Source organism: Saccoglossus kowalevskii, chromosome 4 (genome assembly GCF_978046115.1).
Source record: "Saccoglossus kowalevskii chromosome 4, keSacKowa6.1, whole genome shotgun sequence".
Classification (NCBI taxonomy): domain Eukaryota; kingdom Metazoa; phylum Hemichordata; class Enteropneusta; family Harrimaniidae; genus Saccoglossus; species Saccoglossus kowalevskii.
Genome location: NC_140644.1, coordinates 3,722,345 through 3,781,821, shown reverse-complemented (window position 1 = coordinate 3,781,821; position 59,477 = coordinate 3,722,345). Strand labels below are relative to the sequence as shown.

The following is a 59,477-nucleotide window of genomic DNA, read 5'->3' as shown; positions in this document are numbered from 1 at the left end:
GCGGCGACCAGGATGATTCCCCTCCTCTGCTACAGGTGTTCAGTCGGGAATCAATACAGTTATTCGCCTGATTTAGTTGAATCTTCACTCCGCTCACTGTAACCAAGTTCAGATCTTCCGGCCATTTTTCTATCCTCCCCATTTAGCACGTTCCTTCAACCAATCCGACAACTCGCCACTCTAGGTCAAAGGTCGGTCACTCTCAATTAGCATAAAAAACTCCAAATTTAGGAAAGACATCCCCAACCCGTGTCTCGCTCCTGCACACGGTAAATTCTAACAGTCTAAAATAAGCCACATACCATGGCATCGGGCAAACACCATGGCAACCAGTTTCCACATAAATACTAACCCAAAAAGTGATCCACACTCGGTTAATAAACCGGTAATAAAACAGCACTTCGTAAATCACTTATATACTGCATAATAGTACACTCGGTTACCAAGTCAACGCTATACTACGTGTGACACACCCCGGCCCCAAACGCATTCACGTCCCCGGAATGCAAGACAACAGCCAAGACCACTGTCCTGCCTTCCAAGTGACCAGTAATCAATCAACTATCACATCTGCCAATAACCTTCCAATAAGTCTTCTCATATGATTGTTCATGCACTCCTGAGATTCAAGGACTGTGCTCAACTCCAGTTGCTCCTCTACAGACACTTCTTGCTAGTGTGGCACATGCTGATCAAACAAAGTCTTCCATCCCCGACTGCAGTTGTAGATTCCTAAAGCAGAGACAACAAAACATGCAATACAGAGGCAGGACCCAGGATAATTTACAAGGGTAAATAGACAAAAAAGCGCCCTCTCCCTATCATGTAGTAGAGAACTACGGAAGAAGAGGACACTACACAAATAAAAGTGTATACAGCACGCACACTCACACAAAGTCAGGCAAACAATACTCCATCCTACAGATATCTCACCTCTCAATGACAGTCCACCATCTCGACTCCTGGCACAACAGATGCTCATTGTCCACATGACACTAAACTCTAACAACCTACCTGTCAGTCAACCCCAACACCCCAAAAGTCTACAATACTCATGTTCTGTGCTACACCACAGGAAGGAACGGCTCAATCCTCTATGCACAGCCGACATAGAACAGAGTACAAGGAAAAGGGACCCTGGGTGGTAGCGACCCAACCAGGGCAGTGACGAAGCTCACTTTAAACAGTACGTTCGCAAAGGTGCTCAACTCCCACCCTCAAAAGAGGAGTACAATTCCTCACACCACAACACAGACTACAATGGGTGTGGAGGCAACCGACGAAGAAAGGTTACACAAACGTCTAATAGCAGGATTGTGAACAATCACCTCCTGCTCCAATGATCGCCTTGTTCCATCTAACAGGCACAAAAGCTGGCGCACCAGGATTGATGCCAGACCTAACAAGAGTGTGCGAACAGTCAAATCCATATCGCAAACAAGGCTTTCTGTCTCTCAAAGGGTAGCGGCGACCATCAGAGTCTGACCTGGTTGTTTTGACAACACAATCAGCCTCAGACGCGACAATCGCTCCTTCACCAGGCTCTGCTGCCATCTCTATGACAGCTTCTGTGTCATCTGGCACCACTTCTGCACTCACCTCCAACTCGTGATCCTTTTCCACCTCTGGGGATACAGTGACATCAGGGTCTATATGCAATAGCAGTTCTGGGCCCTCCTCACTGGTTCTTAACTCAGGACCATCACTCCCCACCGACATTGGTTCAGGGGTTGCATGAGCAGCAACATCACGAGGTAGACGCTTCTCAGCACATTGCTCATGCGGGTAAGTAACAATGTACCCACGGTCAGAGTCTGTATCTGTGCCTTCAGTGTCACAGTCAGCTTCCGATGATGCCTGTGTAGTTCGTTGCAACGCTCTGGTCCTTGGCTTCCTCACTCTTTTGACTGGTTTGACCAGTTCTCTTCTCATTGGGCGTGCTTCTCTGGGCCTTGGCAGTGCATGAAACGGTAACAACAAGTTACGATGCAGGTTTCGTACCTTACCACCCCTCTCAGGCTTAACTACATAAACTGGTATACCACGATCATCCTGCCTGACAATGACATATGGATCCTTCTCCCATTGGTCAGCGAGCTTGTGCTTGCCACGCACCTTGACATTGCGCACTAATACACGGTTTCCAGGTGAGAGTTCAGACTGCCTGGCCTTCCTATCATAGTACGACTTGCTGATGAGGCTCTTTTTGTCCATGCGAAGCGATACAATTTGGTAAGCCTCATCAAGACTGCGCTGCCAGTTTCTCACATACTCATCCATGTCTTCTGCCTGTTCATCCTCAGTGACCAAGCCCAAGTATATGTCCACAGGCAAACGAGGATGGTGCCCATGCATGAGGAAATACAGGGTGTAACCAGTCACATCATGCTTCGTGCAATTATACGCATGAGTCACTGCACTAACATGCTGTTTCCAGTTCTGCTTGTCAGAGTTGGACAGCGTTCCCAACATACCAAGTAACGTCTGATTAAATCGCTCCGTGATCCCACAGCCCTGGGCATGGTATGGGGTGCTCCGAGATTTCACAATTCCCATGGCATCACACAGGTGCCTGATCACAGCACTCTCGAAGTTTCGGCCCTGATCAGAATGTAGGCGTTCAGGGAAACCAACGTGCCGCACAAACTGCTCCATCAATGCATCCGCAGTTACCTTAGCAGTCTGGTTACGAGTAGGAACAGCCATGGCGTACTTTGTGAAATGGTCTGTTATCACAAGTACATCCCTACATCCTCCCTTTGATGGTTCAATAGACAAGTAGTCCATGCAGACCAATTCCAGAGGCCTTGTCGTCTTGATACTCACCAATGGAACTGGGGCTCTACCATCAGCTGTCATCTTTCTGCGTGTACAGCGTTCACATGATTTAATCCACTCAACCACCATCTCAGTCATGCCAGGCCAATAGAAGCGTGATCTCATCAAGTCCAAGCTTCTATCCTGTCCAAGATGGCCGACATCATCGTGCAAGGCCTCCATGGCTGTTACTCTGAATTTCTTGGGGAGGAACAGCTGCAACACTCTCTCAGCATTGTTATCCATGCGCTGACGGTACAGGACTTCACGGCATAACTGAAACTTTTTCCATTCCCTTAAGGCAACCTTCACCTCTGCTGGCAGTGTTTTACGTTCTGCCTTGTCAGGTAAACTGCCTCTCTCAAAGTAGTCCAACACTTTCCCAACAGTCGAATCCTCCTGTTGCAAGCGCCTCCAATCCTCTCGTGATACAGATGTCAATGACGTTGGTGCCACTGAACGCACATCAGGAATAAGGGCTGTGCTCGCCATCGCACCCACCATCTCCAGTCCAGGAACCAAAGGTGCCAAGTGGTACTGGCACAGTGCCTGCACCACTGGCTTGTCCATCTTGACTCGCACCTGTTCCTCCGGAGGCAACCATTTCAACCATTGAGGCGAACCAACACTATCTGTGCTATATCCCTGGACAGGCTTACGAGAAAGAGCATCTGCATCCCCGTTTTGCTTTCCTGGCCTATACTCTATACTGAAATCATAGTCAGCTAGCTTTGATAGCCATCTATGTCCCGTTGCGTCCAATTTCGGTGTGCTGATCACATACCGTAATGGGTTGCAGTCAGTAACCACCTTGAATTTTCTGCCCAGTAGCATATCTCCGAACTTGTCAACAATTGCCCACTTCAATGCGAGGAACTCAAGCTTGAAGGCAGGATAATTCCTCTCGCTCTTAGACAAGCCTCTACTTGCATATGCCACCACTCGGTTACCATTGCCTTGGTCTTGATAAAGGGCAGCCCCAAGTCCAATAAGGCTTGCATCAGTATGCAATTCAAACTCAAGGTCATAATCCGGGTAGGCCAACACTGGTCGAAAGCATGTTGGCACTTCTGTGTCCATGCAAACTCAGGAGGGTTCTGTCGGTTTCTCTTCCTGCCATGAGCATGTTGATACAATCCCATAGTAAGATCATTCAGCGGCTTCGCAATTTTCGAGAACCCTTCCACATAACGACGATAATAGCTTGCCATCCCCAGGAATGTCTTCACCTCCCTCCCATTGCGAGGTATGGGCCAGTTACGCAGCGCCTCGGTCTTCACTGGGTCTGTGCGAATTCCTTCCTTTGACACGATATGACCCAAAAAGTGAACTTTCTGGCAGAAAAATTCACATTTCTTGGCTTTAACCTTCAAGTCCGCACTCTTTAGGCGCCTCAACACCTCACCCAGGTGTCTGATATGGTCGCTGAATGTCTTGGAGTACACGATCACATCATCCTGGTAAACAATACACGACTGGTTGACAAATTCGCCCAGGCACTTCTCCATGGCTCTTTGAAATGAGCTTGCACTGTTGCAAAGCCCCATTGGGAGACGGAGACACTCAAAATGGCCGACAGGCGTCACAAATGCTGTCTTCGAAACATCCTGTTCACTCATGGCCACTTGCCAATAGCCACTCTTAAGGTCAATTGTGCTAAACCACTCTGCATCCTTCAAGGCCTCCAGACTCTCCTCGATGCGAGGAATGGCATCACAGACAGTCTTGGCATTCAGTCGTCTGTAATCAATACACAGCCTTGTGGTTCCATCGCGCTTTGTGACCATGACCACTGGTGCAGCCCATGGGCTGTCAGACTCACGTATAACACCACTATCCAACATGCCCTTGATGATCTCTCGCAACTCTGCATATTTGGCAGGAGGTACTCTGCGGTGACGCTCACGGCTTGGTGTTTCATCATTAAGTCTTATGCGATGCTGCACAAGGTCACAACGCCCAAGGTCATTATCATGCAAGGAGAAGGCATCAATGTTACGCTGAAAGAAACGATGCACCATTTTGATCTGTGATCCACCAATGGGAGATTCCAAAAGATTGAACTTCACACCCTTGATGACAACACTTGGATCTCTGTCATTGTGCTCACCTCTCTCAGTCTCTTCCCTGGCCATTGAAGCACTCTGAACACGGGTCACAGCCGTCACTTCTCCAACAGCGCTACCGGGTCTGATATACACATTCCTGTTGGTAGTGTTAAACACATGAACTGGCAGTCTTGAACTAGACGCATTGCACTCCAACACCGTGACTGATGGCACAGCAGTCACTTGCATTCTCATATTGATTATCGGCTCCACCATAACCACATACTTGTCACCATCAGGGCCCTTTGGCAAGTCACCCATAATGATGGCATCCTGCTCTGGTCGGATGGCAAGAGGTCTGTCAATTGCTGCCTTGACCATGCCCAAGTGACCAGTACTACCAATAAACTTATGGCGGTCACTCAAATGCTTAATCACACGTCTACCAGTTGCAGACATGCGGTTGCTCTGCACACATTTTCTGGTCAACAAGCTCTGCTTCACATTTGCAGACATGTCCAGTAGGTTTGTGCCAATTGTGACTGGCACCACAGAACTATAGCGTGTATCAGGGACAACCAATACATGCACATCATGCTCTTCCTTCTCACCAAATAGATCAGTAGGCAATGTGATGCTGACTACTATGTACCCCAAAAACGGAACAACTTGGCCACCCGCTCCATGAACTGAGAGGTACTCCTCAAGGGGTTCAATAGGAATCTCATTTAGGTGCTCTCTATAGTACCATTCACTGACTGTAGTTATCTGAGATCCTGTATCAAATAGACATCTTGCTTTAACTCCATTCACCATCACAGTAGCCTCGCATGCTGATCCCACCACTCTATCCAGCACAGGTGACTGCATCATGAGAACATGGTTACCGTCACCTTTTCTCATAGAGCACTGCTTCTTTCTCCCAGATTTACAAGTGTACCCAACATGTCGCTGCGACTGTGTATCCTGATTACTCTTTCCAGTCGTGTCTTGGCTGACCTTCTTTCTGTCTGGACACTCTCTGGCAGGGTGTCCTGGTTTGTCACACCGATAACAGATCATTCTACTAGTGTCTCGTTCACGACGCAGTGGACACCTACGAAACCTATGCCCTTCATCACCACAATTGAAACATCCACGAGGCTTACCAGTAGCCAAGGATGCTGGGGGCGCTGGTGTTGCACTCGGCTGCACGGGAGCCTTCTCAGACTTGTCCAGTCTAGACTCTAGTCTGTCCATGCGATCAGCAACAGAATCTAGCTGGAGCTTCATTGTCTGCGTTATTGCCTTCTGCAAGGTAGGCAAAAGATCTTCTGGTGTCCACTGCTTCTGCACATGTACCGGTGCAGCCAACACTTCATTACAATTACTCTCCTGATCAGACACTACAGTCACATGAGCACGTGCAGCTGGTGTCTTCTTTGTCTCTGAGTTAACCCTGAGTTTGTCCTTGCGGGCAGCCCGATCATGGACTTCCTGCTCCGCATTGCATACGACTGACAGCTGCTGATCAAACGGCATGCTATCCCAACGCTGGTGGCGCGCTATTTCACGTACTCTATCATCGTTCAATCCGTCCCAGAAACGATTGGCTAGAAGCTCGTCCATCTCCTCTGGGCGTATACCACCACGACGTCTTACAGCTTCTAACGCTAGCTCAATACGCGTGGCAAAATCGCCAACAGTCTCGTTTTCTCGCTGCCCACTGTCAGCGAAAAATCTGTTGAGCAAAACGCGACCAGATTCCACTTCTCCAAAGCGGATTCTTAACATCTCTAATATATCATCAACTGAAGCGTCCAGCCGCATTCTTATCACGAGTTTATTTGCAGTGCCCCTCAACATAGATCTAACAGTCTGGATAACGACCGACGGCGGTTTGATTCCAGAATCACTGTATGCAAGCACTTCCTGCGACCATGTTTCAAAGTCGGCATCCGATTTAGCCCGCGAACTGTCTCCCGAAAATGTGGACAGTTTCGGTCGCGCTGACAGATATGTAGGCACGCGCAGTGTGTGTAACATACCTGAGCGGGAACGTCCTTCAGGGGAACTAAATTCCAAATCAACGTTCTGTCCACACTCACCTTGATCACTTAATTCTACAGGTACACCACCTTGCTGTCGGTATATGCTTTCATTGTTTAGTCTCACAGTACGATTCTCCATAGGACCTCCAGCATGTCGGTGCTCACCACAGCCACTGGGAAGGGAGTCCCGACCAAAATCCAATGGCAAGACGCCACCACCCCTACCCAACATCTGGCGTCGCCCTACTGGCGCTGACACAGGAAAAATGCGACCCCTCACTGCTACTCCCCTACCTTGACTGAGATCCAGGGCACCATGGGTAGGTGTCCCAGTATTTGCCACACTGGGTGAATCACCAGTCTCACCGGTAACAGCAGCCCCTGCACGCATTTCCATATCTCACTGTGTATAAGAATGTACTTACCCTTAATTACGTTAATACTCCTGCACATGTACCACAGATACGTCTCGACAATGACTCAAATGCTGGCAAACTTCAATACTCTGACCACAATTGCCAAACAATAATACAAAATTCAACTCACACGCAAAGCATGCAACACTGGACAAATACAACATCAGACAACAAGAGAAAGAATCTCTAAGCGGGCAAAAAAAAGGCCAAAACGTCTGAAATGTCCAAAAAAGGGCAAAAAGTCACAAGGCCAATCTACTGGTCTCATCAAAGGGTACAGCTGGTACACCAAAAAGTGTTCTATAAACACAAAAGCCGCACGTTGTAGGGCGCCAATGTCCCGCCCTCATCCACTTGTCGCCAGGCAACCAAACACAAACAGGCTATCGGACCAATATTTCGGATCCGAAGTGGACGAAGGGGGAGCATAAATTTTTCCTCACAGTATAAAAGGGGGCCAGCACACACAGTCCCCAGAGAACGGTCCTCTCAATCCAAATCAAGGGCAATGGATAAGTATTGTGTCGAACCAGCTCTAACTGTACCCACAAACACGCTAGCACAAATAATGAGACCTTAATAATTCCAAACAACAAACGGTATATTTTCAAACAACTGGCAGTCATGCAATACAAGATCAGTAAACTGCAATACATCAGCAGTAACATTAATCACTAATCACAGCTACTACTACACAGTTGTGGCTGAAACAGCACTCAATGCACAAAAAGGTATCTCTACAGTTCAGTGAAGACAAGTAATCAAATGTCTCTTTACAAATGTCACTGCACAAACTACCAGCCAGCACTATACCACGCTCTGCACCAGTACAGACTCGATCAGCTACCAAGTGCGTGCAACTCCTTATATGGCAATAGTCTTAATGACGTCACAATATTCACAAATCGTAATAACGCATGCCACAAAACTCAGAAAACACAGAAAAATAACAAGTCACAAGTTTAACAAAAAGTCAATAAATGTGAAAGCTTATACACATCAAACTAAATCAGTGGAAACCAGCAACCATGTTGTTGACATATTTTCCGTTCAACTTGAGCAAGTGTCCAAAATTCGCGCGCTGGCGAACACAATTTTGGCGGCAAACAAACCACAAATCCAAAATGTAATGCTTGCACTCAAGATCCGACACGGACAATATCTCAGCACAACAACATTGAAACAATAAATGACCCAGGGAAACCGAAACAGGAGCGGTGGGGGAAATAACCCAGGGAGAGAGTGATTTCGAGCTCGCTAATAAACGGTCACTACATTACATCCAACTCGTCGTCGACCTGAGTATCACTACAGTTTATTATCGTGACAAATGTAATACTCGGCTATGGCGAAGTCGGCCTATCACACATGAACCAGACGGTTTACCTCAGAGTCTTCTCTCGACTTGCTCGCTTACCAGCAAATCCCACGCCGTCTTGATCACTCGTCGATGTCCCAAGTTCACCACACAACAGCAGGCAATCGGGGTTACAGCATCAGCCTCGTGGTTTCTGGAAGCGCAACGTCTTTCATTCATGGAAAGTTCGTTTCACAGGATCTAAGACTCCCTCAGTCTCACAGCTGACTCCAGCGGCGACCAGGATGATTCCCCTCCTCTGCTACAGGTGTTCAGTCGGGAATCAATACAGTTATTCGCCTGATTTAGTTGAATCTTCACTCCGCTCACTGTAACCAAGTTCAGATCTTCCGGCCATTTTTCTATCCTCCCCATTTAGCACGTTCCTTCAACCAATCCGACAACTCGCCACTCTAGGTCAAAGGTCGGTCACTCTCAATTAGCATAAAAAACTCCAAATTTAGGAAAGACATCCCCAACCCGTGTCTCGCTCCTGCACACGGTAAATTCTAACAGTCTAAAATAAGCCACATACCATGGCATCGGGCAAACACCATGGCAACCAGTTTCCACATAAATACTAACCCAAAAAGTGATCCACACTCGGTTAATAAACCGGTAATAAAACAGCACTTCGTAAATCACTTAAATACTGCATAATAGTACACTCGGTTACCAAGTCAACGCTAATACTACGTGTGACACTGTCATGTTGAGGAGACATGACTGTAATCTCGTGGCATATAATATGTCACTAAATATAATATGTTTTGTCCATAAAATGACATCCTATTGACGTGGGCTGGGTTTGTCAATTTTTTTGCGGACTGAAAGGGGCGGGGCTGGCGCGCCACCCCCCTTAATCCGCGCGTGGTAATTACTGCTTATATAGAAGTACAATACCCCTGGAAAGTACTAGGATGAGTGACATCAAAAGGTTATGAATAATGCCTAATAAATTAATTAATTTATTCTACAGCGGGAATCATGATTTCTTTGCGATGCCACAAAATGAGCAAGAAGCCATTATCTTCACTAATATGTATGCTCTGTGTCACTGTCTAATTGTTACATTAACGACATTCACTCCATGATTTACCTCTTTAAAGCGCGGTGGTCGTCGCGCAGCACGTGTTCGAATTTCATGTAAATAAACAATGTATTTTACACGCGTCGTATACGTAGCTATGAATCCCCTATCGAACAGGCCGTGGCACGACGACTGCCGCCCTTTAAATAATCTAATAATTGCTCGGTTCATTTGGCGACATACCGTTAACACCGTTGACTTATAGGGACAAATATAACTTGGATTTTGATTGAATCAACAATATTTATTTCAACATTCGTTTTGTGAAAATTGGAAATGTGTTTAATCAGACGTACACAACATAAATTTGGAATATTACGAGCGTATGTGAACAGTACTTGGAAACAAACAAGCCTTATCACAATATTTCCTTTCACTACACACGCCCGGGGACTGACGCAGATGGATATGCTTTTATACATAAAGACATTTCAACTGGGGGAAGGTTATGTTAAGTAGGTGTTATATTTCACAGCATTACAATATATTACAGTGTCATTATTTTGACATGCAAAACAAATAATTATTGCGAGGTCAATTTGTCGACATATTGTCACTAGCTTGAAGCTTCGAAGCGTATAGGCGATATAAATTGGACTCTGATCGTTTCGATGCTGCAATCAGTATACTAGTATAAGTTTGCCAATGCACCACCACCTGTGGGTAAGTGTTTATTGTTACCAGATGACACTGGTGCACGTACACACTCAACAATAGAGGTTTAATTTAACATTGACTGGATGAAATTTATCTTCTTGAAAACATCTTACACGAGAAGAATTTATGAGATACCTGAGATGTCCCATGAGATGATCAATGCCTTATAATACACAACGCTATTTAAATATGTCGTTCTGAAGACATAAGCATAGTGTCGAATGTTGCTGACATGAGGGCGGATATTGCTGGACAGTATAGGTGCACGACTTAGGGTGTTTTTTTTATCAATCTAGGGAGAGCTTTTGACACTATCATTCACTTTTTCTTGTTGCAAAAATGTAAACATTGATTTTCAAAGTGCTATTTTAAAATGGTTTCCATTTCATTTGAAATTACATAAACGGTATGATCGCCAACGTATTGCATACGCGGTTCTATTTGGCTCAATTTTTTCTAATTTTTTATTTGGCATTTCTTTCATTATTATTTCATCATTTGATATCTTTTGGGGTTTGTTTCAACATTTTTCGATCAATATTGGATCCTTATTGTGCTAAGTTTATCGATTGTTACGTCATTATGTGACTATTTCATCCTCATTTCATCATACGTGTATGTCATTATTTAGCAGTTATGTGATTAATATTTCATTATCTCCCACTTATTGTTGCGTCATTGTTTTTTAAGAGAACGTTTTATCTCGACATTCAAACAGACCACAACATACGACAAATCAAATGATCTCGGAAGGTTTTAATATGGTCCTATGTGGAGGTCCATTCATGGAGTGACTACTTAGATATATATAGCGAGTGCTACCAGCAGGACAGAATATGCTCACTCCTTTGCAAACACCTGGTATCACTTTTTGACCTTAATCTTGGTATCATTATATCATTCTTTTGACGACATCATGTACCACATTAATTTCCTACTACTGTACATAATGCCATATGTATGTATGTGTGTAAATGTTTTTTGTTTCAAGTATATATTGATAGTATTTTGTTGAAATCCCTATACGAATATTGGGTTTAGATTAATGGATGGGTAAGTCAGTGCTTGCTTTTTACACCAATAATATAAGCAATGCATCTAACAACAATCTCAGGTTTAGCCTTTTCGTCGATGACACGAATGTAATTTTTTATCTGATGGATAAGAAACTTGGTTAAGTCATTGGTGTAATGCAAATAAGCTCACTACTGGCACCCACAAAAACAAATTACACGATTTTTAAACAATATCCGTTAAAATTGCAACTCACAATTAACAATACTAGACATATTGAATGTGTGTCACATTTTATCTCCCTAACATGAAAGAAACATATTAGAAAAAAAATGCTGTGATCGGACAGCTAAGGTACTTACTTTCAAAACAAGATGCTTTATATTTACTTAATTCTGTCCCATCAGGCATCATGTTTAAAAATATGGGGCAGAATGTTTAAATCTCTCCTCGTCGTTCTGTTTAAATTACAAAACAAAAGTTAGTCCGTCTGATCACAGCTCCTCCCTTTTCAAGAAACTGTGCATTTTAGACTGTGCATTTTTCTGTTACTTTAAATTGCTAATTCCAAATATTTTATTCATCCATAATTTTTAATATTTTTTACATAATGTTCATATTTTACGTAATGTTTCCATGTAATGTTACATAATTGTATTTGGTTATTTTGCTCATCTAAATTGCTAATTATTCATACGGCTGAAGATATTTTTTCATCATTATTCGTATTTTTGTTGCTTCATAATATATTCGATTTGACGCAATGTTTCTATCTACACTGGGGACAGGGACTTAACTAGTTAAGTTCAACCACCTTTTTTGGTCGCCACCATTCTTATATCAAATTCGCTTCTTTTTCATGTCATAGTGAAATGAATAAATATATCAAATATTTACTAAAGTTTTATCGATTGTTGCAGCATATTGTTGGCTTTCATATGACACCATGGCTGCACAGTACTTGATAACAGTGTCATTACTAGTAATCATTCAGCTATTTACATGAAATCGCCTATACATAAATTTTGTGAAAATTTGATTTGGCTTTAATCACGAATGTACAAAAAATCAATTTCACATTATGCAAAATGCTTCCTTCTTTCATACGCTGCTCGGTAACAAACAAACACTCGCTGTTTAATTATAACTATAAATATTCCCTTTTACTCGTGCATTCTAGAAACTGACACTGATTGATATGCAATAGCACACAGTGACATTTCAACTGAAAAAAGAAACGCTCAACTCGCGCACAGATGTACATATAATGGTGAATGGTAATGTTAAGTAGCTTTTATATTTGACTACTATACAGACCTTGACAGATTGATTTAAAATCACCGAATGACAAGATTAGAAAGCAAAATCATTGCGATGTAGAACAACCAGCGCTGTCACATCGCTGATGCCCATGAGCTGGGACACCGAGGTACCGGTATACTACTGTTTCTGTGTCTAACCAGGGTCCGCAGTCGTGACAATGATGGATATACGGTAATGCATTTATACAGTTGATGGTTTTTATGTTGTTCAAATATTGGTGAGATATTTCAGAAAATTGAGGCGAGAGATTCATATATCCATTGGAATATTTCGTTTTATTCAAGCAAGTAATACATTTGGAAGTAGCAATACTGTGATGCTGAACAGTGCCTGATTATGTAAACCAAAAAAAGGGTTTTTATACATTTACAGCTACTCGTGATGTGTACAACGAAGTACGAATAACATCATGCGATTATGTGCAGTACAGTCAGTGTTCAACACAGCACGACACGACACGAACCCGAAACGGTGCTGATGCAGACAGACCAAATCTGGCTGGAAATCGAGGTACGGATACATTTGAATATGTAAAATATATCTAATTTTGCAATTTTGAAAATAACATGAGATGCATTTACAGACAATAAGTTAGCACAGAATAAGATATCAATTAGGAATACAAGTGAGAAATCTATTCAACACAGAACCATTTTGTATATCGTAAAGTCAAAAATTTCTATAGCGACAACATAAGGGACTATTTCACTAGTCTTTATAGGCAGGTGGTCATTAAGTGGAGGTTGGTTCCTCATACATTCGCCATAATAGTAGTTCATAAAATAATGGTACACGTTTATTTTATCAAAATCACATCAGTTGGCCATGAAGAAATATTTATTACATAGAGGTTGTCACTGACACATGTTTGACTAAAGAAATTAAAATCATTATTCTATAAATGGAATGTTAATTATTGTGTTTGGTCTCTAAACACATGCGAATCTGTAAACGTACTGCTGAAAGGGTGGTCACATGAGACAGTTGATTTTGCATGCACGTGGTACTGCCTAAAAGAGGTAACTATTCAAAGGCGGTCTTTATTTATTTATTTATCTTTTTATTTATTTATTTATTTATTTATTTATTTATTTATTTATTTATTTATTTATTTATTTATTTATTTATTTATTTATTTATTTATTTATTTATTTATTTATTTATTTATTTATTTATTTATTTATTTATTTATGTGTGTATGTATGTGTGTATGTGTGTATGTATGTATGTATGTATGTATGTATGTATGTATGTATGTATGTATGTATGTATGTATGTATGTATGTTTGACTGTATGGTATTTATTGTGAATCATTTGTTATTACAGAAACCGAGTACGTCTGGTTCCACCGTGACTACGTGAGATGTTTCTACCAAGCAGACTGACTTTGATCGCTGGAAATCAATATGCGGCTATTACAAGAATATATGAACGCGACATCTGAAAACATATCCAATAGTGACAGCACTGGCCTGGTGTACATTGCTTTTATTGTACCGTTCGTCACACTGTGTGTGATAATATTCCTGACAAATTTACTCGTTGTTCTCTCTTTTATTTTTAGCGCTGAATTGAGAGAAAGCAACTCAAACTATTTGATACTGAACCTAGCTATAGCCGGATGTCTGTTTGGCACAGTTTCAATCATGTTTAATTTCTTGGTAACGCTACCAGCGCTGTCTCGCGCATCGTTTTGTACTAGCATACAAGTCATCGTACATGCCAGCGCGTGGGGTTGCCTAACATCGATCGTCTTGGTCAGTATCGATAAATACATTTTTATAACTTTTCCGATGGTGTATTATTTAAAAGTCACTGGCCGACGCATCTGCCTTGCAATCTTCTTAGCATGGATAGTTCCAATTGGAGCATTGTCTATTTCATTTGTTGAAATACATACATCTCCAGCAAAATTATGGTGTGCGAAAAATATAATCGATAGTGTACGCGTTACTTCAACCACATTGTCACTAGTTGCAATCACGGTGCTGATATTCACAAATGTAAAGATTTTTTTGACCGTGCGCGACCAATTGAGAAAAATTCGTGTCCAAACCGACAATGTAATTCAATTAGACAATGCAAAGAAACTGAAGTCCCAGGAGTTCAAAGCTGTGATAAACACGGGAATCTTGGTATTTGTTTTCGTTGTTATGTGGTCACCCTTCCTTGTAATGAATATAGCAATGCCATACGTTGATATATCTCTTAATTATATGTATGTTGGTTCAGCGTTGGTTTATTTGAATTGTGCTGTCAATCCAGTATTGTACGCAATGAACAAGCAATTCCGTATTGCATATAAAAACATATTGTGGTGTAAATGCCACACGTTATATTGTTAATTCGACAGAAAAATATAAATAGACAAATATGTGGATACATTGACGTTTTATGGAGATGTCATAAACACTGGGGATATTAGCTAGTACCTTCAAATTTGGCACACATGTTTCCCATGTGACCGGCAGAAAATGGTTACTTTTTCTATGTTTACAATAGATCGCTTTTGCTTTCAAGCTTGGCACATATGGGCCTCATGTGACCTGCAACAAAGTTTCCAATTTTACGCACTTGTAATACACAATACCCAGTTAGGTTTACAGAACATTGGGTTGACAGGTCATGGGTCACAAAATGTGTTTGAAATTTTAAGTTTATCGAACGAAAATGGATGCCGGACTTTAGTTAAATGTATCCAAAACAGAAACAAACTATTGTTTCTTACTTTTGTCGATAAAACAAAATAGGTCTGAGGCACTAGAAAACTATAAAACAAAATGGCTGCTAAATTACCATTCTGAATCACATAGCGAACCATAATGGTGTACATCATGAATATTTATATTACTAACTTATTTAATGGCTTAATTTGTCTTATTGATATTTAACTATGAATAGAGAATTAATAAATGTTGTTAATCTTGTTGTTATGTTTGCACTAATAATTATTGAGAAAAAAAACCCTCAAATATATATAGAGGATATTTTACGCACGTCATAATATTATTACATTTCTTGATCACACACAACTTGTGCTTTGTAGTTCTCGCTTTTACATATGTAAAAGCATTTGTTTAATGTTCAAAATCAAGTTGACCAAAAATCGGTAATTTTAGTGGTAACAAATTATCAAAATCAAAGAACCGGATCTCAGCTGAGCATAGACATATTTCATTCAAACTTGGTATGTTCATTGAACATAATGAGCATGTTATTTATTGTTATTAGATTAAATTCAAAATGGCGGACTTGCGCCATTTTGTTTTAACGTATGCTGTTCCAGGGTCTTATCGCTGACGTGCCCTATCCAATAACATTTAAACTTGCGTTGTGCATCATAAATCATGTCACATATATGCAAATAAATTCATTTTATGATTAAATTCAAAATGGTCGAATGGCCATCAAAATCAAACATTTCTACAATTCCGGGACGAGATATTTTATTTACGTGTGGCAAATACATTGAACATAATTAGATGTTGAAGCGTATCATTTCCTCCCATATCAGATTTAAAATGGCTGAATGATGGCCATATGGCTCTTATGAATGTTGTTTATTTCCGTAACTCTCACATGCCATGACTGGTTTCATTCAATACAAAAACGCACAAATAAATTGGCTCCAGCTTGTATCATATCCGTCATATAAATTACAGTCATACTAAATAGTAACTACATAAGTGTTTTGTATTGGCCGCCAAACCTTCATCCAGAACTGTAACATCACTCTACTCATCTACCATCAAAACCGGCTTCGATTGAGACATTTAAATAGGTCATTGCTTTCGTTTGCAATTGTGTAAAATCATTTGTTTGCAATGTATGTCCGATTATTTTTATGGATTACCTTTGTTAGCGTGAGTTGATGACATTGTTTGACATACTAGTATGTGTCGTTAACAAATGTTATTTAAACGTTAATTTAAAGCAACTAACTGACCTTCCACGAATGCATTGTGGTATAACCATCTGAACAATTTTCCGCACGGAATTCGGAAAGTGACCTCCCTAGGTCGCCGTTGATATATACAAAACCGGAGGTGACATCATGTACTGTTAAGTAGAAATTTATGTCATTCGTGTGGTTGTCTAGTGCAACATTTGTGTGAGAATCTTTTAATATGTATAACTTTATATGCTCTGTTGTTACTGTATTAGTTGAATAAAAAAAAGAGTTTGCGACGGGCGTTTCTGTAACCTTCGGCTCCTAGCTCTGCTCGGGGATTATACTAAACTTAATCTATCGTGTTTTGGCAGTTAGCGGAGTTTACGAGTCGGTATCTCCGAGAATTAAACAGTGATGTAAAGACAGGTGGAGAACCACCGTTCCAATGTGACCTATTGGTTCACGACACAAGATAGCCTACGGTGTTCAACGTCACATTAATTTGATTAAGGATGATTGTCGGAAAGACAGTTTTCGTGAGAAGTGTATAGTGTTTTGAGGCTGACTATTTTTGTGGATTTTGTATTTGTACTTGGAGATGTGTTAAAAGAGATAGCGTACATTTTTATTTAGTAGACTGTGTATCTGTCACTGCACAGGTGAAAAGGATTATGTAATATATATCGATATCTGAAATAAATATGTCTGCTTCGAATCATACTATGAATCTTCTGAAACTGTTCGCAAACTACACAAATATAGACAGCATAAATTAGTGTGTCGCCTTGGTGCGACATTTGCAGTGACATTACGTCAATACACTTCCCATTATATCGCACATAGTAAAGTAAGGTAATACAAAGTAAACAATGTAACATGCTCTAGTAGACGAAATACTAACTGGATTACTATTTGCAGGAAATATATTTGAAAAGCATTTGTGACGATTGCGAAATCATACTAAAATAGAAATGACGTAACTGATTAACATTTTCAAGGCGTGAAACAGATTAAAGCGGGGGAGTCGTCACCTGCGCATGCGTCAGGTGACCATAGCGTGTTATTGTTTACAAACAAGCGTCTACTCTTGAGCCTTTGCGTTTTTAGCGTGTATTGTTATCGTCGCTTGGGACTCAATTCCCTCGCGTGCACTTGGCCTCGTATAACGATTGGGGGAGGGTAAAAGTTCAATTCATATCGCGTGCGTGAAATTCGCAATAAAAGTTATAGACACGAGACAAACACACTTTATTGTATTTGCACTAAATTATCTATGTTTCCCGTGCGTCAATTCCAATAATGCTCGCCGTCCTTTAATGACTATGATTTTTATTCACTTATTTAATCACTGTACAGCGCCCTCTGCCGAGAATTTGATGTTATCTGAAACAAATTTGCTTCGTTTTTAAAATAAAAAAACAACAACAAACAAAAATCAACATCACATTTTCGGAGATATAATTTTGTGAGGTTTTATAAACTTGAAACTTGAAAAAACTTGAATACATTGAGTAAGCAGTGTCCAGTTTCTGATTGTACATTGTGTTCCAGACACGTGTTAAATAGTGCAATGGTGCGGGCATCTCCAAGAAAGAAAGTATGGCCCTAACTAATGGGTCGTCCGAATACTTACTGGCCACAGAAAGTATCATAAAAGCTATTTTGTTTGTGTACAGTTATGATAAATCGTATCCAACACAATACCGAAAGCGAATTTTAAAACCCTCTCATAATAGAGTAAGTAGTCTTGAGTGATTACAACAATAACAATTGAGTTTAAATGAAGGATTATACACCACGACATTCAGTGCAGGCAAACGTCTGTGCTCTATTATTTTAGAATAAATTTACCAGTTTTCACGGCTATCACAGTGGGATGTAATCAGTGGGATGTGTTCTGCATATAATGTGAAGGGTAAATACAACTGTAACAGTTTGTTTCAACTCCAAAACGTAGAGAAACTGAACTATTGAACTCAGCTTAAGATAACAGCGAGATATTACTGAAGAAAACCATACCAACATGACCGACTAAACACCTTTCTGTCGCGCGACGTGATGCTAACTGCTAGCTACTGATAGAGGGCGCAATTTTACTTTTAGTATTAATAACCACCCTGTTCCAGTGGTTCGCCTATACTGTCGATAGTCGGTCGTACCTAACATTAATCTGTTATTATTAATAAATATTATCTATATACGTAATAGGCGTGAATAAATTGCGAACGCCGGGACAGGAAGTATGGAATGCAGTTAGGCACGACCGACTCTCGGGACTAAAATCCCTCGCGTGAAATGTTTAGCATTTCCCATCAAACGTCTACGGCGTTCGAATGTCTAGGAAACACAATTACATCAGGCCCGAGGACTGTCGACAGTCTATGGTCCGCCAAATTAGCTCATTAACCTTGCAAATGTATGCAAACCTCACGTTTTTCCAGAGCCAAGAAAGGTGAAACGCCTGCATGTGCAAACTACATCACTGACACTTCTTACGCTGTGGTCATTACAAATCGACCAACTACATGACCACTTTCATTAAGCAGCGAAGCTATGCCTTAATTGTAGACTGAATATAAAATGAAAGCGCCTTTCTATACTACACCAGTAGACGAAATCAACAATTAAACACACCTCTCTTCAAGCACTAAGCACGTGTCTTTAATATGGAAAATCAATATTTTCGCCGCACTGGGATACACAGGTAGTATGTAATTGTTTGGTCATTGATGGATATCTGCCAGTGTCATATCTCAAATTAACATCAAACGTCTCATTTGTCTTATGATTCATTTGACGGATGATCGTAATATATGAATGGAATGTTAATATATATTGTAATATGATGTGCAAGTTAATAGACCAGCGATACATCATACATTGTCAGTAGTATCCGATTGGTTGAAGTATTTACACAAGTATTTTCAGTATATTCAATTAGAAATTACACTATGATCCAAATATGAATATAGAATGCGAAAATACTGCGAATAACTGTAGAGATTAAAAGGCCGTAATCACCACACAACGTTTTGATATATGATGATGTCATACATGCTGCACGCCAAATAAGGAATTATTCTAATTAGTTGTCTTTGGGAAGCTTTTTAATGCTTACGCCATTTTTAAGTTGCACAATATACGAGTTTCGAGTTATAGGGGCCAACAGTCGGTTTCCGCGCGATTTGGTCGTACAGTTTTGATGAGATATTGAACGTACGAAATACTATTGACACAATTAACTACACAACAATCAAAACTACTAATGTAAACAAGACTAACAAGACATAATGTGAATAAAAATGCACATCATTTTATATTTCTCTATGTAATTATATACCCCATATATAAAATATGTTTTTGAAATGCAGTCCCTCACCCCCTTGGCTATTTTCGCAGATTTTTCGTCGCCGGAGCGATTCGCGTCCCAAATTTTGGTTCTCTGGGCGTCTCTAATAAATACTCTATCTAACCGCTGGACTGAATTAGCTGAATTATGAAAAATTCACAGAAGATTGGGCGAAAATCGGTCGTTTTTGGCCTCAACGTTTTTTTGCTCGGAAACGCAAGGGCGATAAGACTCGATTTTCAAGAACGCAGGTCGCCCGGATAGGACGGTTTCTATTGTTTCGAGTCTGTTGTGTGTCTAGAAACATAATAACTTTGTTTTTTTTTTGGTAAATATAGAACATGCTTTGTTCCAATAAAGGATTTTGATATGCAAATCAAACAATTTTATTAGTTCCTTATTGTAACGTCTCCCATATAAATAGTTCTGTACTCCCCAGAATTTGACAATGGTACTAGCCCAGAATTGACTTTATGTTCAGTGTGTCTTTGATTGTAGCGATGTTTACGCCAGCCACTGTACGAAAATACGCACACTCGCGAATTTGACAACATTCACTTGAGCGTTTTAGGATAGTGGGAATAGAAGCAAATAGATGGAAATGCCAGTTACGTCACTCATGAAGATTGATGATTCGATTGCTAGCCGGGATAGATGTATTTAGTGTTCATTTCTATGCATATTGTCTACACCTGCGATTCTCAATTTCGATGTGTAAAATCGTATCGCTGCTGTGGACGGCGATGGCTGACAGATTGTTTTGGTTCTGCGGCTCTCTTGGCATGGGCAACTGATTTTTAGGTTTCTGTTTTTTTGATATTCTGACGTTCACTTGGTCGTATTTTGTATATACCACTCAGACACTGACAACAAGTAAGTAAACGGGCCGGAACATAGTCAACATGCCAGTGGGACTCTGAAGGCCCCGGAGAAAGCGCCATCTTACAACATTAATGAACGAAATTCACATTACAATTTCATGCTTCCGAACAATCTGATATTTATGCTGGATAATAAAGTATACAAGTACTGTCTACAATATACTGCATAATGGAAATAACATACCTATCTAACCGCTGTTGATTTTTGTACAAAATTTCAAGAACACAAAACAAACAACTGACCGACAAAACAAAAACACTACACAGTCACTGTAGCCACACCAGTAAGAAAAAGATACTGTGGAACTCATTGCAAATGTATATATATATATAATATGTTTTTTAAATGCAGTCCCTCACCCCCTTGGCTATTTTCGCAGATTTTTCGTCGCCGGAGCGATTCACGTCCCAAATTTTGGTTCTCTGGGCGTCTCTAATAAATACTCTATCTAACCGCTGTACTGAATTATGAAAAATTCATAGAAGATTGGGCGAAAATCGGTCGTTTTTGGCCTCAACGTTTTTTTGCTCGGAAACGCAAGGGCGATAAGACTCGATTTTCAAGAACGCAGGTCGCTCGGATCGGACGGTTTCTATTGTTTCGAGTCTGTTGTGTGTCTAGAAACATAATATCTTTGTTTTTTGGTAAATATAGAACATGCTCTGTTCCAATAAAGGATTTTGATATGCAAATCAAACAATTTTATTAGTTCCTTATTGTAACGTCTCCCATATAAATCGTCCTGTACTCCCCAGAATTTGACAATGGTACTAGCCCAGAATTGACTTTCTGTTCAGTGTGTCTTTGATTGTAGCAATGTTTACGCCACTGTACGAAAATACGCACACTCGCGAATTTGACAACATTCACTTGAGCGTTTTAGGATAGTGGGAATAAAAGCAAATAGATGGAAATGCCAGTTACGTCATTCATGAAGATTGATGATTCGATTGCTGGTCGGGATAGATGCATTTAGTGTTCATTTCTATGCATATTGTCTACACCTGCGATTCTCAATTTCGATGTGTAAAATCATATCGCTGCTGTGGACCGTGACGGCAACTGATTTTTAGGTTTCTGTTTTTTTGATATTCTGACGTTCACTTGGTCGTATTTTGAATATGTACATGTATCCATAAAATTATCAAAACTTAAAATGTAATCATAGTACAAATGTAAAGTAAACAAAATTATCGAGTGATTTTGGATTTTTTGGAAAAGTACTTGAAATGCTGTGACATGGTCTACTATTGGTGGTGGGAATTACCAAGCCAGTTTATAAAACAAGCCGGTAGACTGGTTGGCATCTGCTCCGCTCAAAAACAAGTATCATGTTTTCGGCTGTTGCCATGGTAGGACATGAACGTGCAGCTAACATCGGTTTATAACTAAAACCGGGCCCCGTATACAAGGTTCGCAAAAAAACGTTCAGTCCTTAGAAGTCACTTTATTTTATTGCTAGGACGTATTCTGCTGTTAAATTTATTATTTCCAACCGTTTTGCGATATTATTTTCTAGATTGAAACATGGAGGCAAAAAGCTCCATGATTGAAGGCAGCATTTACAGTTCATTCATAGTTCAAAGTTGCGTTGGGATTACGTTGATAGAGTGTAACAATGTTGGCGCCGGTGATCTATTACCAGTGCGCAACGTAGCCAAAATAAAAAAACAAAAACATGATCATATAAACACTGCTATTTATTATAATATAAAGACTGGTAGGAGGTAATAAATTTGGGGCGAAAGTATTCAAAAATCAGTTTTTGGCTGTTGCTATGGCAGCGGTGAGCGTGAATTTGTTTTCAGATTTTACAACCTAACTAGAGTGAAGGTGTGACTTGCCCGCCAAGTTTGAACCAAACAGCCCAGCCAAAAAAAATCACAGAAGAGTCAAATTTGTCGGTAATGAAAACAGATATCAAAAATTCAAATAGTAACTTAGTGCCCACACTCAAGCTGAGTAGAATGAGCTATGTCTGAAGAGTTTTATCCTACATTTGTAGGAGGAGGTTCATTTAGCACGAAGCTATCGAGTTTTTTGGCTGTTACTATGGCAACGATAGGCCAATTTTTTTCTTCAGATTTTACCTAATAACTAGGATGATGGTGTGACCTGCCTGTCAAGTTTGAGGGAAATAGGCCAAGCCAAAACAATCACAGAAGAATTAATACTGAAAACACCGGAAACCACACACTCAAAAACACAACATTGATTTTAAGGGCAATCCTAGCAGAACGGATCGCCAATAGTGAACGAAAATGTTCGTAAATATTACTGACCGCAAAAGACGCTCATCGCGAAGTGTCTTGTTATGATATAAGATATAGTAAGGAAAAATGGTGATACTTTAGAGATATTGAAACGCACTAGTAAAGTCTATAATTTAAATCATTGAGGTGATAATAATTCATACTTCAAGAATTTAAGATATGGCAATAAATTTTCGGTACATATCTACATTCATTATTTAAAACACGACATATTTGCCATTTAAAAATAAATAAAATGAATTATACATATGTGCATGCAAAATTGATGACGTACACCACATTTGGGTAAATATCGTACTACAAGATGATATTTGAATGAATTCTTACAGTAAATCCAAATAAGTGTCAAACAACGCGAACGTTTATTTTTTATTTATGATGTTGAAAGTGCCTTTTATATGACCAGTACATTAAAAAACAGAATTTCTCCAGATTAAATATGAAAAATCGTCTAAGACATTTCGATGGATTTCAAACGCAGATGCTCCGCAACGAATAACCCGATATCTATTTTAAAAATGGTTTTTGAGTGAAGATTTTTAAACCATGTTTCATTACATCAATACGTCGTTACATTATTCGTGATATCGGCAGTACATTTACCAGACAGATATGTTGGCGTCGTCTTCTTACGGAAAATGAAATCACATCGCAAAATTGTTTTCATGTATTTGTCCACCTATTCAGCACAATAATTATTATTGAAAAGAGCGATCCTAAATATTTCCAAGTATGATTTTAAAAATACACATACACAATAAAATAGAACTATGACTTGTTTTCATGAAACATTTGCTGTCGCATTTTCACAGTGGTTAATGAAACCACTTTTACCAAACTTGGTATATAAGTGATAAATGAACATAATATGCACATGCTTTTGGTTTTCGATTAGATTCAATATATCTTACTGCCATATTTGACCCACGAGTGGTGATGAGTTGCACAGACCAATTCCGTTAAAACTTGGTAACACCTCTCAGTTTACTGAATCACATCCATTGTTTTGTTTATAATTGATAAACTAGCGGCCATTTAGTACGTCAAAATTACTTATTTTTGTAATTTTTGCCTATAACAAAAATGCAGTCACTAAGTATATTCAAAAAACGGTACAAAGGAAATGTATTGTTTTCAAAAGGATAATAGTTTGTGTTTTTTACGATCCGATAAATTTGAATTCAAGTGAATCGACTTGTGGGCCACTAGTAGCATATTCACGTAGTATTCTCCGCAGCTTGTCCAATTGTTCGTATTTCTGTAACGAATAAATGAATAAACAATGCTGTTTTATAAGGTAATGACTTCAATTACATGAGATTGTGAAACCCTTTTTTCTAGTAAACCGAGTTTAACTTTTCGAAAGTATAAATATAATTGATATATTGCGCATATTTCACATTTCACTAAATCGTACACCAATGTCACGATTATAGACACATTCAAATTAAATAATATCAATCTTGGAACTCACCTCATTATTTGGTATGAAATTTACCTCGTTATTACACCTGAAACTCACCTCGTTATTATGCCTGGAACTCACCTCATTATTATGCCCGGAACTCACCTCGTTATTATGCCTGGAACTGACCTCATTATTATGCATGTAATTCACCTCATTATTATTCATGGAACTCACCTCATTCAACTCTGATTTTAAATTCGCATTATCGTTGTCGTTTTGTCGAAATTGCTTAATCCTGGTGGATTCCCCAGACCTTACTGGCCGTTGTGATTTCGTGTTCTCGGTGAGGTACAATAATTTGAGCTATTCGAAAAATAAATTCGTATAACGTGTAAAGTAGTGAACACAGTGCATATTCTGACTTTGACATTTATTTGTCTAATGATTGACCATAATTATTTAGCAGTATTCTTCGTGATGTATTTCGATTTTTGATTTGTAAATTCCACAAGTGATTAAAATGCAATCAACATTTATTTATAGATGTGCCAATTTCTATATTTAAAAATGTGAAAATATGTTAGAGTGTTTACAATTTTAGTTTTCCACGCATCCTACGACAGTGACGAGGCAGAAACATGACATACTTTCCTTTGAAAGTTACAGTCGATTGCAGCTACGATTCAAGTAAACATTACAGGACCTTGAGCATTGTATGTTTGATTGCTCAATCGAATTAAACCCACTATTTCAATGTACGTACCTTTGGGACAAACATCAGACATAAGACGCCAGTGTTGGAGACTAAGATGGCGGAACCAAGAAAGGTGTACGTGAACACGACATTCTGTTTCATGAAGAAGAGTACAGCTGCACTCACAAGACACGTGATCGCCACAATGTAGATTGACAATGCGATGTATCTACCTACATAAAGTTAATATGTGTAGTCAATACTTTGTTAACGGTACACACGCTTTTCATACAGAAAGGTATAGCAATTAATGTACAGTGTACAAAGTCGACTTCTCTAATTTCTCACAAAAAACCTCAAAGGCATTCGCGCTAACGAACAGTGGCGGATCCTGAAAATGTATGGGGGGGGGGGGGGAGCTTCGCTTAACATTACCGAGCGAAAATCGCAGAGAAGCTATGCGTAATCCAGATGATATTAATCGTCATGCGTTTTTCTTTTTTTTTTGGGGGGGGGGTCCGCCACTGCTAACGAAGCGCCCATTATATCCTCATTTCGTCGAAATATCGTGATCAGCAAACAATCAAATATCTCTTCGATTTATCAAAGACACTGTATCCCTGGGTTTTATGTACAACAGACTAACGAAAGCTGATCTGAAGTTAACAATACTGAAAGACAATTCCACGGTGGCTGACGTTACATTCAGAAGGGTTGGAAATTAGTTTAGTTGCCATTATTACTAGAGTATTACCTTGTGGAATTTTATACTGTGTTATGGACTTGCTTATGTCACAGGAAATATTCTTAGCATGACATACAGTTTGAGGGTAATCAGAAATATGTGTGTTATTGGTGTAACTTTTTGAATACAATTTATACATTATGTACGTGGTGATTATCACATTTCATCGCGACATTTTGTGTTTGCATTGACAGTGTCTTGGAAATTACACTTACACTTACACAGTCACAATTATTTTCATATGCAGATTTTAATCGCCACAATTTTTCATTTGCTTATTAGTAACGATCACAGTTTTGGTCAGTGCTTATTTGTAATTCGCCCATTTTTAGTGCAGGCATTATTGAACTTGAAGCTTGGCTATTGTAAAGGCTTCCAAGAGTTTCATGGCTGAATGAGAGTTCTTTATCAACTATTGAAAAAGTTGGCCATATCGTATAGGGGATTTTGTGTAAGGAGTTTCGGTGTTCGGCCTCGGGACATGTGCAAGATGTGGCTAACAGTGAGATTAACTATACTTGCAGTGTATATTTTACAGTGACGATTGCTGTTGTAAATTGCTTTTCTTCTAGCTATGGCGCTTACACCAACTACTACCTGGTTTGGATTGATCGAACATTCCTTAAACCTTGACATTTTGTAATGTCAATGCCACTACTAGAATGAGATGTCGTATACCAATCAAAAGAGGTGACATGATTTACAGATACAATTCGTCATACTGGTAACAATACGTACATATTATCATAAACTCTTACTTTCGTTCATGCCAGGGACTTCCACTCGCCGTGTCTTCCACGCTAAGAATACTCCAAAAAGCAATAATACAACTTTAACTGTAACCAATACCACCGCGTAATACAGTTCATCTTCGGAGGAACATGTTTTCAGCACGGCGACGATGTAAATTTCTTTTTCAGGTTCTGTCATGTCTAACTGTAAATATAATTTGCATACAATTAGGCAAGCACATGTGAGGTATGTCGATAAAAACGAATATTTATCTAAATTACAATATTATTGTTATGAGTGTTTTTTTAAACTGATTATTTATGCTCCTGCATGAGTTATTGATACATTTTCCGACATTTAAAGGTTCTTCAGTATAAGGTAACATCTGACCGCACAGGTTCCTTTAAAATAACTCAAAACATTTTCCGAGCTTAAATTATTATTGTTATTGTATAACATTGTATTAATGTAATACACAGTAGGTACGAAGTGCATACAACAGTAAATGCAGAAGAATAGGTATAGGCTATATAAATTATGGTCTATACGTCAATTGATTCAGTAATACACTAACAAGTTAATATTTACCACAGGATCGAACTTTACAGTTATGATATAGGACGGGTCTAATGTCATCCACAGCGTTAACACAATAGCATCGAACAAAGCGAAGAGTATGGTAGCTGAAATGAGTTTAGTATCTTGCAAACCCTGGAAGAATTAACAATCGTGACTGCCAGATAATTGGGGTGAATTTACATTGGAATGATATAATGATGTTTATGATTTTCTGTTGTATTTCAATACAACAAGCTATAACAACTCATTCATTCATTCATTCATTCATCCATTCATTCATTCATTACCTTTTTTGTTCGGAATGATTTCATCGCAACGTTGAAGATGATATGAACTCTATAGGTTTTCATAAACAGAGCACCAAACGACAGTGATATACCGATAGCCAGGAGACCAATTTGGAGCTGTATAACAATAGGAGGGTCATAAATAAATGGACAAAAAAAACCCACATATGTGAATGTTGTAAGTATAACGTGGTACGTGTTAATCATTGTTCTTCATCAGATTTATTGCCGTACCAATGAAGGCCATCTGTCCAAAACATCCCATTACATTGAATAATTATCAAGAACTATTATATATTAACATTATATTTGTCGCCAAGCAGTATTTATCTAACGATATTTGTATACATACCTTACAGAGATAACCCATTAATTCTTCTGATATCAGTGTTGGGTCCAAATCAGCAACAAATATGGACGAATAGACCAGTATGCACCCAATAGGTATAAGTGACGTCAGAATAGGACTTGTCATTTTCAGTATTCTTCATAGAAATCAACACAAATATGTTTGATATGTAATAGCTTGTGTAGCTATTTATATAAAGACATCATGTCACTTCCATGCATGGTATGAGATCACGCGAGATGTGATGATCGTATTTTGTAACCAACAATAAACCATTTTAACTCAAATTATGTTGTTAAGGGCTCGTTTCTTGACACGAGACACTAGTTTTGGTCAATATATCGATCAGAAAGTGTGTAATCTAACAATGTATTGATATCCTTCGGGTATCTAAATATATCTAGGTACAGGTAGAATATGTCTTACTTGGTATGCCTGTACTTTAAGTTCACGAAGAGAAAGAATAAAGATAATAAGATTCCGAAAACAGTCAATCCATAAATTGAATATCGTATTTCAGGTGATACAGAAACAACACCGATGACTTCTGTTGCACCGTCTATTGGTGGACTACGACCTAAAATAAAAACACACATTCATTCATGTCATTGATAAAACAACTTTACTTAAGAATGATAATGCAATGTTGTAATTTGTTTGTTTGTTGTTCATTAACTCACCTTCTAAGTCCCATGTAAATGGTGCAAAACATTCTAAAGAACCCGGATTGGCATTATATCGACACGTTTCAATCTCTTTTCCGTCTAAAAAATAATATATATCTACTGTCAAAACGCGAGATATAATAAAATAAATTTCCTATATTCAACGAATAAATAAAATCCAACAATTTAAAAATCACGTAGTTACAGCATTTTAATTCACATTCAACAAAATAATCAATAATATCATTCAAATAATCAATCGTTTATATAAACTGCTTAGAATAACGCTTGTGGAACTATTTTGCATACCTTGTAATTGTTGAATGAGATGAGGCGTAGGTCTCCTCAATGCAACGTCATCGAACTCGACATTGAACTAGATTGATAACATGACACATACAAGTATGAATGAGCGAATCTTTGACTTTTAATACATTACTTAATACAAAGAACAGAAAATGAATGAATTACCATATATTATCCAAAACAACTAACATCATAGTACAATAAATAACATATAATACACATATGGTATACCTGAAATATACCTGAAAGACATATTCACCGATATATATATATATATATTTGTGTAGGAAAGGAAGATCAATCTTACCGTCATACCGTAGAAATTAACCTTCTTGATTTCTTCATATATTATATCTGCAATTTCTTTGTCATTGTATGTGAAATCTGTCAGTCGTTTTGTGGAACTACTAGCGGTCAGTCTATCTTCAGTTGCATGTAAAGCCAGGGCAATGATCCACACCATGTCGTAGGCGAAGGGATCCCAAGTGAAGTCAACCAAGACACGGTCTCGCATTTCTTCGTAGTATGCTCTATAGTCGTTTGCAAGTGACTGGATGAAATGAATTAAAAGACGTGGTACAGTGCCCGTACCTGTACTTGTACAGTGCAATGACCCCCCCCCCCATACACACTTGAGATATATTTCTGGAATGATGGAAATGCTTGATTTTGATAAAAACAATAGCCAAGGAATTCCGCCATTTTGATGTTTTATGTGGCAGTCTCCCATGCAAGTACTAAACACGCCCGATTGTGATTTACTTTAAACATGTGTCGGTCATATAACCACATAGCTGCATGGTAATTTAAAATTAAGCCGGATTGGCGGCTATTTCATGTTATTAGGATGTTTTAAAATCGATATCGCTGGCACAACTACCTTCTAGAATTGACCTATGACCTCTATATACTTGGAGTAACACTACGCTAATTTAACGGCAATTTACGAAATATTTATTCACATTGTCGAACTTTTATGTATTTGTGAACGTTACAGGTCGAGGCACGTCAACAATATGGCTCTAGTACTGACTGTCGGCCATCTTAAACTGAAAATATCATGTACCACGTTTGAAGAAAATCTACTCGCACTAGATCGAAATTAAGTTAGTGAATGGCAAAAACGCTCGTGTTGATGAATATTTTGCACTAAAGCAGCCGAAAAGATTACAAGTGCATACGCATAACGTATGTGTGAAGGCATATAAAACAAAATGACCGCCTTCGAATGTATTTATTTATTTAACCAGCATTTATCTCATTGAACATGTATATTACCCACTCTTCATTTCTAGTCAACAGGTCGGTTCCAATTACAGATTCGGAAATGAGGGACGGTCGAACTCAATCGCACACATGTATTTAGTGGAATACGTCAATTGCCCATCAGAAAAACTTTGGAGCTAGATCGTTTACGTTTACTGAGAATAGGAGCCGTACACAAGACCCATAGCTTTACGCCCCCGAAAGGACGCCATTCTCCCATATACGAATGTGAGTGGGCAGAATGTATTCTGTTCGGTACTGCAGGGTGTGCAGTCGACAATGGGAGTCAAACCAACGATCTCTTTTATGATGGGCGGACACGCAAAGCAAAACAACGTGCACTAAGGTCACATTCAATCATTGTATGTATAGAGTTTGAATTAAATTCGTTCACACACGAACGATTTCAGGTTTTGAATGGCAGAAATGGTTGATTTTAATAAATTTGTATCACTAAAATGGGCGCGAATCGGCCATCATGATTCGAAATGTGCCCATGTGTAACATAATGTATGTGTGGTTCGGTCAAGGTGTATCAGAGGACGGATGGATGGACGGATGGACGCACGCACACAGATGTGGGGCAAATATTTAGCATAAATCACAATTTGCCAATTGAACACATTTTTTGTTTTGACATGATACAGCTATGTGATCAGCTTTACATTGTGAAGGCATCATCGCAATTTGATGTGTTATCATGACGACAGTCATACAAATCAATTACAATCACCTGTGGGCATTAATCAAGGGTCTCTAAAATTTACTTAAGGCACTAATCTCAGTCTGTGTTTGTAGCTTTCTCGCGATGTCTGTGACTTATTCACCAAATAACGCGTTTCTCTGCATGTACTTCTGGCTTTCCCTATGACATAAGAGACACACACACCATCTGTATCTCTAGCTTTCCACGAATTCTGAGTCACATTTCATCTGGAGAACAAATCTAGGATTCTACCGTTCACGACACCAAACCAGCAACAACTATACTACTACTACTGCTAGTACTATTACTACTAGGTCTTTCTCTGGTCACTTTGTTTAGCTATTCCTGTTGTGCACACGGAGTAAAAGAACATATTCTTATTCACTGAGTGTGGGTGCAGAAGAATTATGAGTCGTACTAGCAAAAGTTTACAAATCCGAAATCCGTTATTCTACCTACCTATAGTATGCTGTCTGTACAAACAAATACAAAACGAGACAGACTATTTCACAAATGTTATTGAGATGATTTGGTTCCTGCTTTGCATCTCATTATAGTAACAATTAATTATACCTGGACAGTGAAATCCAGCTTTTCCAAATCAGTGGTGACAGGATACACTTCTATTCCTAAATGACCTTCCACTGCCAAGTCAAGCTGTTCAGGAGTGCAGTCGGTTAGACCCTGAACATCACTGCTTCTCCACCAATTGGGATAGTACCACCCCGGCATAATCCATTGGTATTTGTCACCAATTAGACCATACTTATACGCCTCACATGTGAATAGAAAACATATAGTCATGAAGTGTATAAAAGTTCAAAAGCGTTTCAATACCTTCTTTCATTTGTGCATGAAACTATCTCAACCGAAAGTCGTTTCCAAGATACAACAGTACATACAAAATAAAAAAAGGTTTATTTTTATTTCTTAACAAAGTTTATATACCCACCGAACATATAAATTTCACAGCTTGATCGTAGTAACCAAATAAGAAGAGAATATGAGCATCACGAGTCTGAAAACAGATAAAATGAGTATGGTATCAACTGATTAATAGTCGTATACTGTTCCGTTACGTTTGCATAACACTATTGTTTTAACCTACTTGCAAGTTGATCATGTTCACGTCCGCATTCTCACCAACTGTTTCAACCGAAATGACAGACACGCCCTCCCGCTCGAGCCCAGCAACAGTATCTCTGGCCAACTGTGGAACAAGAAAAATGCGTATGTGTTATAAAGATCTAGTTCATATGACAGAACTTTGTGTAGACTGGATGTAAATCTTTCTGCCTAATAACTGGTGCCATAAGAATTCTGATTTACTTCTTGCTCGAATTATACCTTCATTCCGTTTTATGTATTGCATGTTCAAATCGTACGATGGGGAGGAGACTACAGGAGAAAGGTATGCATCGCTCACTGTACTATCCTTCAGGCATAAAAACAAACAAACAAACAAACAAACAAGCATACATTATTTTCTGGATTATCAGGTTGCAGATTATGGAGTAAGTACTCACACCTTCCCAGAAATCATCATCAGCTCTGTAAAGCACGGATACTCTCTTCCAGTTGAAATGTTTGCTGAGAGCCACTCTGACCTCTGAATCAACTTCCGGGTACATCTGCACGGTGTAAGGATATTGGTGTTCGTCATTAAGGACTCGAGAAAGTCCCATATTGAGCTGATGAAAACATAAAAGCACAACGAGAACAAGATAATATTAAAAATAAAAGGAAGAGTGGTAATGTGATAATTCACAGTATTACGGTTTAATTGGAAAGATTCTCGACTATTGCTCTGTGAGCCTGAACACATGTCTGTGATTATAGAATCGTAATTATCAAAATATCGAACTGTCATGCTTCGTATCTGGGATTGAGATTTTGTCTTAGATATCATAAGTATATTTCTTTGATCTATTGCTTGGTTACTTGAGCGACAGCTCGCAATGCATACCTCATTTCACAGTTGTACATACATACACAGGTATATCCAAATCACAATGTACGTATCGAAAAAATCGTGTAATACCCATCAATACCATAAAAACAGTTCTGTTAAGAAGTGATCAATTTACGATGGGAAAGTTTAAATTTTTATCCATACATTCTGGTAGAAAGTCAGACAAATGCACATTAAATAAATAGGTACATAGGAGAAGAAGCAGATCATGTTGTTATCACCAGAAGATATTAGCTAATTTTAGGACTGTTCACAAGAAACATCAATATATCTGAATGGAAGTTAAAACATTCAGTGCACCCATTGTTTTAACGTAATTTGTAGTCCTGTACAAAAATAAGGAATGAATAGTTCACCATGAATAAACATTTAGGCGTGGTGCTATTTAAAAAGAATACTATATATGTATGCTATCATTTCCAGTCTTATTAAGTTGACTTCTATAAATAAAAAATATGTAATTACAGAAGATAAAAAAGTGTTTACTAGTTTGAAACAAAGTACGAACATATTTTTTAATCAAATTATGAGTGCTATTTTATGTACAGATAATTCATGCTTAATATTTTATGGAGAGCGGGGATAAATGAACTGAAGTCGATGAGTACAATTCTGATTACATTTGAAATATTCACGACTAATATAATGAGGTATATATTGTCTCCAGCTCAAATTGATCTTTGAAAATTACCACAAAAATATTCTTCAAGCGAAACACATCGCTCTTTCTCATTAGGTAAAATCAACAATTAGACTTAGGGAAGCTTACAAAAACAAATGACAAAAAAATCTTGTCCATAAAAAGGGTATTTTCGCAATATTTAATATATGCCAATGTTTTCGCAATATATCCATCGCGCAGTAAGGATCGCTGGGGAGTGTCATGCTTACAGATATATAAATATTTTATTTGAAACATTAATCAAGAAAGGCAAAGCACTTGGAGATGATTTATTTAAAGATCTTTAATGATTATTCAGGAGCCTGAAGGTGTTTTAAATAATTTTAATTGTCCACCTCTCTTTTATTTAAAAAGGACAAGCTTGAGACGAGCCAAATATATGCAAGTGTATACACGATTGTGAACAAATCGAGTAGTCCAGCAGTTACTGGCTTTCTTATCATATATTTACAAAATGCAATTGTAGTCAAAACAATTGTGATGTTTGTTTTGTAGTATACAGTCGTATACATATATAGTTGTCAGGGGGAAGAACAGAAAATAAAAGGAAAGGTATATAATGTATTGGTCCAAATGTATTGATAAATAAATGAATAATAATCATTATATTATGGCATTATCAATACCAGTAAAATTTATGTCGTCATTGCTGCAGAGTATTCGCGAAAATCTATCCCATTATTGACCATCAAGGCCCTGTATCATGAATACAAATACAATGTTGATCAATGTGAGGTAATAAGTAATTGATACTAAAATCGGCATAATTTAAAATGGCCCATTGGCAATCCTCGGGGGCGGAGCTACGTCACAGACGTTCCACGTTGCTAAGACGCGCACCACTGTACCATGCATTTCTATGGGCTCTTTGCGCACTGCTGTGGAACGCCAGTCGAGCCGGTGAAAATTCGAGAAAACAACACAAACTCAACTTTGAAGTAATCCATAACAATCAAATTTATATATGTTACACACGTAGGGCTAATCTTGTTACACTGTTCAGAGGAGTCTCAACAATCACCACCAAAGTACCGTTTTCTGCGAGTTTTGAGCCTTTGTTTTCACCGCCGCGGGTTGCCAGGCGGTGAAAATGCCCGGATGTCCGCCCCCAAGGATAACAACGGATTTCAAAATGGAAATCAGGCAATTTTGTGTAGAGTACGATAAACATGTACCCCGGGTACGCACCCCTGTGTACTGCACAGACAGTCGATTCACAGCGGCGACTCAGGTGTGTGTAGACAAACTAGCGTTGCCGCGGCGGGTACCGAGACGGCGTACCAGTATGCCATTCGCTTGGGCGACCACTACAATTTTATTTCACACCACACATCAGTCCAGTCGCAATTTAAATGATTTAAAGTACAATAACATTTAAAGGAGTACAACTAATTTCTTTCTTAGTTTGCCACATGAGATTGTAGAAACGAATTTCTAACATTAAGCAGATTCAGGGTCCGTGAAACTGTTCCATTGACTGTGGACTTTTTTCCATGTTTTTTGCTTTTTATTGACAGCAAATCCACTGGTATTACGCTACAAATAATAACATTTATGAACTCCCCATCAACCAATAATTAAATCAAGCACACCTTGTGCTCCATATATGTGCGAGGCGTGTTGGAAAATCCAATATAACAACTTAACAAGAGAGAATTATTCTGCAAATGCAATAACTATATTATTTTCATATCAGTTTAGTTTAATAATTCCATGATGATAATCTACACCAAGGCAGGTATAGCAGTAGTGTAGTGTAACGTCTTATTACATACCTGGACTATATGATAGTACCTAAGCACTAGATTTACCACTGCTGACTCGTACGAGCTAATGGGACCCAGCATTGCAATCATCTGTGGGCCGTGGTATATGTATTCGTAGGCATGGTACAGACCCAGTCCAATATCGACCTGTTGGTTTAATTCGAACATTAAAACCAGCGCAATTATTATACAAGTACAGCGTATGTAACTACTACACACGAGGAATTATTGATGTTCAAGAAGAGTCAAGTTATCAATTCAAGTAAGTTATAGCTGCATGAATATAAACAGTCTTTCAGGTTGGGAAAACTATATAGGTTTAATTAAAAACTATTTTCATATTTTATACATATATCTCGCAGTCGAATGTTTTTTGAATACATTTAAACGCGTTTTTTAAATGTCTTTTTATTTCGCTTACAGATGTGTTTAGAGTGTGTTTTATTGGTAAATGCATTTAAAATTATAAATGTTTTAGAAATATATATTTATTTGGTAAGGGATTATAAGGGCCTTATATAACGTTATCATCTTTCTTACCTCTGTGTTTCTCCAGGTCCATACCAATTCGTAATCTGGTAGTATTTCACTGCAATTGTTGATATGTTCAATGGCTTCGTACACTGTAGATATCAACCCCCGATATCGTCCCTGGTCATCAGAGGGAAACAGACCTCCAATATAAAGCGGTACTTTCTTCGCTTCATACAAGCGAACTACGCCGAGTAAATTGACGAATACAGATACTAATAACAGTCTACAAGTTAGATTCATTACGACAGAAAAAAATGGAAATTGCGATAACACTGAATGAATCTAGGTACTCGGTGACCAGTACTGAATTCGTAGTCTACATTATGTGTGCCAGCATACGGACTTTTCGTCGCTCTGGTATACACCGTCACGCACCTGTGTATGTTTTGCGCGCTTGTGCATGCGCAGTAACTAACTGCCAAGAACCTGTCGTTCGAACCAAACAAATAAAGCGGGAGGGTCGTCACCTGCGCACGCGCGGGAATTGAGTTCCAAGCGACGATAACAACACACACTAAAAGCGCGAAGGCTCATGGGTAGACGCTTGTTCGTATTCAGTCCCAATTATATTACAATGTAATTCTTGATGTAATTAGGGATATTGTATTGTGAAATAAAGTACGCTTTATTGCTAAATAGTATTTTTTAATAACTGTATACAACATGTTTTATGCATCACTGTAAACGTAATTATGGAATAATGATAATTTCCGCAAATGCTGCTATTTTGCAAATGTCATTATAACATAATTATTCACTTTATAAATACATCATTTAATAATGTAATAAAGCTTTGCATATTCACAACCACGAGTTGTGGTACAACTTAGTTGAATTATGGCTGCTCGATCGTTACGCACCAAATCGCTCCAGTGGTTTATATGCCGTGGACACCACGTGACCATGATTTAACTAAATACTGGTAGTACCTAACACATTATCATAGCATCAGTACGTTCGTGTAATGAGCAGCGTTCAGCTGTACTAAAGGCCGACATTGAAACATGTCCAGTCTTTTCGAAGACAGGATTTTGTGTATTTAAAAAGGTTTCATTATGTATGTTTTGCTGCCAATACTTACTGATTTTTTTTTCTTTGTAAAAAACCGGGTCAAACCTATAAAAACTGACCACAGTCAAACGATACACAACACGGTGATCATGTCACGAATGTGAACAAAGAACCATGCAATTAAATTAAATTTAAATTAAACTTAAAATAAAACAGTAAGCAATTAAATAGCTTAATTGATACTAATAAAAACGACAAAAATGACACACATCAAGCAAAATGCATATACAGAACACATAGAAACAGAGAACAGTAATACTTGGAATGGAAACTGAAACTGAAGTTGAAAATACAAAAAAAAAAAAAAAACATCGAGAGGGAAATGGTGAAAATTTGGAATGGAGGAAATAAGTGTAATGGAAATTTAAAATGTAAGAAATTCTCTTTCTTGCTTGTTCCAAATCGCCAGTGAATCGGCTTTCAGGTTTGTCTGTGTCTAGTTTTCTCGATTTGCAGGATCTTTTACCAGCCCAGGGGAACCACGGGATGACCGTGATGAAAGCGAAAATGATAACAGTGATGATGAAGGTTCTATAGTCTCGGACATTTTTATCTTCCCTTACACGTAGGTAAATTCTGGTTTCTACTTTACACTGATTTTTGCCCATACATGAAAGTTCCTCAGATATGCAGTATACCAAACCGCCACATTCATGATAACATCAACGCATTGCGTGACTCCATTGGTTATTGTAACAACACTAACCCTCCTTTAGGTATTGTATATCTTGATCAGGAAAAAACCTTTGACAGAATCAATCACTCTTACTTGTATATAATTGTATTCAATATATCAGTCTGTTTTACAAAAATGCCTAGTTTCTTATTAGAGTAAACAGCTCCCTCACATCACCACTCCTGTTATCTCGGGGTATTCGTCAGGGTTGCTCTCTATCAACACTGTTGTATGCAATTGGTGTTGAGCCTTTACTTCAGACGGGATCAAAACATCACAGTATAGAAATTCTTCAGAGTACACAAACTGGACTGAAATAAAGCAAAAAGTTTTAAACAAAATGGAATTTTGAACCGACATTGGGTGCAGGCGGAAACTTTGTATTTTCCCATAGAAAATGGTGAACAAAATGTCACACACCTAAAGTACACGCAACGGTATTTATATTCAGATTATGACCATCCTTGTTTTAAATTAGCTGATTATTTTATTTTCAATCTAGCTGGTCTTTTATCGTATGGCAAGCACTTGTTATGTACTACATTCAGACTGAATTTCTCCATCTTCCCGATATTACTCTGACTTGCTACGCTGTTGGAAGTCACTGGACAAAAAGAGTATTTATGACGACTCAAACAGACATTAGATACATTCTTGCTGTACCATTGTTTAACAACCTTTATCTAGTCACCCCAGTTTCCAGCTACATTTCCCAGATGAGCCGAATTTGCCATTATACAAACTCCCAGAGGGCGCTATTTGCAAATACCTCAATGCGGTTATGAACAAAACTCGTAATCCGGACAACTTGACACTGTGTGGCGTGATCTACTGGCCTTGCCTGTAAGTATTAAGCCCAACTTACGTGTGTTAACCCCCCTCCATCACATGCATGGAGCATGGACTACTCTGATGGTTTTCTTGTTGGATCAATTTTGCTGATTCTGAAAACTATCCGTTTTGTGGTGATCTGGATTCTTTCATTCACATTTTTATTGAATGTCCGGCGATTGCCGCCCTTTGTCCTTCATTCACCTGGTTTGACGTGTATTTTCTTAGTCGTTATTCATTCATGGGAGAAAAGTTCTTTTTCGTATCCGTTGGAAAATCTCAAACTTGTCTCACCAGCAAAATTAGTAGGAGTACGAGTACTTCACATTTCACGTTACGTCACGTTACGTGCATGTATCTTGTTTTTATTTTGCCTTAGAATTTAGCGGGGGGGGGGGGGGTCGTAACCTCTTGTAGTGAGAATCAGTGTGACTAGTCTGCCGACGGGGTTCTAACAGTCTGTAAGGATAGTTCCTATGTGTAATGTTATTTTAAATGTACAATAAACGTTAGGGTTTTTGTTTTATTTTATTTTACCCGTAAATAGTAATAGTTATAAATAATACACCACATGTCAAAGGCTTAAAACAAAAACACTTTTCCCCATGATGACTTGCGCGGTGATGACGTAATAATTCACACAATCCGTTATAGAATTTATAGAATTATTCTGAAACACAATTTCTTACTGTCAAGATGTAACACATCTTCGTCAGCAAAAGACAATTTATTCGGCCGTAGCCTCAACATTAACCCTTGGCAGATTTCACCACGATTTAATGTATGTCGCACGCTATCGAACGATTATAATATTCACTTCGGCTCATTTGCATCACTCAATCAGAACTCACGAAATAAACCACGTGGAAAGAAACTACACATTTCTTGGTAGAATTAAAATGGTAGAATCAAAAAACTTGTTGCTACCTTTTTCTCTGAACGAGCTTACTGATCATCAAAAGAAAGCGCTTATTAGAGCTGTATCTGAGGAATATGACGTGTTAGTTGCAAACACAGTCCCTCGACTGTGTTGCCGGGCTGTGTTGCGACGAAACCGAATTGGGCAAGTTGATATGTTATCAGTTCCGACAGTTTTGTCATTTTACTAAAACACAGTTTGCCCAAATATTTAGACATTCCATCGTCCTCCACAAACAGTTTTCAACGTTGAAATAAGAAATTTTGGAAACGCCATTGTTTTAATGTTTGATGAGCTCCCCGATCTCCGCATTTATGATACAGCATCTCTGATTGGTGGCGCCAGCTCCTTGGCGCGCCCAATCAAATGACTCACTTTAGCTGCGGTGAAATACAGCTTTTCCTAACACGGTCATGCACGGGTTCGTGGGTTGGTTATGACCGAGGGTTATGAATAGCCGGCTTTAGCGAAACTGTGCGATTCGGACGATGGATGTAACATTTCATAAAATTTCATATTTCGTATAGATAACCATTGTGCTGAGTGGGAATGAAAACTGATATCTTGATAACACTCGTATCGAAGTTGAATCGTATTATAAATATTTAGGCTTAGTTGTATTATGACGCAATATTTGGTCAAAAGCTGTTCAAACATGGCTGTTGCCAAACGATCTAACGGATATTTGCTTTCAAAGCCGGAATCAGTTAAATGCGACAGGAAGGGGTGTGGCTACCACTCGATTTGTTTTCAATTTTACTCAAAGTTGATTAAATGTTTTTTTTTAAATCCCATTTTCACAAATGTCTCAGAGTAACAGAAACCAAACGCACAAATGTGTAGATGGGTATTTCACAGGCACTTTAAACTGTTTTACTCTATCATATCAATTCTGAGATAGAGTCAGAGACATGGGGGTTCCGATATTACGATTAAATTAAAAATTAAAAATTAAATTAAAAATGTTCAATGTTCAACCTTAGCATCGATACGGCGAACGAGGCTGTGACAGGTAAATGTGGTCGACGTTTCAGTAGTATGCAAGCGTTGCTATCATTTTTAGATAATGCTGCTTGAGATGTCCCCGGGAAGTGTCCCAATAATAGAATATATTATGTTGCGTAATTTCACAATATATGGACACATATCAATAATAAAATATGACTTTTTCATTTCATTACATCGAGCAAAAACATCGAGAAATATTCTAACAATAGAGAAAATGTTTCGCTTCTCATCTAAATGTTGGAAGCGGTTAATAACCACATGTTAAATTGGTACAAGGAATGCATAACAAAAAAAAATGCGCCGATGATAGCGACGAATACATGACATGGTTTCCAATCAATCTTTTCAGATAATAACACGAATCAGTAAATCGCAAACCAGCATACAGAGTGCATCTAAAAGTCTCTATTAAATAGAGACTTTTAGATGCACTCTGTATGCTGGTTTGCGATTGCATTATCACACACATGGATTTCACTCAAAATGTTACCTAATGATATTTGGTGACCTAACGCATGGTCTCAGAAGTTGACCTCCAATAGGTTCAGCAGACTAACATCACCACATTGTATAAGGTGGTCGCTTTCACTCCCTCGTGTTGAACAAATTCAATGTGTGAACCACAGTACAGCCTCAAGACTAACGTGTATGTGTATTAACTAATAACGTTCTTGATTCAGCATTTGTCGATTTTAAAACAACAATCTGGAGATTTACAGAATGTAACTCTTGGGGGTATTACTGGGATTAATTAAATTACAAACGATACGTGATTCTTATCAAAGTAATTGAAATGTCCCTTCATCTTGCTTCATAAATGATTAGTAATATACATTGAAAGAATGCTGATGTATTCACATGATGTGTGACGTTAACTGGCGACAGTCTTAATTTCTCTGATATAAGAATGTTCATTCCAATATTTCATGAAAACGGGATCGAGAATTGTCACAAAATACGGTTCATGATTCGAATACTAGTATATGGTAATTTGTGTTCGAACCCCGCACAATCCTGTGCGTTTGATGATTTTCCAGTTTGCAATTGATGATTGAAAAAAATATATAGATATGGTTATTTGCCAGTATGGTATTGTTTAAAATGATTCTAAAACCTACAAATGATTTATCAATTATACTTGACATTCTTAGTATGGAAAACTAAATACGTAAGTGTTTATTATTTGAAAATATTCACTGCACCGTCATTTAAAAAAAGTGCTTTCACGAGAAACGCGTGAAAAGTGTTTGTTATCACAAAACAACACGCAGTCATTTTTGTAACATTAGTAAGCTAATCATGATGATTAGTAGGTTACGTACTCATGCATGTATCATCACAAGCATGATATTGTGAAATTCAAAATAGGCTATTTTTTATATTTGGGGTACGAGTGTTATCCTATCTTGTTTTTGTTGAAATCTATGATAAAGGTTCTATCGCGACGTCATATTTATTCGACGAGTAGCCGATTGTCGTCACGGTGACGTCATAATAATCTAATGGTAGAGTATATTACTGATACAACATATTCTATGTAAAATTCGGATTTAGGGAGCCTTCCATCAAAATTAATTTGTCGATTTCCTTGAGTTGTGGTCTGTCTGTCGTCACGGTTTCACAACTGTATCGAGCGATGCACAACATCGTGTTGCTGGGATTATTGAGCGGCGCTTATACCGACCAAGTAGAATGGGTGTAGTGGCAGCCTCATGGGGGGGGGGGGGGTAGAGAAGGCGATCGTGGGTATACTGAACAAATTTTAAGGGATCAGCGCTTATCCAATCTCCGATGCTTTATTTCTTGAGCCTGTGCCCGGCCGGTCAGTGCACCATGCTAAGTTCCATCCTAATTCCTGCCTGCCTTTATTAATGCATAGACCTTAAAAGTCTTTTAAAGTCTATTATTAATGTGACACGATTGAATCATATATAGGCTTTACATGAATATTCATTATGTATTAGCATGATGTGGATGATTATCGCGTAGTGATAAGATTAATTTACTGGTATTACACCAATAAACAAGTGTTGGTCTCTTCTGCAAGAGCGCCACCTACGTCCCATTTTATATTATTACTCCGTTCCTGTTCGGTCAGAACCATTGAGATAAAAAAACGATCCAGCTTCATAGACTGTGAACAGGCTTCGGATCACGCTTTCCAAAAGTTGAAATACTCAAACGCCGGAGACTTTAGTTCGCGATATATGCATTACGCGTACTTCTTCCGGTGAGTAACTTATTAACGAGAACGTGCAGCGCTACTTGTAGTTATTAAAGTGTAATGTATCGCGCATGTACGCATTGCTAGGGACACAACTATGCACGTTTTATATTTACAACTATTGTCCTTTGTCTACTGAGTGCCCACGTCAAAATAACCACCTGAATAGTATGACAGTCGTATTTGAATAACAATGCACCTACTAACTACGAGATGCATTGTGTGACGGCTAACACAACTATACAGTGCAGACAATAGTGTCACAAAATACAACGGAGTACCCCTAGTTGTCTACTAATCTGCGGACAGCGAGCATGACGACGAACATACTGTACTAAGGTGAGAGTCAATTAAGGCATTTTTAAAACTTTTTTTTTAAACAAACATAGCTTATAACGTAACCGAAATTACCTACGCGTAATGGCAACGTCATGACTGATATTTGTGATTTGTTTGTGTTTAACGTTTGTTCTTATGTTTAGCTCTGGTTTTACAGACAGGATCGTCTTATTCGTCGTTGACACCTCGTTGTTTGTCCCTGTTTATTGAATTGTGTCGTTCGTCGACTAGTACACTGAATAGTAAGGTGTCAATTAAATTATGATCATCATGTGGTGTCGAAACGCAAAATCTAAAATAAGGTATACTTCAAGTTGCCGTGATAACATACACCAACGCTTGGCATGTATCCAAACTGTCCGGGCTCACTATGAAGAGAAACAGCCTTGGTGCCTACGAAATGAATGATAAATCGCAATGGGTCGGATAACTGCACCCAGATACGGCGTATATCTGGTTGTTACCGACTGTATCCGTACGGGTTAAATGCAATTGATTTGTTTATTCGCAATGCATTCATGTTTGGCGTCTCATTCATTTTGTATTGTTATTTTATTACGGTTCTTCTATGGTAGATGCACCGTGATTTTATAATTACGGGATCGGCTCCGAGATTAACTACTCAGCAGCGAAAACATAAATTAATATAACATAACACGGGACGGGAAAAGGCATGGAAGTCAAGGAAAAAAACACGGGATAAACAAATGACGGTCCCAGTGACGCGGTAGAGCATCTCGCCGTTGAAGGCTGGGTACGAGTTCGAGACAGTGCCTTAAACGTGTGGCTGGCTTGGTCTACTGGCCTCGGAGTTACCAGGGAGCGTTCAAGCACAGAAAGTAATTTACGCATGCGCATTTCAGTTTTGGCGATTGAGTACAGTAAGGGTCAAATGAGGTCACTGTACTGTACGCTCTGACATGTTTACGGAACTTAACAATTACTTCATTAAGTGTGTCTGTTACAGGCAGTTCACGTACTTTACATAACGGTCACACAGTTTTAAAGTTTCCAATTAGTTGTGATTTAGAAATTTCCGATAATTATACATTTTGTTTCCAGAGTATGTGTTAGATATATAAAGTATAACCACGTATTACTGCCAGGCGTCTCACTGACTCGCCAAATAATCTACGAAAATGGCTACGGAAAAGAAGCGAATTCTCTCCGAGAACCTCGACTATTTGGCAAAGACAATAAACGTCGATCAAGTTGTCAAGAAAACGGAAGAAATGTACCCGTCGTTTCTAAACAACGGCGATGTGGTGGCCTTGAACGTAAGTAGAGCTTGGCAGAATTATGAGCAGGCCAATATTTATATTGAGGGCAAGCGTAAAGAAATACACACATACACATCACACCCCACAGAGGGGCTGGGGAAAAGACAATAGTAGTGTCATATATCTATATAAAGAGATACGCCGGCACCACCACAGGCATTTGTGCACTTGATGAAATGGCATACCTCCACTGAGCGGGAATAATGGTTCAATCTCAAATAAATCTCAGTTGCATTTGTGCTTCATTAATAGTTCAAAGTTTATAATTCAGTAGGATAGTTTTGGCACTGATTTTGATGTTTCAATACATAAGTATTTGAACTTGGTAAGTTTAGTAACTATAAACATAACTACAGTCAACAGGACGATATGCCACGCTTGTTTATAGTTGTGTAGCATTTTCCAGAGAACGCCGATGAAGTCGTTAGCTAAAAGCAAGATACCAGTACGTGACAACAAACTGCACCAAAGGTTCATGGCAAACATATATACATCCTTTTCTCCAGGAAAAATATAACAATTGCGATGTGACAGAAAGGGGATTTTAACTTTGTGCAGCTCCTAGCGGAAATTGTGAACACTTTACCGGCGATTGATACATTTTAAACACCATACATTTGTTCTCGCCATAAATTGTGGCAAAACATTATGCGAATGTACCTGTATTTTTCTATCATTTCCTTGTTTAATAATATAATAACAAAATTGACCCAATTGTTGAAAAATGTTAAAGCAGCTACAAAGGCCATAACACAATATTTACTCTGCATATTTACACAATTATACACAACAGATATATAGAAAAATACAGATGAACATAATGCCAAATATTTTGAAAAATGTTGATTGCAAACTGATCTTAATGATACATTGCGTGACGGGTACTGAGGTCAAAGTTCAAATCAGGTGCAGTCAGCCAAACAACCGATCTGCTTTCTGTTTACATTTATTGTTAGTTTTAAAATATAAAATAACCTAATTTTATTTTCAAGATTAATATGTACAACAATTTGTTTTATGAGTATGCCCATTTGATATACATGTAGTACTTACTTCGATGACAGTATGTTCTGAGACAAATCGCCTCCTGTTTTAGCAGGTACGAAAACGGGAAGCGAGGGCGCTGCATCTTTTAGATATATTTAAGGAAAAGAAAGATGGCTACGATAAGCTTTACAAAATATTAAAAGCGACTAACCATTCTACGACAGTGTTGAAAACGTTAGAGCCCGGTGTTGACTCAAAACAACCAGCAGCAAGTCCACGTAAGTGAATATACATATTCAATTATGTTTCACACGTTCAAAGTTCAAAGGATAATATGGTTGTAATATCATTCATAACGGAGGCTTTGATATCGCGTGACGAGTATTATTCCTGGCCGCATGAACTTATTCCTATTTTTGAACAATTATTTGACAGTGCCCAAAACACAAGAGAAGTCACTGGACAAAGACCAGGGTAAGGTTTGATGTTAGCAACATAGTCAGGCTCAGATTTTAGCATCAGATTTACATTTACATTCCAGAAATATACTGAGTATTCAGTTTCCATCAACAGATTCAGGTTCCAACAACATTGTATTGAGATCCCAGCAACAGATTCTGATTCAAATTTAGGCAAAAAAAAAAAAAAAAAAAAATAGTATCACCATACGTAAACAACACTTAACACTAGTCGTATTGTTACGTAAAAATCTCGTATAATAAACTAGAAAATACAAAAAATAAAGCATTCAGAGCTGTATAATAATAATTTTGGGGATAATATATTTCTTATAAACACTGGACCAGGTGTCATTGACAATTTACTTGCAATGTTAACGTCTCCATGTCTGTGATAATATTACTCACTGCGTTGTTTTGTTATAAAGCTTTAATACTAGCTATGAAAGAAATGATGGAGATGAGCAATCAGAGGATGGTTGCCGAAATGAAGGCGGGTCAGCGAGAGATGTCAGATCAGCTGGTTACATTTAAAGACAACATTATATGCGAAATAACCGGTTTACGAGAAGCCATGGATCGCATTGCAAACTTAGAGGACTGTGAGTCACCTGTCCGATTATTTAAATCCCACCCTCTAGCGACGACAGCTACTGTGACATCGAAATATGAAATCGTTGTCGCTCAACAAATCGGCAACTTTGTTTGGTTATGTAACCGTTTATACTATAGTAGTACTCGAAACAAATATTTGTTTGCGACGGGTGGCTACAGATCAGTAGTCCATAGAATAAATTCTAGCCATTCGCGTCATAAAAAACGCACCGCCGCTAGAGGGCATACTGACAGGAACAGTGCATTCGTTTTTATACACATGATTTTGACATGAAATGAATCCATTATAGTTAGGTCGATCATCACCAACCGACTGCTCCAGGCTAGAATTAGGTTTGCGGTTTATGCGACTGTTTTACATTATCAGAATATTAATTCGTTGTGTTATTTCGAAATACGTGAGTATAGTTATTATCATGGAGCTGATGTTATTTGACGGTTTCTGCCTTTCATATTTGTTGATAGCAATGAAGATAGAGACATCATCAAGGGAAGATCTTAGAAAAATAATACAAGCACTCGTACAGGAATTCACGACGTTCAAAGAGGAGTACCGCAAAACAGTTGATAAACTCAACAAACTAGAAAAACAAGGTGAACATTGCTACAACATATCTGTGACATTGATATTCATTGATATCGGACCTAGCACACTGGTACTTCACCTGATTTTCCACAAAAGTTACGAAATTCAAACAAATCTGCAAACCACATAAAAAACAGTTAAATACGTTAATTTCGAAGAATCAGCCTACTATTTGAAAAATTCTTCTCAGCAGCCTTCTCTGTTGTCATGTGCATACCGGAAGTATAATACCTCACACAACCACAGTGTATCATGGGAAATGCATATAAATATGGCGAACGTATACAATCATGATTTACCATACAATTATATTAATAGCATAAATGATCATAAATAGACGAAAAATAGAACATAGTTCTAATATATATTTATTTATTTTTTTATTTATGTTTAGGTTCGTACGATGAAGCTAAGTTAAACAATTTTATAGATAAACTGAATAATTTCGGAACACACGGGGAAGAAAAACTCTGGAAAGAGATTGAAAAACTACGAGAGGAGTTGGTGTCCCTGAGAAAATGGACCGAAGATAATTGTGGGAAAATGCAGAAAAGACTGGAGTGTATTGAAGAAGATCAAAAAGGTTAATTAATAAAGTGGTAATGTTAAGCAAAAATTAGTTGAAAGTACCTAAGCAACTTTGCAAAACAATAAAATCTGAATGTCATGGCGTTCTCGAGTTATACTGATATAACACTTGGCATTGTGCCAAATATCAAAGCTGATTTTTATGCAAAACAAATCCATGTGGCAAGATACTCCTGAAATCATAACTGTTGTATTTAGTATAGTACTGACACAGTTTACTTGACATTTCAAAGGTCTGAAACAAATTTTGCTGACAGTATAACCTTAACACCTTTAACCTTGTGCGATTACTCTGTTACCGTAATAGAAGTTATTGAATGCAATATATTATTAATATTATTTTGCCCATCTAGGTATGGAGAAAGTATATATGTATACTGTTTTGTGATATGATCCAATGTTGATGTCAAACGGCTGTTAAATCGTTAAATTTGAATATCTGAACTGATTTTGACAAGTTCATCAAACCTTGGTATGATGACTTGGTAGATATGCCTCGACTCGACAGGAGTTTTTGAATATGCTTTTCCCCTGAGCGCGTCATGTAATAACAATTGGTGTTTCTTTTAACAGGACGACCCAGAGGGCACCCGATAGTAAAATCAGACATCCAGTATATCGCGGTGAAAATAGGAACATACTGGGAGGTGGTTGCCAAGGAGGTTGGCATACAGAAGGACACTATTGCTAAAACTGGTGGCGAGTCTGCTATGTCGGCGTCCCTCATGATGTCGAGGTGGCTCGAGCTCAGCAACTCGGGAGGTGTAGCGCCACCAACGTGGGAATCGCTGCAAGAAATAATGAGACGTCACGATAGTCGGGTGGCGTCTGAGATTGATGAACTTAGAAAATTAACGGAAAAATAGAATTTGATTTGATCGACTCGGTTTGCCATGATGTTTTAAATTTGTAATTCAACTAATGCGGATGTCATTTGCCAATATATGTATCTCCTAATTTCACGTATCTCAAAATTTGATGATATGTGCTCAACCACCGTGACTGTGGCCTTTGAAGGTAATAACCGAACCCCACTATGTCGAACAAATATCTGCTAAATTAAATCAGTAATTAGGTTTGACCAAATGAAATAAGTAATGCATGTATATTTCATCAACTAATAACGTAGCTCCTCAATAATATGATATTAACAGTGCATGTAGCGTATGTAATAAATTAAACTTATGTTAATGTTGCTGACATCTTGGTATAATCGTAATAATCATAATAAGTCCTGCCTGTCCTTAATGGGGCTACACAAGATCAAACTCCTTTCGTGTTTTGTATTGACATACTATGTATTATACTAAAAAGAAGAGATTAAGTTAAAACAATCGATTACTATACTAAAATAAAGTTTTTGAGTTTGTATTTGTCCAGATATGGCTCATGTTTATTCACCTCGATAGACTTCAAATAATGTTTACAGTGCTGTTGTTGTTTGGTATATTTGGTGTCTAGATCTTCTTCTGTGTCTTCATGGATATGACTGGTTATTAGTAAATTGATTTTATTTATTTGTATATATATTTATTTAGTTTCAACGGGCGTGATACCTATTTATATGACCTATACGAAGTGAACAGACGAATAACTTGTATATACATACGTATAATATAAATGAATCAAAGATACGACGTTTTCCATCACACGTGGAAGAAAGACCTCGTCGCATGAGGGCGCTATTCAATTGTATTCTCGATAGAGGACTGACGTCACATTACTGCGCTTTGCCGTTCAAGTATACTTTCACTCGCCGTGGAAAGCGCCCTAAAACCCTTGGAGGGAAAACAAGAGTAACGAATTCATTTTACTATACGTTAACATTATGCATTCTAATTTTAGAATTAGGGCAATTGTGTACATTTTTTGAAATGTTGTGGTTTGAGAGTCACACCACTGACATTTTTGTGTCATTTTAACGACTCGAACAATGCAATATAAAGAAACTCACCAGAAGAACACTGGCGATGTTGAATTCACAATGTATCCTTAGCATTTCCAGCGCATTTTATTATTTCCCCCAATGTATCAATGTTTCAGTCGGGAAATATTTATGTATTATATATTATGTATGTATAAGGCTCATACCACTTATTGAATTTCCATAGACGACAGTGTTAACATATGACGAGATTGCTATATGAAAATGATGAACAAAGTTGAAAACATGGCTCAAAAGTGGGAAATCAACATGCCAGTAATCAACCACATGAAAAAACTAACATGTTGGCCAGCTCAAACTCTTACAAATCTTAGGTAAACAAGACACACCTACTGTATTTGGATTGCACCTAGAGCAATCACTGGAAAAACACCAAGATTAGAACATCCAAATACACACAGAATAAACCCACAGGTACACAGCCGCTAAGGAGTAAACAAAAGACCACATGTTGGTCTCACCTTTGACCCAGGTGATCACGCCCTCAAACAGGGAGCACCTGAGAAAAAAATATTGGTTGATTAGTGGCATGAGACCTATATGGACATATAACATCTGCTTTCCGGTGTCATCTGGAGTAAATCGTTCATATGATGGAAAGCGTAGTCTAAAGTCTGATTATAAATACTAGAATATAGATCTAGGACATTGTGGATTGGAGAAATGTTTGATAAACGATCGGTCACAATTAACAACCAAAAGCACTTGAATACAGTGCCCCGCCTCGATGCAGAGAAAGTTCAATATTAACTCGCTAATTACAAAATATATCCATATTTATATCATATTCAATTGATTAAACTCCTGAAGCGTAATATAAACTAAAAGAATGACACAATTACTCATGTACAGGATGTCGTACTTGTTGATGAATATGTATTTTATTAAGAAAGTGCGTCAAAATTATTATAAAAGTGGGTTAGTCACCTCTCGCCGCATTTACGACGCCATATGACAGCAATTGGAGTTTAGAAAACGGAAAAATGCAGCAGAGTGGACCGAATAAACGCGATGTTATATGGTGAGCGAAATGTTAGAAGATGAGAAATTTAGATGTATTTTGTCGTATCAGTGTGCGGAATAGAGTCGCGGAATCTCAGTCGTAATGACCGACCCTATCTAAATACAACTGAACGTCGACAAGGCAAGGTGCAGCGGGCTTAACGCGACCGAAAGTTTGCATAGTATACACAAAATAAGCATCGTGATAAATATTTTCTGAGCTAAACACTAAAAACTGTAGTGAAAACATATTGTCAATAATACTATACCCTATACGAAAGACTGCTTGGGTCTTAATAATAATATATGCAATTTTTACAGTCCCCTTTACTAGACGGTTCTATTTTAATGGAACATTTACTCACCGACGACAACGAAATACGACGATAATTAGAGACGTCGTTAATAATCTTATTTTTCAAAAAAAAAGAAGATATTTTGCCTCCAAAAGAATTAAATAGAAAAATGGCACATAGCATGATGCACGTTGTCAGCACTATCTCATTTACAATTCCATCTGGACCAGGTGCGTTCTTATTCTTTGTGTTTTTGATACAATTTGTGATCTTTTGTAACGTGACGTCACTGTTAAATGCTGCAGACACATTGCATTTATATAACCCGCAATATAGAATTTCATGTGCAAACAAGTTTTCGTTTAAATCCATCTATTTTCAGTCGAAAAATTATAAAAATAATCCACCATTCCTAAAGTTTAACCGAAATCTAGGACAAGGTGCGTGCAAAACAGTTTACATATGCACATACATTTTACATACACGATGAATGGACTTTTTGATTTTTTTATCGATTTCTGGTCAAAAATAATATGTCAGTAAATGTTATTTTTTTTACTAATCAATATCCTACATTGTGGGCAATCATAAATATATATATACATAAATAATGAATGTGATATTGGCGCAGTACAAAATGGGGACTACCAAAAATAATATCAAGCTTATGGAGACATTTTTAGTAGTATTAAAAGCCTAATCGCCCAAACACAGGAACTACACTATTTGTTTGCCCATTCTCGCTTGTACTATTTACATTAAAAATTGGTACATAGGCAACAAGATGAATGAAAAATTGGATTAAATGCATACTATACATCTTTAGCACATTTTATGGGCATTGTACGACTCTATTAATTTAGTAATTTAAAGTCAAAGTGTCCCGCTACGCATTAATTTAATCATGTAAAACTAAATTAATTAATTAATAATACAACTGATTGTTTGCACAGTAGAAGTATAGTGGCACGGCTTATGAAAATAACTGACTTGTGTTTATATTTAGTTTCAAAAATATAATCTAAATTATATTTTAACTCATTCTCAATATGCGCAAATCATGCAGCTGCTACAAATGTTACAAATATGCACAAATACCACAGAAAATTCTATAGATAAATTATATGTAGGATTTACCAACCAAGTGGTACCTAAGCACTACTTGCCCCATACACTCACGTCAATTCAGTACTGTTCATATCTCACAACATTCGGCAAAGTAAAATGCGTTGAATCATCTACTATAATCTCGACAGGGGTTTCAGAACACACAATTGTTAGTCTAATATATGTCTTTACACACTTTAACAAGCGCAGTATTCTCTGACATTATGTCGACCCTCGACATGTATTATGAATTGGATATTGTAAAATCTTTGTACGGTTTACGGCCTTTATTATCGACAACATTCCCATTCGTACACAAAACAAAGCTATCTTTGCACGAAGTACGGAGGGAATAAAATAAATGATTGTGATTTACGCCTTACGTACAGAAATTACAGAATCACTCAAATAAATGCTACTGATTACGGAGCGCACAAATACTATTTCCTCTCTTATAAATGAGTCCCATTGAGAATACTGCCTGTATTAATTTTGTCGCAGTCACGACAAGCACGAAGATAAGGCAAGGTGGTACACTTTTTCATTTGTTTTCCAGCTGTTTACAGATATGTCGCCTCATCATAACACCTCACATGATTTCCACGTTGTTTGCGACTGTGAGAAAAGGAAGGTATATAAAATTTAACAGTCGATGCTAATAAGCTTCCAAACAAAGGTCAAGTCAATTATTAAGGTGTTAATTTGTAATTTATTGCCATGGATGGAGCCATTTGAATCATTTATCTAAACGCACTTTGGCAACATTTTTCTTTACATGTTTTATTGATAAAGCTTGATTTAGTGATTTGTTTTGTTTTAGACCTTGGGGCTTACACTGCATTTACTTATTTATATTAATCAGATTGGATCGGTAGATCATATTAAGGCAGTGACTATAGGGTCATCCATATCGTCAAGTAGCTTTTTATTAAGAGTACTCCATGCCAGTAATATGTCCCTGTATATATCAATTATAGCTACTCTAGATCTGAAAGCTTTTATGTAGAATAACATATTGTGGAATTACATCTCATTTAAATTAGAATAAACTACTAATCCATTTACAGTGATAATCCTTCACCATCTTCGAAAAAAAATATGAACTGATAATAGAACCCAAGAACACATTTCATTAGCTAACCTCACGAAAACGACATGTCAGGGAAAGGCATGGGAATTCAAAGAAAAATACCCAGGGAATAGGCAGGGAATACACAGGAACTATGCAGGGAATGGACACGATGAGTGAACAAACACAAAACACTTAGTTTGTTTCACTAATGTTCAGAAGATTCTTCGTATCATAATTCGATAAGCAGGGAAATATATGCATATGTTTTCAACTACATCCACGTATTTGTAGATGTATTCATATCTGCATAAATGAAGGCATGCAGTCTAATTTAATTAAGTATCTATTTCCATGGTAACTACACTGAAACGTGACGTAAAAATAAATCATACTATAGTCATACAATACTTATGAGAATAAAAGTGTAAATTGTAAAATGTATTTAATAAAAAAAAACATATACGAGTAAATACATATGATATTTTTTAATTAAAATTTACGGCATTGTCAGATGCAATGATAACATCTTTGAATACCTTGGTAGGATAACCGCAAATTATTGAAAAAAAACAGCGTGTGATGATAATGTGGTACGGAGGCCAAAACCTTTAATCCAAACAAAATAAATAATCACTACATGACGGCGACAGTGTGATATGCAATACAAATTAATTACTAACACCGTAGTGAAAATTACGAAATGCAGATTGAAATAACGAGAGCTAATGTAAACACATCTGGAAAAATCATCTTCACACTTGTATATTATATTCTGAAAATATGAAGAAAAATATATCCATTATATCAAAAATCCTAATGCCAAAAACAAAGGAAATTAATTAAATTAAAAACAACGATGATGCAAAGCCATACTTCCTGTCGCCGAATTAGACAATGAAACATACTCGTGTTTTGTTACGCTCATTACACCGAACACTGGGTGGAATTTTGAGTAATCTGATGAAAGGATAAGTGGTGGATTTATGAGGGCGTCACTTTTGAACCCGTCGTTACTCATACATGTATATCCCACAATGCAATTTGCCATTAATGTCATTGAAACCCCGATATTCGCCCTGGCAAAGTACCAGTATGCGGCAGAGAAGAAGAATTTCCTCCAAAGAATTATCACGGATTCGTGAACAAATTGACACTCGATACTCCTGGAAAAATGTCGACAGAACACATATTGGTAAACAAAATTAGTAATTGTATGTGGGTATTTAGTGTAAATAACCAGGGTATGTTATAGAGTCATAGAGGTGTTTGGACACAACCTGTCTACCTCGCACTATAACAGACTACATCGCTGTAATAATCTCTTCTCCAATCTCAGACCATTAGTGGCCGAGCACTCTATGATCAGTGTCGACCTTTTATTCTGACTAACGCCGGAAGACCCGGAATATTAATAGTTTGCATAGTTAAGATCCATGGAAAGCGTTGATTTATAAATTTTTTAATAGTTTTTACTGCCAAACGTTGCAAATTATTGTATGAATGGGGTGTTATTATTCTATTGACATTTTTCTACTCAATCACGATTTCAATACTGTCGCATTACGGAACATCGCCAGCAAAAACAAACTGTCAAAATGGTAGATACTCATACGCGTATTATCAGTCCCTGGAGTGTCAACGCGACACCGTTTATCACGCTCAGTGATGGACTAGAAAAATCTAACGTCAACGATAAAAAGAATACTTAGATTTCATGGAAAATTGATATTTGCAGGCACTGTGCGTATTATTATCGACGATCTCATTTAAGCAATAGGAATATTTGATTAGCACTAGACGCACAATTCAATACATCACTTCAACAACGAAAATCACATGATTTAGATAAGATCCTACTCACGCACGCTTTATTAAAGATACTTAAACAAAGAATCGTATAACTAAAAAGTGAATGGACATGGCCAAATGGTTTGAAATAATATTTCCTATCTACCTCGGACTTTGCACCTTAGCTAAGTCGCAAAATATGTTCTCTTCACACTCTGTAAAGCACAATGTAGCTTTACAAGGTTTGTTCTGAGTACTATTTCAGTTATATGTAAGGTTTACAGGTTACAGAATATCCCCACGGTCTAAGCACATCGCCCGCAGAGATAACTTTTTCTCGTTCAATTTTTCTATTCGTATTCATTTGCATATGCACAAAAGGTTCATTAGAAAGATGTCCATACATGTTACGTGACTTTAAATATATTAAAATCATAGGGATTTTCTAACCATGCATTATTTAATATTTACGTAGTATTCAGAGAATTCTATTTTTGAATAATTAAGTAAGATTTCGCAATCCTCTCCAAAATTCAAAAGCTGACGCTAATTGTTAGAAAATAATGACACATGTCTACTAATGTTTGTGTCTCTGTGCATGATTTGATTTAATTATCCTGAATCCAAACAAAATCGTGATTACTATAAAATCAGTTTATCTACAACTTTTAGGAAAGATAAGAAGGCCACGGATCGTTAAGAACCAAGACTTTAATCAAGGCAAATATCGCCTCTAACGTCATGCAATCAGGTAATCAATGTTGACTAGTTGATTGACAAACATCGCACGCTTTTGCCGTGCTGTCACTTGCAGTCGTACGCTTGCTAGTGAAAGATAATGTACACACTCGACCATGAAGCGATTCAGATAGGTATACCGGGCAGTTTGCCACTTATATGCAACGTTTTTGAAATTCACACAATATAAATTGACAATGAAGACATTCTGACAGGTTAGTCAGGGCAGTGTGACACTTTTATATGACATAGATAATATTCATACGATGATTCGACAATGAAACCATTTAACGTTTTTCCATCATACATTCGATAATGAAGCCATTATAACAGGTATACCCGGGAAGTGTGCCACTTTTATTTTTTGACTTTTGAAATTCATACAATCGACAATGAATTAATTTTATAGATTCGATAACGAATTCATTCTAACAGTATACCCGGGAAGTGTGCCACTTTTATTTTTTGACTTTTGAAATTCATACAATCGACAATGAATTAATTTTATAGATTCGATAACGAATTCATTCTAACAGTATACCCGGGAAGTGTGCCACTTTTATTTTTTTCTTTAAAATTCATACATTCGACAATGAATTAATTTAACTCAAACAAGCCAGGAACTACTATTTGAGAACGATTGTTGAAGTATTAATTATTTTCAAACAAAACCAGAATCTGCTTTAAGATATTGGTTGAGAAACAAATAATGAATTACACAATCACCGTAAATTTAGAACAAACGTACAAACACGTACATTGGAGACTCTTTATTGTGAAGTATAGGTTTGAAAATAAATGGCTGGTGTACATGTGTCGAAAAATAAATGTGAATATCACTATATTGACCAGACAAAATCCCAATCTACGATGTTATTGTTCAAAAAGCCCGGATCAAAAGGGGACGTTCTATTGTTCGACATTTTTATGTTTTAGTAGTAATAAACTATTCAGTTTCTCTCACTAGTTCGTTTGCCAAGCATTGCCTGTTACTTATTATGGACGAATTTACGATCCATTACGTGACCATTTTGCTCATATCTAAAATCGTACTAATACATGCCGCCATTTTGAATTATTATTTCTCATAACCTAGTACGCAAATGATCACTATATACCGCTCATTTTATGCAAAATACAGAGAAATTAAATGGTAATATGATATGATATGGTAATACAAATAAAGCTAAAATTTAAATATGTAAATAAACAAATGCAACAAGGTCGGTTTATGACTATATGACATCCAATACATTCTTCTCAATAAACGCATTAAAAGTAGATTGAACATCTCCCGTACTGTTCCTTTATTCAGGGACTGTCGTGACAGCCGCGTCATTTGAATCAAAACATAAGGCAAGATTAGAGACATCGAATAAACCAGCCAATCAACAAGCTGTTCTCTAATTGGACTATTAAATGGTAGGTTTTGGTTGCCAATCAGGTAAAATATTGTATAGCTTGCGAAGCTACTTATTACAAGATTGTGAGGTTAACCATCGACGATATCTCGATGATTACTCGTTATGTTCTGGTCTGAAGTGCGAAACAGTCACGCACATTGCGTAGATCGACTCGATTACTAATTACACTGTCTTTGACTGGTTCAGTAAAAATAAGTGATTGCAGCTTCCCGAAAACACACACACACACACACGAAAAGCCTGACCTACAAGCGTCCGTCGTTATTATTGTTATTGTTGTTTCCTCCAGATACTTGATCCTCATTATCTACTACATAATTAGTCACGCAAATGCAATCGATAACCTATAAAAAAATTATTCAAAATATATTTTTTGTTTTAATGTATTATTGTTCAAGTTTTATTTGTTCTTATTTTATTACCCTATGTAGCAATTACCCAGATATCCAAGTATTGAACCATGAATACATTTTATTGACAATGTCATCAATGTAATGTTTATTTTTTACATTTTTGTTATATATATTCATTTTTATATTGACAAACATCACATTGTGTACATGCAAATTTGCATCTATGTGCATTTATGTTCTTTCAAAATCGGTAATTAATGTTATATATTCGATAAATAATTCTTAAGTTTGTGTGCTGTTGGTGTACAGATTATTGTCAAATAGATTCCAGGTACTATGTTGGCGTACATATTACGACATTATATATTTTACGTAATGACAATATTGGCGTATATGTTATGCGGTGATATATTCCATGTGATGACATTATTAGCGTATAGATTGCGACGTAATATGTTTCAGGTAATGACAATATTGGCGTACAGATTGCGACTTAATATGTTTCAGGTAATGAAAATATTGGCGAACCGATTGCGACTTATTATGTTCTAGACAACGGCAATATTGGCGTACAGATTGCGATTTAATAGATTCCAGGGTCACGTGATTTCAGAGTACCCAATCAAATATGTAATGAACAAGATATAATGTCAAATTGCTTTATTTGTCTCAAAGGATTACAGAAGCTAGAGATAGTGAAACTATAATTTTGATGATGTAGTTTGAGACTTATTATACCAAAATGTAGTTGTTTAGGCCACTTCTCGGTATATCGATACATTCAGTTGTATCACTTGTGAATTTGTTCGAATGAGTCATTTACAGTTTTGGGACAGTCAATTCTTAGTCTTAGATACACACACAACAGAAATGTCTTCGTGCGTTAATATTAAGTACATGGTCAACTACGACAAGATTCACAATTACAAAAATCAAATTTCTTAAAGGCAAAGTAATATGGATATTATGGGAATAAATATTCTAACCTTACATTTTTCGTCCACCTGCCCATTTTCTATTGTACACTAACATATTTTTCATTCATTAATAAAAGAATCTGTATATTCATATTCGTTTTGATCATCTTACATTTATTATTTTAAGAGAATTCATAAAGATAACAAAGCAATATAAATGGAACACTGGAAACCACGTACGAATATTAATGAGACAATGTGGAATAGATAATTTACACAGAGTGTGAGTCTAAGAGTCTAAGTGTTGTAATCGAAATAATCCCAACGATGAAACCACGTCTGTCTTCCTTGATGATTCAATACTTTTTAGTCGTCTATTTCGGTGAGGGAGGGGTAATTTCGCAACTGTAAATCGCAGTCAAAACCTTATTATTTCATTTGAAACGGAGTTATATGGATTGGACTTTAAGACCAAAACAGAACACACTTTAATCTACCCCAATTTTAAAATAATATGCACTAAATTAGACAACTATGCATTAAGGCATAACAATACTAGACTCATGCAAGGGTCTAATATTGTTATACAATGGAACGCATCAAGCGCCGCGGTTATAATTGGTAGTAGTGTTATATTATATTCGCATTCAAAAAACAAACAAACACACACATTTACAGTATCAAAATATTTTTTATTTCAGTCTCTAACTTTGTATACTGTTTTATTTGCCGGATCGTCAAACATCACTCTAGTCTGGTGGGTTTTTTTCGTACGTGCAGTATTTCCGAAGTCTCTAGTCGCCATAATGCAAGTTCACAGCCACTTTCTGATCACATGAACGTATGGCTGTCTTCGCCAAGAGAGAGGGACAATTTTCACTTATATAATGTCACTTCTATTTTGAATGCACACGTATACAGTAAAAGGTTCACATGAAATAAAAAGACCCACGATACTGATAAACTACGCCGTTTTTACTAGTTAACGCATACTCATACCTACAAGTGATGTTAATGAATGAATAATATGTGAATTTTGCAACCATGTAATCAACTAGCCAATTTCCTGTAGGGGCGTGTGACATCTGAAACCAATGTGAAATGTAATAAACAAATCATGCTCCCTATAAGATCACATATTCACTTATTAGTGCATACTATTTTAGAACCAGTGTACATGGAAGTGTTGACAATTTCGTTCGCGAAGTCTCATCCATATCTCAGTCGAAATAATCATTTGTTAACGGTATATTATTTAATTCGTTGCGTTGACAACAGTTCCACGCCAACATTCAGGCTAGTTATTCTTACTTGAAACAATCTGTGAACTTTTGCTGTAATATTCCTTTGGGAGGTCGTTACTGTGCTTTGTGTACATTCCAATAAATCATTCTGCTGGGCCTTTTTAATGCA

The 59,477-nt window shown here is 37.6% G+C and overlaps 2 protein-coding genes across 4 annotated transcripts; one reads left to right on the top strand and one right to left on the bottom strand.

Annotated features, from left to right (window-relative positions):
* Nucleotides 1–25,094: 25,094 nt before the first annotated feature.
* Nucleotides 25,095–36,080, bottom strand: LOC102805511 (gamma-aminobutyric acid type B receptor subunit 2-like). The gene is made up of 16 exons (XM_006816443.3): nucleotides 35,847–36,080; nucleotides 35,316–35,453; nucleotides 32,413–32,577; nucleotides 31,995–32,096; nucleotides 31,839–31,904; nucleotides 31,460–31,660; nucleotides 29,222–29,464; nucleotides 28,918–28,984; nucleotides 28,624–28,707; nucleotides 28,370–28,520; nucleotides 27,947–28,079; nucleotides 27,595–27,711; nucleotides 27,317–27,439; nucleotides 26,755–26,932; nucleotides 25,321–25,484; nucleotides 25,095–25,112 (listed from the first exon to the last, which is right to left on the bottom strand). Exons 1-16 carry the CDS (start codon nucleotides 36,078–36,080, stop codon nucleotides 25,095–25,097), a joined length of 2,184 nt encoding a protein of 727 aa, XP_006816506.3.
* Nucleotides 36,081–42,808: 6,728 nt separating this feature from the next.
* Nucleotides 42,809–48,945, top strand: LOC100368834 (uncharacterized). 3 transcript variants are annotated; one of them, XM_085497668.1, is made up of 8 exons: nucleotides 42,809–42,908; nucleotides 43,971–44,185; nucleotides 45,285–45,453; nucleotides 45,611–45,649; nucleotides 46,062–46,235; nucleotides 46,714–46,842; nucleotides 47,229–47,433; nucleotides 47,996–48,119. In XM_085497668.1, exons 2-7 carry the CDS (start codon nucleotides 44,048–44,050, stop codon nucleotides 47,420–47,422), a joined length of 843 nt encoding a protein of 280 aa, XP_085353794.1. In that variant the 5' UTR covers nucleotides 42,809–42,908; nucleotides 43,971–44,047; the 3' UTR covers nucleotides 47,423–47,433; nucleotides 47,996–48,119. The 3 variants fall into 3 exon arrangements, with proteins under 3 accessions (XP_085353794.1, XP_077865355.1, XP_002734756.1); XM_078009229.2 differs by having other exon boundaries at nucleotides 42,814–42,908; nucleotides 47,229–47,417; nucleotides 47,996–48,945; XM_002734710.4 differs by having other exon boundaries at nucleotides 42,815–42,908; nucleotides 45,288–45,453; nucleotides 47,229–47,417; nucleotides 47,996–48,945.
* Nucleotides 48,946–59,477: the final 10,532 nt, after the last annotated feature.

Excerpts from the sequence above, each read along its gene's own strand:
- LOC100368834 (XM_078009229.2), top strand. The coding sequence starts at position 44,048 with ATGGCTACGGAAAAGAAGCGAATTCTCTCCGAGAACCTCGACTATTTG. Across the intron at positions 44,186-45,284 it reads GCGATGTGGTGGCCTTGAAC|CAGGTACGAAAACGGGAAGC; the intron begins GTAAGTAGAGCT and ends CTCCTGTTTTAG. Across the intron at positions 45,650-46,061 it reads GTCACTGGACAAAGACCAGG|CTTTAATACTAGCTATGAAA; the intron begins GTAAGGTTTGAT and ends TTTGTTATAAAG.
- LOC102805511 (XM_006816443.3), bottom strand. The coding sequence starts at position 36,080 with ATGAATCTAACTTGTAGACTGTTATTAGTATCTGTATTCGTCAATTTA. Across the intron at positions 31,905-31,994 it reads TGAACATGATCAACTTGCAA|ACTCGTGATGCTCATATTCT; the intron begins GTAGGTTAAAAC and ends ATCTGTTTTCAG. Across the intron at positions 29,465-31,459 it reads AGCTGGATTTCACTGTCCAG|TCACTTGCAAACGACTATAG; the intron begins GTATAATTAATT and ends CATTTCATCCAG.